The sequence below is a fragment of the Antechinus flavipes genome, chromosome 3, assembly GCF_016432865.1.
Source record: "Antechinus flavipes isolate AdamAnt ecotype Samford, QLD, Australia chromosome 3, AdamAnt_v2, whole genome shotgun sequence".
Classification (NCBI taxonomy): Eukaryota; Metazoa; Chordata; class Mammalia; order Dasyuromorphia; family Dasyuridae; genus Antechinus; species Antechinus flavipes.
Window position 1 is genome coordinate 566,758,447 of NC_067400.1, and position 51,121 is coordinate 566,809,567.

Below are 51,121 nucleotides of genomic sequence, written 5' to 3' on the forward strand. Positions count from 1 at the left end.
CTTCCCATAGTGTGTTCTAAGATTCTAAGTTGCTGAACAATTATCTTTTCACCAGATATCTTCAATACGTGAAATCCCATGCCTGGATATATTCTAAAGATTCATCTTTAGACCACAAGGTGATGCTGCAGCCAAAACAAATGATATTCAACTCATGGAATTACTGTCATAAAGGGGCTTCTAAAGACATCGGTAGAGAGAGATTCCCCCCTTAAACACCTGGTGAAATCATAGATCTTTAAAAGGATATTTTAGAATTGAGAAATATCACTAGTATGATAATCTCTAGGAAACCCTATTCACATACCATGGGGAACATTACCCATCCTGATTTGGAAAACCAGGTGGGGCTGGGGAAAAGAGTATCTTGGCAGAGGAGAAATGGTTTTAACAACAAAAAAAGAAAAACAAAGCTTTTGTTGAGCTGATTGGCAAGGGCTGAGCTCCTTCTCCCCTTCCCCACTCCCAAGATATAATTTCAGCATTTTCACGAAGGGTTCTCACAGAGAAGACCAGCACCAGGATGGTCCCTGAACCCTAGCACAAGTTTATAAACAGTGGCAGGGAGAAGATTAGGACACATTAGCACCTCGAGACTTAATTTTTCAGCAGGACTGGGATGCCTTTTGAAGATACCTTTTATCTGTTATCTTGGTGGGAAAAGGGAAGGAGACAAAAAATAGTTCCCTCAAAGGAGGGCTATAAAGTTGAACCAGTAGAAATTTTTGGTTTTTCTCTTCAAAAACATCTGGGCACTGGTGTTACCAGCTGGTTTCTCTAGGAGGTGGTATCCTGGATGGTGGGTGGGGGCTGCCATACTCCCTCCTCACCTTCATTCTGACTGGAAGGGACCCTTAGAGATGTTCTAGTCTTCACTGGACGGGCCCTTTAACCATCATCTAAGTCAACATCCCCACCCTATTTGACAGACAAACTGACGCCCGGAAAGGGACAGCGGCGGAAGTAAGGTCACCCACACCCCGAGTTAGCGGGAGGACGCAGGGCGGGGTTCTGGGACTCCCCAACGCCTCCTCCACTCTCGGGATCGTGACCGTCCTGCTCAGCACCCCTCCCTCCGTGGACAGCTCCCCAGGGACCAGCTCTCCTTTCCTGGGAGTCTTCTTTCCCCCTCCCCCTGCCTGCTATCAGCGCCCCCTGCCGGGGAGGCTTTCGATCCCAACGCATCCGGAAGCTGAGCTGCTCCGAGGCGCGTCTGAGGGGCGGGGCCTCTTTCACCACCGTGGGGGGGTGAGGGGGGGGGGATGCTGGGGGTTTCCCTGACGTCTGTGGCAGTGTGAAGGGAGGAGGAGGGACGAGGGGGGTCGGGGGAAGGGGACAGGTTTTTCTTTGCTACACAGAAAGATTGAGCCCTTTTAGGAGAACAAGGCCACCGGCATCAAAGTGCTCCCAATCACGAGGCATCGGGGCGACTCAAGAGCGGCTCTCTCCGGAGGGAGCCGCGGCGCTCTCTTTGGCATCGCTCGGAGACTCGGCGTCTCTCCGACAGAGCAACCTTTTCCCAGCAGGGCCCGGGCCTTTCGGTCAGCGTCCAGGCCTCGGAAGCCCCCGCGGTGGGAACTGGAGGAGTCATTACAGAACATCACAGACGTATTTTCGGATGCAGCACGTGATTCTTTGCAGAAATTTTTTTTTTGCTTTTTTCCATTCTCTTTGAAATGGAAACATACAGACATGAAGGGGAAGGGAGGGGCGTCGCAGAGAGCAACAGAGAGGCCGACAAAGATGGATGCCCCATCTCCTTCTCGGACTGAGGAACATCGCTGAGGCACAGAGTAGTGTCTCCTTCCATTGCGCCAAGGAAGATAAGCTCTGAAAGGAGATGGCGACAACGGCGCTGGGGACATTTCCTCCCGGTCCCGGGCTTTGGACAACGCCACAGAACGCTCCCCGGCTCGCTGGGTCACCTTCCCGAAAGCCTGAGGCGGCCGCTGAGCTCGGCCCAGCGCCGCGTCCCCGTGGCTTCCGTCCCCGGCTGCAAGACACAGACAGGATGATGGAGGCAGTAGAACAGCCGGGCCCAAGCCGCGCCGCCATCTTTGCTTAGAAAAAGGTGAGGTATCCTGATACGCAGAGAGCCTCGGTGGGAGGGGGCCAGCGGAGAGGTGGAGAAGACCCCGGCGGGACCACGGGGCTCGCAGCATTGCTTCTGGCCGCTTGTGCTACATCTCGTTTCCAGAGGACTCTGCTCGGAAGCGCGGGCCTCCAGACCCTCCGTCTGCTTCCTCCGCACCGCAAGCAGCTCTCTGCTTACTGGGGTTTCCCGGGAGCAGCAAGTCCAGCCCATCAGCCCCAGTGAGTCCGGGGTGAATGAGCTACAGGGTTTCCGCTCCATGGAGGACCCGGTTTCCAGGCCTTGCCCCTGAGAAATGCCAGCATTCCCCAGGACGTGAGCCAGACGCCAAGAGATGATCAGTATATTCCATTCTCCAAATTGAAATGGGTAGGACGGGGAGGATTAAGCGTCCTGGAAATGGTCTCAACCAGAGTTCCAAGGAGAACCTGCCCCCATCTTTTCCAGCTGTGCTTCTTTTTGTAGATTTCCCTCAAGGGACCCCTGCTTTCCCTCAGAATAGAGTTTGCTGCTTCTTCCAAAGTCATTCCTGAGAGCCATCTGACATTTTTAAAGCTATCCCCTCCAACCCAACAAAAATATTCACGGAAACCTGGGGATTCAGGACAGGGTCTTCAATTTTTATGGCGATGTTGCCTCAAGAAATAACTCCTTAGCTACCCAAGCCAACATTCTGCTGACCTCCTTTGTAAGAGGCTCACCTCTTGTCCTAAGTGTATCCGATTTCACAGCTATCCAATACCCTCTCCTAAAAGACACACCCCTAGGCACTTGCCTATCTCCAGGCTCTGCCATGGGGCTCCTGCCTCCTTCCAATCCTGGGCTGTGGCCGGACAAAGGAATGGAAGTCCAGACCAAGCCGTGTCCATGCACAGACCCCGGGACTAGCTCCTTCCTCTTGCCTGTGATGACATTTGGCCAACCAGCTCATGGGCTCACAACACTGGTTGTTGTGACGAGAGAGCAGAGGCAATGCCTGCTTCCTACCCCTTCTCAAAAGGTCCCACTTCCTTAAGACTACAAGGGGAAGATCCGGAGGGCCGCCCCAGGCTGGAGCCACGCCAGCCACATCTGGCCCCTAGGCAGTGGACATGAGGTCTGGATGTCTCTGCGCCCCTCACAGATGGGACAGCCTGCACGGAGGCCTCCCTGATCGGTACTTGCTATAAAGTTTAGAACCCCCACGTTGATGCTACAAACATCCACAAGCAACATCTGTTTGCCTCTACAGACCATCTACACGCCACACAGGTATACACACAGGTACACGAAGGTGCAGAATGACCCCAAGTTCTCACACACTCTTGAGAAAACAAGTTACACTGTGCAGGTGGTTAATATGAATGGGTTTCCAAGAAAAAAGGGTGGTTGCCCTTTCATCAGAGGATTGGTTGATGGGAACACAGACCCACCTCCCATGGGGCCTTTATTCCAGGCACTAAGAAATGGAAAACTGACCGAGTCTGGTAAGGGCCAGACTTCAGGTGGCTGTGGAGCAAGGACCTGGCATCCTGGCTGACCCCTCCTCAGCACCACCCCTTCCGGGACCTCCGGCCCACCCAAGGCCAGCACTTGTGAATAACGGCTCTGAATGTGAACACATTAGGCTTCAGGAGGGCCCTAGCCCGTGACCACACTGTCCTAGAAGTCTCAGCTCTGGGTGCGATCACACACTTCCTGTGCACTGCCCACTCCCCTACCCCCCAGCTCCCACCTAGCTGGAGGGAACCTCAGAAGTCATCCGGTCCAGAGATTATCTCGTGTCTGGTGACCCAGACTTCATTTGAGATGATCTCTAAGGTCCTTTCCAGGTATAGATCCTATGGCTTCCACTGACCCACTCCCATGGGGAGCCCATGCCATGTGAAGCCACTCTGATTTATCACCTTACAGGCAGCAGAGGCACAGCCATGGTTAAAGGAGCTGACTTTAAAGCCAAGATGATTTGGCCATAATCTCTCTCCTTCTCCCATGGAAACCTGCCTCCCTGGTCCTAGTGCTGCTCTCTTGAGATCTAGCAGGCTACGGACCCAATTCCTCCTTCCCTCCATCCCCCCAATCTTCTTCAAACCAAATTACTCCAGTTCCTTTTGTCAGTCTTCTAATGGATATTATACGTCCCCTCCATCCTGATCACTCTCCTTTTGGATTCCAGGTAGTCAGCATCCTTCCTTAAATGTGGGCCTTTCCCTATCCATCCCCAGGTTGGCACTGATCCCAGGCAGTACCTCCCGAGGGGTACCCGCTCTAATGATGGCCGCGCCAGCTGCACCCAAAGACTACCAAGGTCATCAACTGGCATCACCACCCGATTGGCCCTAGGTGACTGCAGGCTGTGAGTATACCACCCCAAATTGACCAAAGGGTCTTGGGAGAATCCAAAAGGGATGGTGAGAACTTGGAACAGACTGTGCTTGTCTGAGAAAAAGACATCCCTTCACTGCACCACCTATTAGTGACCAGAGTAAGGACATTAACTACTTGTGACAAGACCACCCTCGAACCGTCTTTGACATGGGACAAAAAAGCATCATCCCAGCCCCTTCTCCAGCCCTCGGGAGAGAGGGGAAGAGCTCGTCTTATTTAGCAGGGTACGAATGGTTTTGTCCTTACTGGGGGCTCCCATTCTTCAGTCTGGCTGGCAAAGCTCTAGGATTGTCTGAAAACATTCCTTCTCTTTGCCCTTGCCACCTGCATCTGACAGCATATGTGTGTGCCCAAGTGCGCGCACACACACACACACACACACACACACACACACTCTCTTCCACTATCAGGACATCTGGCCAGAGTTCAAGTGTTATAGACATCAATTGTTCCTTGTGATTCTTGGGCCTATCTAGGTCCCCTGTTGAAGGGTACCACTGGAGCCTCTGATGGCCTTTTGCTCTGCTTTGGGAAAAGTTTGGCCCAAAGCAGTCAGAACCCTTCCCCTAGCTGCTCTCAAACACCATCCTTAACTCCATTTCCCCTTCACCTGTTGAAGAACATAGACCTTCCTTGTCTTCCTAAGCCAAGAAAGGGAAATTCCCTGGAATAAAGCTTCAAAGCTACAGACCACAAGGAAGGTGACCTGTTCCTGCTGCCCTGGGTCTGCCTTATATTCTTTCAATCAGATAAATGCTTAGCCTCCAGCCCAGAGAAAACCTTGCAAGGACTCGTCAAACATTCCCAAGACTGGATCCTGAGGCAGCAGATCACCCAGTAGTGATCTTATGAGACCCAGCACAGTTGGGGTGGGTGGGGTGGGGTGGGGCTTGTTCCTATGTTCCAAGCACTTCACTTATTCCGGACCATCTTCCCCAAGTAAATGAGCAAGGTGCCTGCGGCTAGATGGCATCCAAAAGTGCAAGGGCTTTTCTAAGGTCCTATGATTCAAGCACAGCTTTGTTCTCCATAGAAGTCTGGACGCTTTGCTCAGAGCTAGCCTGCATCCCTCCCAGACACACAAATATCTTCCTGGATAAGCTCTGGCCAGAATCCATTAGGGAGTAGCAGGGGGTCAAAAGAGACAAGGACTTGTGGAGTGATACATATTGCTTGCTAAAGAATTGGTGGTCTTGGTAGTCCTAGGGGTCCAGGGTGAGAACTGAGTTGCTTCACTCCTGGGAGAAGAGTCGAGGACCCCCTTCCCTGAGGAGATCCTCAGAGACAAGAGGCGCAAGTGCTGGAGACAGTCAGGCACAAAATAGGAGGGGCTTAGTGCCAGAGAACTGAATAGATGGGGGCCCCCCTTGGGCTTTGCTCTTATCTTTGGTGGAAACACTTCCAAACCCAGATTCTGATGTCAGCAGTCGCCTGAGTCACCCACAGAACTAAAGGGTTTTCTTCAGGAATGATCCCCCTCCAAGATCATGGGGGGACTGGCCGTGTCCTTCTGAGCCGCAGCTCAAGGTGGGCAGCTGGACATCACTCTTCTGATGGGCTCAAAGCCATTCTTGGAGAAGCTGTTCTCTGGCCATTAGCCAAGGCCCCAGGTGGACAGTCTCCTCCTGAGTCGAGAGGGGGGATCAGAGCGCGTAGTGGGGCTTGTTTGCTGTTTTGGGACAGCCATGAAAGACCCTTGGCATCTCCTGGCAGCCACTCGGGAATGGAGGATGTTTCACATGCAAGGAGGGCAAGTGATGGATCCGGGACCATCCACAGAGGCGTAATACTTGGCTTCTGAAGCGCTCCAGGCCCCTTCTTTCCTCGGGAGCCTTGCCCAATGCACGTGCTACATGCTACAAGATGCATTGAATGAGGTGCCAGTGCTGAGGGAAGATGCTCAAAGAGGGGGCAGAGGCTCCTGGTCGGGGAGGACGCCCCAGCAGGGCTGCAGCAAGGGTGAGGTCTGCCTGCGGCAGGCTACATCGGGTGCTACATTCCCAGAAGGGAGGGCTGGGCCGACAGTGCTGAAGAGAGTTCATTTGGTCAGGTCTTTTCCTAGAAGGAAAAACAGGTGGGAAAACAGCACAGTGGAAGGGAAACTGAGGATGCTCACATCACAAGCAATGGAGTCAGGCGGATGGACAGACGGCGGAACAGTCCCCCTCCTCAGAGACCCTCGGGAAAGACAGCACAAACGGAACTCTGGCTCTTTAGCCAAGAGACATGATGACATGGGGGATGGACCGTTGCATTCGCTGGGTCTGGATATGCAGGACATGGCCTGGTCTCTTTAACTCTGGACATATACCCATATATATGTACTTGGACTGGATACATGTGCATACATAGAAATGTAAAAACAGACACATATACATATAGGTATACTGAAACATGTACACATAGATATATACATGTACATGGATTGTGTCCACACACATAGATACCCAGAAATGTACACATACACACACACACACACACACATACACACAGGAGTCTGCTCCTGCCTGCTGAGATGGCCCAGACAGCAAAATCTGTAGGCCAGTAGAGCATGAGGAAGTTGTTCTAGGAAGAGATGGCGAGATTCTATGTACAGTGAGCCACCTGGGTGAGGGCAAGGAGGCCAACCCACATCCCTCCCCACACACACACCCTGGCCCCCCATCGCCGACCTCCCCTTCCTGTGGTCCAGGTCCCCATCTTCCTAGGAGCACGAGGGGCTGGTGGAGCTCTCGAGGGAAGATTGGGAGAGACGCCGGGTGAGGGCCCCCAAGGTAGAGTCGGCCACAGAAGATGTGGGGAAGAGTTTGTACCAGCCAGTGACCACGTTGCTCAAGTCCAGCTCTTCTAGCACAATCTGGGCCATTCCCATGAAACACTTGTGGTCCATGCGCCCATAGTCTCCCCAGACAATCACCTGCAAGGAGAAAAGGAGGAAGGAGCTGAGAGTCTACCTGCCCCTGTCTTTTTTTCATTGGAAATACTTCTGTTCCTTTCCTGAATGCTTTCGGGATATGCCCAGGTCTCCCCAGTTCTCAAAAAGCCTTCCCAGATAGGCCTGACCATCCCCTCCAGCTGTTGTCCCATCTCTTTCCTCCTCCCTGTCTCAGCCAAACCCTTCACAAGAGTCATCTATACCGGTCACCTATAGTTCCTGTTCTCATCCATGCTTCTGAGCCCTTCACCATCTAGCTGCCACCCTCAGCGTTCACCAGACACTGCTCTCTCCAAAGTTACTGCTGACCTCAATTGTCCATTCTAGGGGCTTGTTCTCAGACCTGGCCTTTCCCACCCTCTCCTGGAGACTCTCCCTTCTGAGTCTGTGCCACTTTCCTGTCTCTGTGAATGCCCCTTCTCAGTCTCTTTCTCAAGATACCCATCCAGCCTTTCCTTACAGCTTTGTCCCGGCTACCCCATTTTCTGCATCTTGGCCCATCACCACTCATCCTGACGTTTATCTTCCTTTGGACTTTGATGGCTCCAAGGGAGAATGAGAGTGATGACTTTGTGCCTCCCTTAAACCCAACACCATGCACATAGTAGGTATTTATGAATTGGTCGATGGGTAGAATATAGGATTCAGGTCTGGGAAGGGCTTTGGAGAACATTTTGTTCTTAACTTGACTTTTAAATTTTTTTTTTTGTAACTATATTTTAATGTAATTGGTTACTTTCGTGCTCTTATGGATTTTATTTTGGTATTTAAAAAAGATGATCCTAAAAAGGGATTCATAGGCTTCATCAAACAACTAAAGGGTCTAATAGTATAAAAAAGTTTAAGAAAACTCCCCCTCCATATTCTCATTTTGCAGATAAGGAAACTAAAAAGTCACATATGGGGAGAATAAGGAGGCGGCTTGGGGTTGTAAGTGGTCCTTTTTCCAGTCTACATGTTTGTGACAAATCCCATGTATGATGGGAAAATTCAGTCTAGTGTGATACAGACCATTCTGGGACACCATTAATAATTTATTATTATGTATATTTTTTATTATTATTGTATTAATATATGTATTATAATTAATTCTATAATAAATAATAATAATAAGATTATCCCTGAATCTATCCCCATTTTCTTTTTCTTGCCCCCTCCTTGGCCTCCCGGCTGGGAGTTAAATTAAGTTTTGGGAACCCTGGCAGTGACAGTCACAGGAACTCAAAGGATCTAGCCCCAGCAGACTTTGGGATTCATTGAACCATGTCAGCTTCCCAGGGCCTCAACTCCTTCTTGAAATGGATTCACAGGGGGACCTTTGTCTTCAGCCCCAAGGCTTGCTTTTTCACTAATTTCTAAATTCCCCTTGATCTCTAACTCTTAGCTGGAGTCAGTGAACTCCAACCTGTGTGGGAAATCTGCCAGTCTTCCTCCTCCTCTTCCACTCAGTTATTTCAATTAACCCTAAATGCCTTTGCCATATTTTTCCCTCTCTTCTCTCCTACTTATCCTTTCCCAGCTCCTCCCTCAATCATCAAGGTACAAACTCTAGGATTATATAAAAGAGAAAACAGAATCTGCAGGTTGGAAATTAAAACAGTGGAAAGGAGAGAGCCATTGATTTGGGGATTTGGAGTCCCAACTCTGATCTGTGTAATCAAAACACTTAAATCCTGTCCCTGGGCAATGTACTTTATTTCTCTGAACCTTAGTTTCCTCATCAGTATAATGGGAACAATCTACATAAAAGATCTTAATAAGGGCCTACCACATGCCCAGCTCAGTACTTTACTATGTAGCTAGTCATACAAAGAAGACAGAGGGCACTTTTATTTTAATGGAGAAGACAAAGTATAAATCATTAGAGAATCACTTTGTAAACTTTAAAGCACTGTGGAAATGGGAGCTATTAATTACTACCATTAAGTCAAGTCAAATCTACTTCAGAGGACACAATTAATTTCCATACAGAAAATCTAGCTAGGCCCATACTGGAAGGTACCTAAACTTTCTGACCTACTCTTTAACTCTCCCCTTTGGTCCAGATGCTTCTCTCTACACTGGAAACCTATATCCCCTAGTCTCCTGTTCCAGGTAGGAAAGGGAGTGCTGGACTGGAATCAGGGAGGCTAATTCAAATCCTGCTTGTGAGCCTCAGTTTCTATAAAATGGTCTGTGCCTGTTGTGGGGCAGCCCAATGGGGCCACTGTGCATGGAGCACCAGGCTTGGAGTCAGCAAGACTCCCTCTTCTAAATTCAAATCTGGCCCTACGGGGCATCTCGATGAAACAGCAAATAGAGCGCTGGCCCTGGAGTCAGGAGGACCTGAATTCAAATCTGGCCTCAGACACTTTCTAACTGTGTGACCGTGGGCAAGGCACTTCACCCTGTTTTCACCCTATTTTCCTCAGTTTCTTTATCTGTAAGATGAGCTGGAGAAGGAAAGGGCCAACCAGTCCAGTATCTCTGTCAAGAGCACCCCACATGGGACCACAGAGAGGTGATCAGACACTAGCATGAGAGTGCTCTGGCTAGATGGCTCCTCCTTCAGCACTGAACTGGGCAGGAAGCCTCCCCTGTCCATTTGCTCATTACGTCCCCTTCCTCGGGCTTCCAAAGAGGTACAAGGACACAATACCCGGGCTGCACAAGCAGGATCCCTCACACTTCAGGCCAAATGACCCCCTGAATTTGGGGACTGGATTCCCGCCCGTCCCGAGCCTGCCTCCTCTCCCTGCCTCTGGGGCTGTTGGCTAAAAAAGGCACATTCTTTTCCATCTGGCCCCAGAGGACCTGCCCTGCAGCCCCACTCACTCACAGACCCATTTCCCTTTGTGGAACTCTCTTCTTCTGCCTTACACTTATTCTATCTATAGTTATAATACTTATTTATCTTTATGTTGTGGTTCAGTCATTTTTCACTGTCTGACTCTCCGAGACCACATTTGAGGTTTTCTTGCCAAAGACCCTAGAGTGGTTTCCTTTTCCAGCTCTTTTGATAGATGATGAAACTGAGGCAAGCAGAGGGAAGTGACTTGCTCAGGGTCACACAGCTAATAAGTGTCTGAGGTCAGACTGAACTCTTTCTGACTCTCCAGGCCATTCTACCACCTACCTGCTCTCAGTTCAATTTAGTTCTGCTGGATTCAATTCAATAGAGTGCAAGTCAATGGGGCTACCTGTACGACCTTGTGTGAAGACCTTCAGTGAGCCACACCTCCTACTTCCTAAGGTAGCCCAAGCCATTCGGGCTCATTCCACTTGTGAGAATCAAGACTCCTCCCCCTGCACCCTAAGTTCCCTGGGCCCATCACCACCAGCTTCTCTTACCCGAGTCCTCCCCAAAGGTCCGTCCCCACCATTCCTGTGGAGGCCTTCCATTACTGAGCAGTGGGCCCGGTGTCCAGCACCTGCCCAAACCCACCCCCCGACAGGAAAGCTTGGTCCTTCCTACTGAAGCCCTGGCTGTACCCAGAACCCTCTGCTCTGAGCAAACTCACCTGCAGCACCTTTCCCTGGGGACCCTCATCAAAGAGCAGGGCCTGATGATACAGGGGATCACATGTCTTCTTGGCCACTCTCGTCTTCTTTTTGGCCAAGCAGACCCCATTCTCGAGCAGGTAAACCTTGATGTAAGTGGCTGGAGGAAAGACAGGGGTATGTCAGGTATGGTGGGCAGCCCGGGCTGTCAGGGACTCCCAGACCCCTCAATACCTGCCTTCGAGGGTGACCATTTCAGTTATCTGCCCCTATCTGGCAAGTGTGATCCAGTTACCCCCCAGTCACAGGGCCCTTCCCCCTCCCCCCCCCCGGCCCTGAGCTAGCCCATCACACTTTGGAACAGGTTCCTGATGGAAGGAAAATTTCCTTCCATCAATTTGAAATCTGTTTCCACGAAACATCCATTCTTTGCCCTCTGGGATGAAATTGGACAAATCTAACTCTTCCACAGAGCTTCCTTCTCTTTCCAAGGCTGAACATCCCACATCATCTGACCAGACACAAAACATCAAAGCCAGAATCTTTTCTCTGGATGCTCCCCATCTTATCCATCTCCTTAAATTATGGCGCTCAGAGCTGAAGATGCTCTTCTAAATGTGGGCTGACATGGTATTATGTAGCAGAACTGTCTGCTCTGATCCTAGGCGCTCGAACTCTCTTAGTGCAGCCCAAGATTGCATTCTTAACTCTTGGCTACCATTCCATACCACCGACTCTTAATGAGCTTGCTGTCCACTGAAACCCTCTGATCTTTTTTCAGGCAAAAAATATATATATAGACAGTTATGGCTAGCAGTATATTTGGGAAGCTGATTGTTATCCATGAGCCTTATTAAATATTTTAGACCTTTTAAGCCAACATTCAATCATTAATGACTACTCTTTTGTAGTCTAGCTTCTTCAATTCTGGGTCGCAACTCATGCAGGATTATGTAACTACATGTATGGGTTGTGAAAAATTTGACAACAGTACAAAGTTTCTGAACAAAACAACCAAAATCAATTCATAATCAAATGCGTAATGAATCTGGAGGAGTTCACGGCAACATTTGCCTGGATTACATTGGGTAACTCCACGACAGCCTTGGTTCTAAACATACATCCCGAGCACTTTGCACTGAACATGCACAAACTTTGCCAGAGACACCTTAGCTCAGCTTCGAGATGGGATCGCATAGAAATTTCTTAGGTGAAAAGAGGTTATAAGTGGAAAAAGTTTTAGAAGCCCTGGTCTGGTCAACCAGCTCACCCTCCTTATCTATATGTACTAGTCTAGCCACACATCCCTGCCCTGGGTCTTGTCCAGATTAATAAAATCAGGTAAATTACACTGAATTCTCATCTACCAGACTAGTAAACATGTTGAAAAACACAAAATGACAACTCAGAAATTACTTTTCTTTGATGAAGCTCTGCTGGCTTTTTTGTGCCCACTTTATCCTTTTCTAGATAATTTAGACAGTTCCTTCAAATGACACTCTCTGGGCCCAGCTCGGCCCATCCTGGGCAGCCTCTCAGATGCCCTCCTGCTCTTGGTCTTTTCCTAAAACACACTCCTCCAACTAGGCAAGGAGAAGCAGGCTATCCTGGTCCAGCCCTCCCCGGGGAAGCTGAATGACGGGCATTTGTGGGAGGAGTGCCCACAATTCCTTGCTCTCTTAGGCTACCAGGCTCCTCACTCTCTCAGAATTCCCCACCAGTCTCAGCCTGATAAAGGGCCTTAGAGATCTCATGCCTTCTCCCCCTCCTCATTTGACAAAGGAGGAAACTGAAGGCCTGGTCATAGAGCTGGCAAGTCCCAGAGCCAGAGGTTGGACCCAAATCCTCCAAGCTGGGTCATACCTCGAGCTCGGGCCATCTCAGTGATCTGAGAGTCAGGGCGGAAGCGGGGTTACAGAGACTTGGAGCTGGTCTGTCCACCACCCAACCCAGCCCCAGGACTTGAGACCTACCTCAGGCTGCATTAGCCTTACCTGGGAGGGACTTGGAGCCCAATTTGGGGGTCAGGCCTCGGGCCTCTATCACTTCCACCTCAAGCTGGCCGCTCCGGTCCATCATCGCAATATGAACATCCCCTGGACACCAACAGAGAGAACAATGAGGCAACTTTCTGCGGCCACAATTTTCTGTAGGTCGATCCCTACGTTCTTCCTTCCCATGACATAACAGATAATCCAAGGGACAAAGGCTGGGAAATTTCTCCAGTCACAGTAAATTACATGATCCAGTTTGTGCATCGTCCACATGTAATACGATTTGGGAGATGCGTGGGAATGGCTCCGGGGAGACAGACCCCTGGCTTGCTGGGCGGCACTTGTTGGCTGGGATCATTCTTTTTCCTCTGGCCGCCGAGCCGGAACCGGCTGACTCCTTAAAACCTCTGACTGGGGCGGTCTCTCTCCCCTTCCCTCATTCCCTGCCATCAGGTGACTCCCCAAACTAAGAAGGGGGAAGGGCCACCTCCCCCTCCTCTCAGACCACGGAGCCCCAAGAAATGGGCTTGGGCCTTTTGTCTGTTTCAGTTGTGCTTTGAGTTTCTAGGTATAGGAAGTGAGTCCCCAGCTGAGGAGCTCAAGGCAAGGGGATGCTGGAGTTCAGGATTACAGGGCAGCCAGCCAGCATTTATTTATTAGATGCCTGCTGTGTGCCAAGCCCTGGGCTAAGGGCTGAGAAACTTGGTGCAAGGATGCTAAAGACTTTGGACATAAGCATGGTGGCTTTGCGCCTAATCTATCTCCTTCCTCAGAGATTCAGGTGGTAGAGGAGGGGATTATGTGCTGAGGTGTCTCCACATTTTTGGCTGTGTCTTTGAAGCAAGTATTTCTTTGTAAAAGCTGATCTGAGTGTGGTCAATCTATGGTAAATACTTCAATGGAATTGGAGTATTTGGATTCCTAAAATTAGGGGAACACAATTTGTGGGGGATTTACCTATTGCAGAGAAGAGAGATCCCCTCATTGTCCATTTAAAGACACCAGACAGAGATCCTTGGGTAGGGAGAAGGGGTGAAATGTGACAGACCTGGCCCTTAAGCACATGGTTTGCGGGAAACCCTGGCTTGTTTTTTTTCTGTTTCCCCCATGGTTCTATTGAATGAAGGCTCCTTTCCTTCCCAACTGCCATCCGACATTCACTTGGGTAATCTAGACTCATTTTCTTAACAGTCCAGGACAAATAAAAAAGGAAGTAAAATGTGATGCAGAGAAATTACATCTCCAAACCAAAACAGAGAAGACTCTGGAATCAGCAAATGTTTGAGGGTTGTCCATAATTTTTACATCATTCAGCTTCAGGCTAAATTTGCCAAGTTGGTAGAGGGCTGTAAGGAGGGGGTTGGGTGGGGGAGAGCAGAAATTGTCTGTCTCTGTGTCTCTGTCTGTCTCTGTCTCTCTCTTCTCTTTACTCCCTTCCTTCCCTCCCTCCTTTCTTTCTTCTCCTCTCTCCCTCCCTCTCTCCGCCTCTCTCCCTCTCTTTTTGTCTCTCTCTGTCTTTCTCTCTTTTTTTATTATCTATCCACCTATCTATGTGCTAATGAGGGAGGGAAGTCAGGGGAAATGGAACATCCCAGCTCCTTTCACACCATCTAGTGATAAAATTAAGTCTCTGCTATTTCCAAGAGACAAGGCAGTGTCCCCTCACCCCCTAAGGAGAGAAGTGATAAAGGATGTGACCCTTGCCCCTTCTGGGTCACCTTAGGAGACTCACCCATCGGGGGCGTCCCCAGTGTCTGTCTCCCCACAATCTGGGCTGGCCCCAGGCCATCCAGGAAGTCACTGAAGTGGCTCTCGCCCCGAGCCTGGCGGTGGGGAAGATGAACCTGTGGGCAACAAGATCAAAAGGAAGCACAGGACAGGTTAGGATACCTGGGCATGTGAGGGCACAGGCACTTGGGGCCATGCTTCTCCTCTCCCGCAGCTTTAGTTTTTCCCCTCTGCAGAGCAGGAAAGGAGGGTGGAAATTCTGAGCCAGAAGAATTGTGTTCAAATGCTGATTCGGCAATTACTGCCTGTCTGAACTTGGATGGGTCAACTCTTCTGAGTCTCAGTTTCCTCCACTGTAAAATGGGGAAAACGGCACTGCTTGGATCCCTGTCTCTCAGGACCGATGCGAGGAAAGGTTCTGTGAGTGTTAGGGCCTGCGTATGCAGAAGGCCCGGCGCTAGGGGAGAAGCACATCTAAATAAACTGGCCTGTGCTCCCACAAGTCTGCAGTCTAATGGGGTTGGCTTGGGGACAGATGGCCACAGCATGGGGAGGAGCCTATTAGGCTACCTTGGTTTACAAAGGTCTCTTCCTCTCTGGACCGTATAGAGGTCAGGGGAGAAAGGGAAGGAGAATCAGAGAGAATCGACTCAGAAAACATCTAGTAGCCTCCTGTCCCCACTTTACAGGTGAAGGGAGAAATATCTAATGGGTCTGAGCCTGAAACGCTTTGACTTTTGCGGTGACATCTGGGACTTTGACAAAGCAGGGGCCCCCGAGCCCGCCCCGCGCCCAGGGACCGTGGGGGACAAGCAGGGAGGACGCACGTGCCATCGGAGCTGTTGCTGTTGGTGCTGCCGTCGGTGGATTCTCGGCTCCCTTGACGTGTGACCCTGCTTCTCATTTCCACGGCAATGCCGGTCTCTGTGCTCCGCCGAATGTTGCTCGGGAGTTTCTTTGTTCCACCTTCTGAAGAACACAGAGAGAACCCAGACATCAGCCCCAGAAGAGTGCGAGGGGAGAAGGCTGCGGTACGGATCACTGGAAGCCCGAGAGCTCCTGCTTGCCCCTCCAGGCTGAGGAGCTTAGGGCTTGATAGACTGAGGGGAGAAGGAAGGAAGCCTTCAAGGCTTCTCTGGCCTTCCCTTTGAGCCCTTCTTGGGAGGGGAGGTCTCGCCCTCCCTTTGGGAGAAGATGGGGATCATTTCTCATATACACCATCCCTAGGACCCTCGCCTGGGCTTGGACGTCCCTCCCTCAGCAAACATCGGGGAACTTCACACGCTCCAGAATTGGCCACCCCCAGATTTTGCTCCTTTGCCCCAAACTGCCTAACAGTCATTTCTAGAAGTTGTTAGCATCCCGGGACAAAGGGGCATGAACAGCTCCATCTCCAGTTAACCTCGCCTCTGAGGCCATCAGGGTCAGACCAGCATCCCCCGCCGTCTCATCTCATCACAAGTCCCAATCCCGCCTTTGAATCTGAGCTCGTTTACAGACTGTCCCACGATCAGCCCCACTGTTTGCCTGCTGTTTTCACATACCCATCACTGCAGACTCTCACATATCATGTCCCTACTGGACACCTCCTCTGTGTGTATGACAATATTACAAACACCTTCTGTCTGACACTGTCCCAGACCCACACACCCAGATCTGCGGCTCCCTTTCAACCTGACAAAAGCTATCACTCTCACCCCCAACAAACATTGCTTTTTCCTGTGTGATACCCTAGCTTGATAACTTGGGGGCAGGTCACTCACTTTCTGGGCACAGTGGCTAGAATACCAGCCCTGGAGTCAAGAAGACTCATTTCTGAGTCCATGGTCACACACTGGCTGGGCGGCCCTGGGCAGGTCACTTCACCTCGTTTGCTTTAGTTTCCTATCTGTCAATGAGCCGGAGAAGGAAATTACTCCAGTTTCTTTGACAAGGAAACCTCAAACAGGGTCATGAATAACCTGAATAACACTCACTTTTCTGGTTTTTGGTTTCCTCATTTATAAAAATTGCAGAGAGCAAAGAAAAGATAGACTACACGATCTCCAAGGTCTCTTTTCAACTTTAAAATGCAATGATCTTTTACCTGATGCAGGAACAGGCCTCCCAATATCTCTTTCTTGCCCTGACACAAACTACAGAAACAAAGAATCTTAAAATTGGAATAATTACAATGGATATTCATTAAAAACTTTATATAAAAATTTTCAAAATTTTCAAATTCCACCCATATGATAACACATAATCTGTGAGATATTAACATTCCCTTTTTACAGATGAGAAACAGAAAAGTGATTGCCCATGGAAACATACCTCTTAGAGTGAGAAGTAGGATTTAAAACTGGTCTTCTTAACTCCATGTCTAGCCTTCTAACCACTAGGTCACATTTAAGATGTTTTAGAAAAGCCCTCAGAGGCCACTGAATCTATCTTCTACCCTTTTCAGAACCCTAAACAATCAGCCAGTGCCCATTTGGACTGATGGAGAACTTGCTAAGTTCTAAGGCTTCACATTCTACTTTTAGACAGCTCAGATTTTTAGGAAGATTTTTCCTCCACTGAATTTAAATCTGCTTTCCTGGTCATGTTTTTCCTATCCCCGTCTCTACTTCTATGCTTCCTCCCATAAAGTCCTCAATAATTCCTGGTTCTGCTCTCTGGGGTCAAGCAGAACAAATCTTTCCCATGACAGTCATTTAAATAGTTGAAAACAGCTACCGTTTCCCGTGCCTCTCCCATCTACTGTTCTCCAGCTTAATTATCCCCAGTTCTTTCATATCATGATCTCAAAAGGCCCTTCACTACGCTGGTTGCCTTCTCTGTACGCTGTCCAGTTTGCCAACGTCTTTACTAAAACATAGTGCCCAAGACTAACTAGCAGCGTAGATGCAGACTGAAGAGAACAGAGTGGGATTACCCAGTCATCCGCTCTGGATGCCGTAGCTCTTAAAGCAGTCTTAGACCACGTTTGCTTTATCTACCACAGCCCACCACTGATTTATATTGAGTTTTCAGTTCACCAAAATCCTCAGATCTATTGTCCAACCAAGCCTGGCCTCTGTCCCATATTGGTGAAGTCTGTTTTTGAAGCAGAATGTAAGATTTGTACGTTTATAGTTATTGAATTGGATTTGGTCCAGTGGCATAGTCTGTCAAGATCTGACTGCTGTCCACTCTATTCTTCCTAGTTTTGTGTCTTCTGCAAATCTTATGAATGTGATCTAAGCCTTTATCCAAGTTATTGATGAAAGTGACAAACAGCACAGGGCTAAACTGAGGTCCTTCGGCTAGTCTGTTGGGAGACATACTCCCCTCTCCAATCTGCCCTCCCCAGGAACTGCCAGGGACTCCTAAAGCACAAGTCTGACCACGTCCCTCCTCTCATCAGGAAAGCCCAGTGGCTCCCTAGCGCTTCAAGAACACACACACGTTTTCCTGGATGGCCCCCGGAGCCCTTCACAGTGAAGCTCTAGCCCACCTTTCCAGGTAGATTTACATATGACTGCCTTTCACACGTCTACATTTCCAGCCAAACTAAGAATATGTTCCTCTGCTGCGATGTTCCATCTTCTGTGGCTGATCCTCAGTGCCTTGAATGCTCTCCCTGCCCCCCCCCCCAATGCCTAATGCCTCACCTCCCACAAGACACTTTTCCTGGTCTTCCCCCTTCCCCACCTGTGAGACTCAATTACTTTATTTCCTTCTATATATAAATTGTTTTCTCCCAGACAAAAGTAAGCACTCAGAGGGCTGACAACATCTCCCTTCCTCTGTTTCCTTTTTTTTTTCTCACTCCCACATCCTCACTGCCCAGCAAAAGGCCAGACACATTATAGGTGCTTAATAAAGGTTTGATTTATTAAAACTGATGGTTGACACGCTGCCATTCAAGCTCTTTGGATCTGCCTAATCAGACTAGGGTCCGCTTCACATCTTTCCGTCCTGTCCTTACATACAGACAGACGGAATCCTCTAAGTAAACTCTTATCCTGTGGTCTCTCTCCCCTCACCTACCAAATTTATACACTCTGCTACCACCGGTCATCCCTGGCCCAATGCCCCTCTCTGCCTGTCACCGCCACACAAAAGCCAGGAAGGTTGTGAGGAGGAGCAGTGGAGGCGGGGTGGGGGGTCTTGCTCAGCCCCCTCCTTCGGGACTAGCAGGACCGAGGGGGAGGGGGTCTCAGGTGATGGGCTGTGGAGAGGAAATGCGCAGGGGGAGGGCTGGCTCCCCTTAAGACAGCAACTCCCTTCCTTCTCCTCTCCGCCTCCTTCGGTTGCCATGGTAACCTCCTCCGCATTGCAGAGACGCCCCCGCTCCTCCACAATCCCCAGGCTGCCACTGCAGGGGGGAGATGTTGGGGAGAGGAAGAGAATGGACTTGGCCGAACCCATTGGCTGTTGCTGGGAGGGGGTGTGGGAAAGAAGGAAAATTAGCCGCAAGCCCACCAATCAGGGGAGGCAGGGAGGTGGGGACCCAAAGGGAGGGCGTTTACCTGGGGGCGTGGCCCACCAGAGGAGGGTCCCAAATACTGACATCATCAGCCTGAGTGGAAGATGGAGGGGTTCGGACACTCAGAGGGGCGGGGGTGGCCCCGGCGAAGGACCTGCGGGGTGGGACACTGCTTCGCCTGAAGTAGCACGCAAGTCTTGGCTACCATGGTAACACCCTTCCTGACCAGAGAACGCTCCCCAGGCCCTCCCCTCCCCCCGAGATGGAGCCGTTATTGTCCGTTTACCTTCAGAATGGGGAGATGGGGGGAGAAGAAAGCCTACTCACAGAAAGTAGCCTGGACCTGGACTGTGGGACCCTCTCCCCCAAAGGAAACACCCAGACAGAGACAGAGACACAGAGACAGAGACAGAAAAACAGAGAAAAGAGGCAGAGACAGACACAGAGAGACAGACAGACAGACATACACACACTCCAAAGTCACCTAAGCTCACCAAGGCTTGCACAACAGCCGCAGTTACACAACAGCTCACACACAGTGTTACAGCCTGTCACAGCAGCAGTACGCAATTTCACATACCACACACAGACACACGGGAGACCCCAAATAGCCTTTTTTACAAACAGTCACACAACATGGCCACACAGGCTCACAATTGTGCTGTAGCAGTACAGATGCCAAAAGTCACACGCAATCACACAGCGAGGGTTACAGGCAACATGATTACGTCATAGATTATGTGGAGCCATTTGTAAATAGAAGACATAAATATCTAGGTTTTAGAACTGGAAGGACTTTAGACAATCATTTAGGCTTATCATCCCATTTCACAGATGGGAAAACCAAAAGGAAGTGACTTGCCCAAGATCACACAGCTAATACATGGCAGAGGCAGAGTTTGGACCCAGGTCCCCTGAGTCCAAATTCAATCATTGAAACGGTTCCAGCCGTAAGGTGACACACAGTCCCAGTAATTACAAAGCCCCTCAGGGCTGGCCATTTCCACACATGAGCTCTGAGGAAGTAGAGTCGTCATTACTGGAGTCAGAAACTGGGAAAATGGATTTTGAGCTGAGAATGACGCCGGGCCAGGGGAACAGCAGACCTGCTACAAGTTAGGAGGACGGCACCTCGGGTGGGAGGATAAGGGGTGACTTGGCCAGGACTGTTCAGTCTCCAGGCCTTATGTTTCTCCATCTCCAATCAACACTAAAGGCATCAGGCAGAAATGGATGAACAGCAGCAAGGAGGCCTCCCTGCACCCACCCACAAAGGAGGATACTAAGCAAAACAGGAGGGTGAGTGCTTCCCTGGCCCAGGAAAGGCTATTTTAGTACCTTTTAGAAGTCGTTTCCCTTCTCTCCTCTCCTCTTCAAAACATTTCTAATGGAGTATGAGAGAGGGGTGTGTGTGTTGTGTTGTGTGTGTGTGTGTGTGTGTGTGTGTGTGTGTGTGTGTGTGTGTGTCAGAGCTGGAGGGGATCACGGAGTCTGGACTGACTTTACTCATTTTATCTTATTTTACAGATGGAGAAACTGAGGCTCAATAAGGATAAGAGGGTGTTACAAAGCGTTTTTGTCATGCAGGACTTGCATTCAGGTCTCCTTTGTGGCAGGAACAGCACTTTTCCCGTTGCTTAATGCAATTTCCCATTTGGGCATAGTTCCATGTCCCCTTAAGCCTCCTTGGGACAGAAGTGACTCCCCAGGCCACATTCTTCCTACCAGGACATGCTCAAGGAGCAGAGGAAGGAGGGTCGCTGTCCCTGGTGCTGAAGTGAGAAATCTCCGGGACACTTGAGGGCCAGTGCTGGAGAGACCTAGAAGATCATCTAGTTCCCCCTCTCGGTGAACAGGAATCCCTTCCATAAGACCCTAAGCATCCTCATCCAATGATATGGAGCCCAATACATTTAAAGGCAATTCATTCCACTTTTGGAGAGCTCTAATTGCTAGGAAAAAATCTCTCTTTCCAATTTCCACACTCTGTCCCTAGTCCTGTCTTCTGGAGCCAGGCATAAAATCTTTTGCAGAGATTACTTTCAAATACTTGGAGATGATTATCATCTCGTTCCTCTCTCTTTTTAAACAAAAGACTTTCCACTTTTGATGTGGTCTCTAGTCCTTTTCCAGATCCCCTCACCTTGTCATTAAACTTCTTAAAATGTGTCTCCAGAACTGAGCATAATATTTAAGATATATCCTTACTGAGACATAGGACAGCTGGACCATCCACTTCCTCTCTTGGGCTCTGCCCTTTTTTCCAGATTAGCCATATTCCTCAGATCTGCAGAAGGGAGAAGAGAATAGTCCCTCCTTCTTCAGTGATAGCCGTGGGCCTCGAGCTTTACCCTCCCCTTCCCATAAGTAGAGCTCCAGGTAGATGGATACTTGACATAGGATTTAGAGCTAAGGAAGGACCACAGTCATCCTGCCTTTTGGAGGGCTTGTGGGCTTGCTCTGCATCATTTTAACCTTCTCTGGCATTGAGAGTAGAAGTAGCATCAAGTAATGATGTGGATGTTGCTCTCTCTGGAACTACTGTGCAGCCCATTCTCCCCTAATGATTCAGCCTAATTCCTGAGGCTCAAACTCCCATCCCCTACAAAGTCTAGTGCCCCCAAACCCTGAACTCTTCAACTCCTCCTTAACCTGCATTGAAGCTTGTAATCCAAAGTGTTCAGACCAAAAAGGGCAAATGTCCCCTCCTTCTCTGGCCTCGCTGCTGCTTCACATGCCTGACGTTCCATTTCTGACTCTGCAGCTTTGAACGTGCTTTCTTGCGTCGCCTCCACCTCCAGAGTACTCAACTTCCTTCAAAGCTCAACTCAAGCAACACCTTCTACAAGAGGATTTCCTACCTCCCAGCTTGTGCTGCCTCCCCTCAGCAAATTATCTTGGACTTACTCTGTGCATGTGTATTAGCATTTCCCCCCTTGGACGCAGGCTGATTTTTCAACCTGTCTGGTATTTAGCATAGTGCCTGGCACATAGTAGGCACTTAATAAACTTTTGTTGACTGCCTGATGCATGTCTATTCTGCGGCCCTGGGGCTGCTTCCCTCAGTGCTGCTCCTTCCACGTGAAGTCCTCATACTCCAACCTACATCCCAGATTTCCTCAACATCCAATTCACAACCTCCCTAACCCTCACCAAACTCCATCCTCCCCACTCTGACCCAGCTCCAACTTCCCCAAACTCCCAATTTACCCAGCCCTCGACATCTCGCGCTTCACCTCCTTGACTCTCATTCTCCTTGGTCCTCCACTTCCAAACCTACATCCTGAAGCCTGACGCTCGAGCCCCTAGACAACATTCCCTAGCCTAAGCTCAGCCCTGCTCCACCATTCCTAGGAACACCATCTCAAGAGAATGAAGAGACAAAGAGACCACTTTTAAGAATCCACCCTAACCAAACTCCGCAAAGTCCCTGCCCTATAAAAGGGAAGATGAAATCCTTGTGAGGCTGGCTCCCCTCCTTCCCTTACAGGATATATTTTGAGGGAGGTGGGAAGGAGTTTTCCAACAGCCACCTGGAGCTTTGGGGAGCATTTCCCCAGAGTCTAGATTCCCTCCCTCTTATCTTTTCCCATCCCCCCAGCTCCTGGCAGCCTATTTTGAGGTTGGCTGGGGGAGTTGTTGCTGTTCTGAGCAAAAATAAGCAAGAAGAGGTTTTAAAACAAAACCAGCTGGCGTCTGGGGTGTCACAAACCTGCAGCAAATGGGGGGGTGGCAGGGATTCTGAGTGTGATGCCTGTGTGTGTAAGAGGAAGGAAGGAAGGAAGAGAGGAATTGTGTGTGGGGTGTCTGTGATGTGTACAGGCATGTGATCTTGGGTGATTGTGTACGGTGATGGGTTTGTGTTGCTACATGTGACTAAGACATATGTGTGACTGATGGAGGAGATAAATCATCCTGAATACAGAACTGGCAAACCCGCTGCCAGCTCCTCCACTCATCATGTAGCCTTGAGGAGCCATTCTCCAATGCTGGATCTCAGTTTGCTTCTCTGTTGAATGAAGGGGTTGAATTCGTGGGCGTCTAAGGACTCTGCTATCTTTAATGATCTAGGATTGATCCGTCTCAGACTGTGTGTACGTCTATGATTTGTGTATCTGCTCGAGGCAGAAGCAGAGCAAATCTAATCTCTCTTCCATGGCAGCTTCTCAGATATTGGAAGAGAGTAACCATAACCACATCCCTTCCTAGACTTAACTTCTCCAGACTAACAATGCCTGCTGCTGCAAATTTTTCCACTTATCATCTAGACTCCGGTTCCCTTCCCATCCGGGTCTTTTACCCTTCACCTTCTATAGCCAATCAATGTCATTTTTAAATGTGGTGGCCAGATCTGAACACAATACTCCAGATGTTGTCGGATCAGAGCAGAAGACAAACCAGAAGACAGACTTCTCCTTTTCCCTGGCCCTGATCCCCCTTTCAGACAGCTGAAGAATCTGTGAAGTGTTTAGGCTTACATGACTCTTTGTCGACTTTCATTGAATTTAAAGACCACTAAGATCTGCAGACTTTTTTTTCATACAAAGTCACCTCTTCCTCATTCCCATACTTGTGTGGATATGGGTTTTTTTTTTAAACCCAAAGTGAATGGCTTGAATCTTTATTAAAATGTATCTTATTAAATAGGACCCATCATTCTACCCTCTTGAGAGCATCTGTAATCTCAATTCTGCCAGTGTGTTACCTTTCACTCCAAGTTTCATGTCATCTGCCAATTTGACAAGTATGTTCCCTATTTCTTGATCTAAGCTAGTGACAAAATTATTGACTACAATAGGGCCAAGAACAGAGCCCTGAGGCATGCTGCTAAGCCACTCTCTAGGATGACAGTTAACCATTAGCCACCAATTTCTGGGTTCTATGCCAAATTGTAGCTCTTAACATGTATCCGCAAGAATATAGATCATAAGAAACTTGTCAAGTGGTTTGCCTAATCAGTCACTCAACCAGAAAGCATTTATTAAGCACCTAAGCACCAGGCATTGTACTGGGCATTTAAGTCCAAGGGTAACTGTTTCCAACTTTCCCCTGATCTCCCATCTAGTTACACTGTCAAAAAAGGAAGTGAACTTAGTTTTCCATGGCTTTTTCTGGATGAATCCAGGATTCTGTGATTATGGTTTCTCCCTTTTATTAACACAGTCTATATTGTTTGAGCGCTACTACCTCTATTGCTAACAACAGCACTATTAAGAGCTATAATTTATATTGCATCTTAAGATTATGAAGCATTTTATATATGATCCCCTGTGATATTCACCTTGAATCCACAAGATAACTAATAAAGGTTCCATCTTCTTTCTTCTTTTGAAAGAACATTTGTACAAATTCATCCTAAGAAACCCTCTCCCATTCTCCCCAGTCTCTCAAGAAATTCCAGTGGTTGGGGCAGCAGTGGATAGAACATCGGCCCTGGAACCAAGAGGACCTGAGTTCAAATCCAGCCTCAGACACTTAACACTTCCTGGCTGTGTGACCCTGGGCAAGTCCCTTAACCCTAATTGCCGCAAAAAAAGGGGCCTTAGTGGTGATTTAGCAAAGGCACCCACCAGTTCTTTCAGTAAGGTTAGACACAGTTCTGGCCTGGTGACTTGGATTCATGGAGAACAGCCGGAGTTGTGTTGTCTGGCTGTTCGCTTATCCTGAATTTTAGCTCTGTTAGGCTTCTTTCTCTCTTTTGCTCAATCTAAAAATCATTTTCCATGGTAGAAAATGTCACACGAGAGTGATTTCAGCTCGTTGGTCTCTCTGCCTCAAGGCTTACCCACTTGCAGGCCATTCTCCACACAGGTGCATGTTTTGTCCAAGCCATCACCACATCCTCCATCAATAATCTGTGGCCCCTCTCCCAGGAGCAAATACAAACTCCTTTGGCTGGTATTTAAAACCTCCTCAAGCTGACCCCAAACCTCCTTCCTGGCCTTGTTTACACAGCCCTCCCCTGCGCCCCGGCCTACTCCGACTGGCCTTCCCAGCGTTCCCCAAACATCGGGCTTTGTTTCCTGTGTCTGAGTCCCAGTTGTTACGAGCCATCTCCCAGCCCCCAAATGCCCGGCCTTCTCCTCTCTTTAAGATCCCTCATTTCCTTCCAGATTCCATTCCAGCTGCATGTTCCATGAGACTTTTCCTAACCCCTTTAACTGCCAGCTTCCTCTCTTCCAAAATCTGCTTGTCCTTGTACCTGCCTATAGATGAAATGTGGGGACACGCTCTCACAACAATGTCACCTCCTGGAGGGCCCGGGCCATCCCCTTCTGTCCTTGGATAGTAACACCGGCCAAGACAGACCCGCGAGACCTCGGCACGGCGCTCTGTCTGTCCGTGTCTGAGAGTGTGTTCTGTGATGTGGCTGGGTCTGATTGTCTTTGGGTGACCTCTTGGGCAGTGATATTTATGTTTTTGTCCCTGTCTATTGTGGGACTGTGAAACTCTCTGTTCCTTTACTCCCAGTGCTGGGCACAGAGTGAGTTTCCCATCAAAAAGCTTTTTGGCAGATCAGAGATGTGCTTGCACTCACACACACAGACACACACACTTTGTCTCTTTTTCTTTCTGTTTCTGTCTTTCTCTGTTTCTGTTTCTGTCTCTATCTCTCTCTGTCTCTGCTTCTCTCTGTTTCTTTCTCTCTTTCTCTTTGTCTCTTTCCTTTTTTCTTTCTCTGTCTCTCTGTTTCTTCTCTCACACACACATTCTGTCTCTCTTTGTTTCTCTCTTTTTCTCTGTCTCTGTTTCTCTCTTTTTCTCTGTCTCTCTCCTCTCTTTCTCCTCTCCTTTCTTTCTCTTTGTTTCTCTTTCTCTTTCTGTTTCTCTCTCTCTCTCACATTTTGTATCTGTCTCTGTTTCTCTTTTTCTCTCTCCTCTCTCTCTCTCTCTCTCTCTCTCTCTCTCTCTCTCTCTCTCTCTCCTTTCTCTCTTTTTCTCTCCTCTTTCTCTTTTTCTGTTTCTCTCTCTCTGTCTCTCTTTCTCTTTGTTTTTCTCTTTCTATTTCTCTCTCTCTCTCTCTCTCTCACACACACACACACACACATACACACTCTTCCAGCTTTGCTTGACCTTTGTACAGTTGTCTGCCAGGACTGACTCTCAGCTGCCCCCAGGGTCTTGCCCATTGCTTACCCATGCCCTTACCTGGCTGGGGCAGTTGGAGGGAGCTCCGGCTTCTCTGGGTCAAGCCCACGATGGCTGCCATCTTGGCCCCCAGGCTGCTGCGGCGCTTCTTGGCAGTGCTGGCTCCAGTTGTGCCCCCGGCCTGCTCCCCGCCACCACCAAACACCTCGCCACTGATGCTGGAACTGCGAACCACATTCCGGGAGGCCGCTGCTGGGCCTGTGCCCGGCTCCCCATCAAACATGGTCCTGAAGGTGTTGAGCCCACAGGCAGCACTGGGAACAAAAAGAAGAGGGCCCCTGGTCACCAAAGCCCCCAGGCCAGATTCTGGCCTTAGCCCGAGCTTTCACTTGCAGTGGAAGTAGAGGAACTAACCCAGGGCAGGGACGACATGTCCCTCACACCCTGGAAGCCGGCAGGGCTCCATCTGTGTGCTAACAGATGTCTATCTGCTCCTCCAGGACAAGACTATATTTCCCTCACTCAGGGGCCCCCGGAGCCCAGGACAGGGGCTCCTCTGAGGTGTTACCATGTCTCCTTGGCCTGGAGTGGGGAGCGGGATCCTAGAAGAAAGGCTGAAGTCTGTTAGGCTGCAGGATTATAAAAGCTGCCTTTGCAAGTCCCCCGGCCCAACCTGTCCCAAGCGAGGCAGACTGGTCAGCGGCTGCCCCCTCCAGGTAAGGGGATGGAATCCCGCTCGGCCAGCCTAGTGGCTCAATTTTCTTCCCCCTTGTGAATAATTGACAGCCCTCCTCTTCTATGGGGCAGATCCTCTGACTTCCAGGAAAGGTAAACTGTCAGCTCGACCTAGTGGGAGCTACTAAGAATCCCTGAACCAGAGACAACATCAAAATGCGTTTGAGGGCAGAGCCCCCTGGCCTGAACCAGAGACAACATCAAAATGCGTTTGAGGGCAGAGCCCCCTGGCCTGCCTGAGGCTCTGAGGACACTATGACCCAGGAAACACACGTAGGCGAGAATGGGGAGGAAGCTTAGAAACCCGAGGTGGAGCTAGAGGAGACCTTAAAGGCTTTCTGACCAAAGCCACCCTTTTTACATATGGGGAAACTAAGGTTTGGAAAAGTTATTTCTTGCTCAAGTTTACAGAAGTAGTAAGTGGAAGAGGGGGGTTTGAATCTGGGTTCTCTATCTCTAAACCCAGTGTTCGTTCCACGATGCCATTTTGCAGATGAGGGAACTGGGGTCCAGCGTGGGCTAGGGCTGGATCAAGATCACAAAGTGAGTTGGGGGCTAGAACCAGACCTCCTGATTATAAGACTGGGTTGTTTACCCTGTATCGGTGTTTATCACAGTGCCTTGGAACATGGCACTTTAGAAATACTTGATGACTTGATTCCTACCATGCTGTCTCCTTTTCTTCCCTTTATTTGTATTCATGCACAACTCTGGGAACTCGGGTTTCAGGGCTTGAGCTCCCAAAGCAGCTTTTCTCCCCCGAGGGACACACCTCTACTCCCTTGTTACTCTTTCCAGGCCTCCAAAACCTGCCTATATCCACCCCATTACACTCATGTCCCTGGATCACAGGAGAAGGAGGGGCTGGAGGTTGGAGCTTTGGGCGGAGGATGGAACACATATCAGAGCTCCAAGGGATCCTACATAATAGGCTATCCTAGCAGGGGAGAATTTTAAAACTTTGATCATAGAATATTAAGGCTGGGAGGAAAGCTTGAATGTAGAATGTTTAAAAATGGAAGATAGAATGCTAAAGCTGGCAGGAACCTTAGAATGAGGAAATGAGAATGTCGGAGTCAGAACACTAGAACAGACAGAGTTGGAACTGAAAAGGGCAGGAACATAGTCTACACTGCAGAAAGTAATCTTTGATCACAGAACAAGGAATGTCAGAGGTGGAAGGAATCTTGGAGCACAGAACATAGAACATCACAGCAGGAATGAATTTAGAACACAGAACACAATGTCGGAGCAGGAAGAGGATGTAATACCGGATGCTAAAACAGAACACAGAACACAAGCCAAAAGCGGCCCAAGAACTCAGAATGTTGGAACATCGATTGTCAGAGCTGGGAGTCCTACTAGTCTATCTTGTCTATTGTCCACATTTTATAGATGAGGAGGCAGAGATCCAGAGACCAAGAACCAAAACAAACCTAATCAGTATCTGTTGGGTGGATTTGATAAGCTTTTTTTTTTCCATCCTTGCTTTCTCAGTCAGATGGGAATTGACCCCTTCCAGGGAAGCAATTTCCCCTACACGCTAGCTCTGCCTCCTTGAGGTAGCTAAAGAGCTTCATATTGTAAGTCCTTATCTCATCTCCGCTTCTGCTGCTCCCTCAGAGAAAGCCCTTAGACTATTAAGAGTAGGAAGGATTGGCTCCTCATATCCTGTCCTCAAGAGCCAAGGACCACAGGATCCTCCCACCTCCTCTCCAGTCCCCGGGGTCCCGTTTTCAGCTCTGACTGTTCAACCACCAGCCCAAGGACTTAATGCTGAGAAACTTGGATGTGTGTTCAAAGACCTGGCACGAGCCCATTTGCCCTCTGTCTACTCATCCCTCGTGACTGCCCAGTAGGATAGCTCCCCTCAGTTCTGGCCTCGGCCCCAGCCAATGGGGGGGAAGGACTCTCTACGGGGTTCACACTTGTCAAGTATATCCATCTGTCCATCTTAACTGGTCAACCAGCCCTTCCAACAAGCCAGCCTGTTCTCAGGGCTGAACTCACACTCTCATACAAGCCTGAAGGGCCTAGGAACTGAACGTCAGAGGTTGAAATATATCTCACAGAGCTTCACATCTCACCCCCAAATAGCCCCCTTACAGATGAAGAAAAAGGACTCCTCTAGGAAGGGACCTACATGAGATCACAGAGTGACTTAGTAGAAGAATCCAGACTGAGCCACAACAACCTGAGGGAAGCTGCATTTATATTTTCAGTCCCATTTCACAGACATATCAACCAAAGTCCAAGAGATCAAGAAATTTTCCTCAAAACATATGGCAAGTAAGAGGCATTTCCTGGTAGAGCAGTGTCTCCTGCCTTGCCATGGGAGGGTCAGGAGCATCAAGTTCACAAGCTTCCCTATCTCCCCCTAACACTCCCTGAAATCTGTGGATTTTATCTTTAAATCCCAAGAGTTGAGAACGAGAGTCTTGCATGCAGTAGGTGCACAATAAGTGTCTATTGTTGCTGTGCCCCATTTCTCCCAGTTGTCCAGGGACGACAGGATGAAAACAGACTCTGGTCCCTCTCTGGGGGAGGGGAGATGAGGAAAGGTTCTACTTAGCTTAGAAAGCCTCTTACTTAATGGTCGGAGTAACCCATCCCCTTTCCATAAAAAAACAAACAAAAAAACTTAAACTCACCAAACTGAAAAATGTGGGTGCGGTTCTTGGCATCCCCAATGGAATCAGTGCTGCCACCGCTGTTGCCGGGGGGCTCCTCTTAAGAGCTTGTTCTCCTGGAGCATTGGAACTGAGCCTCTGATTTACCAGCTAAGTCCACTCACAGTTATCCCCAAGTAATCAGGCTGGGTGCCCTGAGGGAGACGCATGGAGCTCGGTTTAGAATGAGGAGGGGCCCCAGGGCCACCTCCCCCCCTGAGCCCCACCCCATTTGTATCTAATCCAGGGGTCCCCCGGCTTGGCACCCCCTCCCACTGCCTGGAGGAGAGATTTCCTCCCAGCTGGGACTGCAAAAGCCACTTGGGGAGGATGAAATCCTGGGTTTCTCTGCCTGCTCCAGGCCTGGCAGTTTTGCTGGTAGGAACAGACACGGGTCCCGGGCCTGCGAGGCTACCCCAATGGGCTCCCCCCAGAACCCCAGCTCCCCGCCAGCCCCAACCGTTCCTGCCTGGGCTCCTCCCGAGGCTGGGGGCCGAGGCCGGGACCGAGTCACTGTAGCCTCCCAGGTGTGCACAGGAAGCAGGCAATCCATCAGCAAGCGCAAGCAAACAGTGACACAGAGACAGACACACGCGGGGACCCACGGAAAGGCAGGTGAGCACCCACACAGCCAAGCAGATGCACTGCGAGTACACGCCCTGAGAGCCCTAAAGATGGCCAAGGAGCAGAGGAAGGCGCTGGGAGCACGTGTCTGCCCTGGCTTGGGGATCTCTCGCCGGGGTCCAGACCCACAGCCCCGCGGGGCTGAGACCCACGCGAGCCCGCTGCCGGATCCTCAGGGGGAGGCTCGCGGATGGCCAGAGAGCCGTGCATGCAAACGCCGGGGAGACGCGGACAGACGAGAAGAGACGTACAGCGCGCAAGCAGACACTCACATGCCCAGGGCTGCTGGCTCCGGGGGTCTTACCGGCAACCGCAGAGTCTGAGGGTGAGGTCCAGGCAGAGCCCTGAGCCCGAGCGCCTCTGCCTCCCTCTCCCTCCTCCTCCTCTCTCTCTCTCTCCCTCCTTCCTTCTCTCTCTCTCTCTCTCTCTCTCTCTCTCTCTCTCTCTCTCTCTCTCTCTTCTCCTCCCCTCCCCTCCCTCTCTTTTCCTCTCTCCCTCTCTTTCATACACAGACATACACGTACGCTTGCAAGCACGCGCGTGCACACACACACACACACACACAGACACACTCACACACTCACACAGAGCCTAGTCTGGCGGCAGGAGGGGGGATGGATGACAAAGGAGGAGCATAGGAAGGTTTCCAGAGGGAGGGGGCGGGGGCGGGAGCAGATCTCATCTCCATGGCAACCATGCTGACCCAATTCTCCAGCCCGACCCGGGAATGGGTTGGAAGGGGAAAAGGGGTGCGGCCCAAGATGGATTGGGGTTCCTTGAGATCGTGTTCTTTCCTCTTTTCTTGGACCACAGGTTGGGACAGATAGCTGGATCCTTAGAGATCATCCACCACCACGGACCCTCCCATCTTTTCACAAAAGAGCAAACTGAGAGTCCAAAGAGGGGAAGTGACTGGACTTAGATCATAGAATCTTATATTTCTGTAAGGTTTGAAGGGCCCTTATACATTCAACAACAACTCTATATATATAATATATGTAATATAGCACCTACTATGTGCAAGGTACTTTGCTTTGTGAAAATGAAATAAACCCTGCCCAAAGAATTTTTTGTTATTTGTTATTTTGCTATTGGTTCACTCCAACTACCTCCCATTTTACAGAAGAATAAACTAAAGCCCACTGAAATGGAGGAAATCAAAGTCACACAGCCAGGCTAGTAGTGGCTCAATCAGGAATAAATTTAATAAAACCCAAGGACAGAAAGGCAGGACTATACAACTTTCTGGCAGAACTGGAAAGGCAAGGTCGGGCACAGAATCCAGGGAATCCGCAATCAGTCTCCTGAACCAGAAGTCACAGATCTGGCCTTTCCCATCCCCATTGCCAAAGGACTTTTTCTTGAAATTAAAGTCATCTATACTCATATGAAAAAAAAAGTGCTCTAAGATAACAGGAAAAGATAATGATAAGTGTTGGAGGAGATGTGGGAAAATGGGAACACTGATGCATTGTTGATGGAATTGTGAAATGATCCAACTATTCTGGCGAGTAGTTTAGAACTATGCTCAAAAGCTTTAAAATTGTGCAGACCCTTTGATCAGCAGTCTTACTACTGGGTCTGTATCCCAACAAGATCATAAAAAAAGGAAAAAGGACCCATATGTGCAAAAATGTTTGTAGCATCTCTTTTTGTAATAGCAAGGAATCGGAAAATACGTGGGTGTCCATCAGTTGGGGAATGGATGAATTAATTATGTATATGAATGGAATGGAATATTATCATTCTATAAGAAATGATGAACAAACTGATTTCAGAAAAGCTTGGAAAGACTTACATAAACTAATGCTCAGTGAAGTGAGCAGAACCATGAGAATATTGTACACAGTAACAGCAAGATTGTGTGATGATCAACTATGATGGACTTAGCTTTTCATAAGATGGAAAATGCCATTTGTAATCAGAATGGATACCGAATACTTAAGGAGACTGAATGTAGATCAAAACATACTATTTTCATCTTTTTTATTTGCTTTTTCTTTCTTGTAGTTTTTCCATTTGGCTCTGATTTTTTTTCTTTTACAACATGACTTACATGCATAATCTGTATCAGATTGCCTGCTGTCTTGGAGAGGATGGTAAGGATGGAGAAAAGGAGGAAAAATGTGGAACTTAAAATCTTACAAAAATTAATGTTGAAAACGATCTTGACATGTAATTGGAAAAATAAAATACTATCAAAAAGAAAGACTCCTTTAGTTCTCTGTTTCCCTCAAGTTCCCAGCCCTCAGAATCGATTTCTCCTTTGGATATTTACAGGCTGGGATTTAGAAGCACATGGCTGGATGGAGAGGCTAGAGTCAGAGATGTCTATTCTCTTCAATTGGGCAAATAGTTATTAAGTGCTTGCTACAGGTAAACCTCTGGACATACTTCTGGGGAATAAGCCCATTTAAGATAACAAAAGCTCCCTTCCTACCCTTGGGGAGTATATAGGTCTCACAGAGACTATGCCACAAATTATTACCTAAGAGTATTAGAGTGTTACAAAATTAAATAGTACTATATGACATCTGAGGAGAATGGTTATTACCCATGTCAGGATAAGGTTTCTTGGAAGAAGTGGCATTTGAATTAAGCTTTTAAAAAGGAATAAATTCAATGGATGGAAGACATTTCAGACAGAGTAAAAAATAGGATCAAAAATTTGAAAGCAAGGTTGGCATAAAATTGCAAAAGAACTTGACAGGAAAAAGAAGCTTGAACTTCAATCTATTAGCAATAGGGAGCTACAGAAAATTTTTGAAAGGAAAAGTAGCATGATTTCCTTGTAGGGGATATTGTGGAAGGCTTGTAGGGAAAACAGCATGGTACAGTGGACAGAGGACTGTATAGGGAATCACAGGGCTTATGTTTGAATTTGGGCTCTGAACACTATTAGCTACTAATGTAATGTATTAAATATGATCTTCACAATTAATGCTGTGAAGTAGGTGCTATCATCTCATTATACAGATTAGGAAATTGAGGCAGAGAGAGATTAAATGATTTACTCAGGATCACCTGTGACAAAATCACTTAATCTTCTGGAATCCCAACTTCCCCATTATAAAATAATGGGGTTGGATTAAATGGTTTCTACCATCTCTCTTAGGTCTAACTATGTATGCTCGGTAAATTTTTTGTCAAGCTACGGTTGCCCCAGAGGGCTACTGAAATTCTTTCCAACTCTGAAATTTTCTGATTCTAATCACCAGGAAGATAAGGATGTATTAAATAAGGGACAGAAAGGAAATGGAAAAACTGGTTGGGAAACTATTGACTAGTACAGGTGGGTGGTAATGAGGCGTTGAACTAAACGGGTGATAGTGGAACTCGAGAGGACAATGTCAAGCACTCTCAGGTAATTAAAAAATCCTGGTGATTGATTGAACATAAGAACTGAGAGACAGGAAAGAGTAAAAAAATAACTGGGATTAGAAACAAGGGAGGATCATAAGTAAGGGATTTATGATTATCTTCATTTCACAAAGGAGAAAATGGGTTATCATCTTTATACAACAGCTAAGCTTGAATGCATTATAAGTGCTTGCTAAACAAAAACTGTGGGCCAAAGAACTTAAATAATATCATTTGTCTTATTTTCAGATGAGGACAATAGAGGCACAGAGAATGGTCAAAGAGATTTGTACAAACAGACATTTAGCTCCACTAGGACTCAATTGGAGAAACTGAGATTTGGTGTGCTTAATTAATTCACAGATGAAGAGATGAGCCATTTAGGCTTTTCAAAAACATGCTTTCCTGAAAGCTACATGAAGCAGGGAATTTTAAGTCATCTGAGGATGAGGAAAGCTTAGGCACAGAGAACAACTTAAGAGAAGATATGCCCAAGTAGTCAATATGGTACAATTAGAAGACCCAAACCTAAGAAATTGAGATTAAGAATGCTTAACTAACTTTCCCAAGCCCACAGTTAATAACATAGATAGAACTGAATCAGGGTTTCTTTCCTAACACCTTTGTAGTCTGAGGACAATAGGACTTTAAGGATCGTTAATGATTAAAATAATTTTGAAAGAGAGAAGTGATGGAGTCTATTTGAAATAATTAAAGGGAGAAAAAAAAGAAGCTTCTTACCCGGTGGATGCACCTTTACTCTTCTTCTCATCATTTTCTCATGACCAAAAGATTTCCTTGAGAAAACAATATTAATAAAGACATGCAGAAAACAAACAAAAAAAAGAAAAAGAAAGAAACAGGGGAGGTCGGGTAACCAGAAAATAGTGATGCCAGAAGGAGAAGCAGGTTTAGAGGAAAAAAATAAGCTTAATCTGGAAAGGATGAGATTGAAATGTGGGACAGGACATTCAGGTGAACGTGTCCTGAAAGCAGGTAGAGTTGTGAAACTGAAGCCTAGGGAAGAGGTCAGAGCTGAAGATGGATATTTAACTGGTTGTATAAAAAGTTCTTTATTTTTATATAACCAAGATTTGGGGGCTTATTTACATGAAGTCATGGAAGAGAAGGAGACTGCCAAGGGAGAGAATATTTATAGTTAGAGCAAAGAGCTTTGTGGACTACTTGAATTTAAGGTGTGGGTGTAAAAAGGGGTTAGCAGAAACAGGGAAAGATGGTCAGAGATATACAGGAAGACAAGAGGAGACTTTCTCTCCTCTTTAAGCCGAGGGAAAAGAAAATACACTTTTCTTTGTCCCATAACTGGGCTTGGGTGGAGTCAAAGGAACTGACACTGGGAACAGGAGAAGTCTTGGCCAAACTGAGCTTTTTGAGAGTCTCCCCCGGGTGAGGTGGGGGGAGGGGAAGTAGATTGACAGCAGTCCGGGTGACAAGGGGCTTAGGCTGGTGGGGCTCCTTCCCCTCCCACCTGACTCGAGCCAGGGCAAAGAGCAGTATAATGTTTTAGAATCCTAAGCTGCTTAGATTCTAGTCCTGGCTCTGTTGACTTTCGATTTGACCTTGGGTAAGTAGATCTTTTTTTCCTGTGTATCAGTATCCTTAGCCACACGATGGGGGAAGGGTTAGGTTGGATGATTTCTAAGATTTCTCCCAGTCCTGGCATTCTACATTTTGTGCTCTAACACGCTGGGGTATCCTTTAGGGGAACCGGTGAGGGTAGAAGGGCTCTCTTTGGGAGCCAGGATCAAGCAGGAGCTCAATGTGAGGGGGCTCCCTTTAAGGGACCCCTGGGTGGGATCAGGAACTGCTGTGAGACTCGAGGGAAAGACGAGCTCGGCGAGTGGCTCTGGGGACCGGGGTCCGGGCAGCACCACGGACAGCGGTTGCCAGGCAGGCTGGCGGGTAGTAGGAAGAGGAGCCGGCAGGGGTCCCTGGGGCTTCCCAGCAGGCCCCCGGCCCCGCCCCCCTCCCCTCGCCCACAAGGCAAGTGATCACAGCTTGCAGCCTCATCAATATTTCAAAAAGTAACTTTCTTCAGGGGCAGAGCCTGCCACAGCCCCCCTCCCCCATGCCCGGGCAGCTTGCGTGCTGGAAGCAGGGAGGGAGCTCTCCCGGCTTCAGCCCAGATCCCACGGAGAGATGGCTCCAGCAGCTTTGGCTGGCTCCAAGTCACCCCCCTCCCCCAGTGTGGGACCCTGATGTCCCGGCTCCCGCGTCCAGGGCTCCTCCCACCAGTCGGGCTGTCACTCCCCTAAGGCACTAGCGGGGAGTTGGGAGTTGAGGGGAAGAAGGCCGGTTTGGGGCTCGCTCTAACCCCTGAGGGTATGGTGGGGGAGGCACTTTGAAGTCTCTAAATCCTCAGAGAGCACACTTTACCTGGAAAAGGCTGCCGAGGCTGGCGGGACCGAGTTGCTTGCCCAAAGTTATACAGTGAGGCTGTAGATGGCAAATTTTGGACTAGACTCCAGCTCCTGGTTCCTTGTTAAGGATTCTATTCTGTTCATGGAGCTGGGAGAGGAAACCTGGGATAAGAGACTGGGAAGGGAGAAGGAGCAGAATTTCTTCTTCTCCAACTTTGTTCCTGTCATTTCTTTGCCTTTTCTCTCCTTTCCAAATCTTTTTGTTTTGTTTTGTTTTTGCTGAGACAATTGGGATTAAGCGACTTGACCTGGGTCACACAGCCAGGAAGTGTTAAGTGTTTGACATCAGATTTGAACTCAGGGCTTCCTGACTTTAGGGCTGGTGCCCTATCACTGTGCCACAGAGCTGCCCCCCAAATCTACAGGAGCTCACCTCCTCCAGGAAGCCTTCCTTAACTACTATAACAGCTCATAGTGAACTCTCCTTTCAGCTACCACCACCATGATAATTACAACAATGTACATTTAAGTGAGCTGCCCTGACGTGTAGGCTTCTTCCGCTATTGGAATACATGCTCCCCAAAAGCAAGTTCTAGGTCATTGTCTTATCCATGGCCCAGAGGAGACCTCAGAGCCCAGAGTGATTGACGACTAAGTGAGCTGGGAGGTATAGGGGGCTCATTATTCTTAAGCAGCAGCATGATGTTAGAGAGCCAGGTCTGGAGTCAGAAAGAACTGAGGGTAAATCTAGTCTCAGACACTTTCTAGCTGTGGGACATTGGGCAAGCCACCTGATCTCTGTTTCTGTTTCTCAACTTTAATTATTATTATCATTATTAGGCAACAAGAGCAATGAGAAAATCTTAACCCCTAGAAATTACTTAAACCATCTGGTCTTGAGAAGCCCTCCACGCTGCTTTCTTCAGGGCTGAATTCTATGGGTTGGAAGTGGGAGAATCTGAAGGGGGAAACAGTGGTTAAAGCTGGGTGAAAAAAAGCCCCTTAAGTGTGAACATAAGGAGATAACTGGCGTAGTCTGTAAGTCTCATGATGGGAAACTATGGAGAACATTTCTCCAAGGCCACCTGACATTCCTCCGTGGATTCAGGCCAGCCTAACCTCTCCTTCTCCAGGACCCCCAGCTTCATCAACAAGGCTATAACTCTAGTCCTGGGAGGGAAGCTGGAGAGGAAGGAAGCCTCGGGGAATAGGTCCCCTGTGAGTGGACCGTGTGTAAACAAGGCTGTTCCCAGGGGTTCCAATTGTTCTCCATCTTTGTCTATGGAGAGTTGTGGAGGGAGAGGAGACCAGAGGAAGGAGGCTGGGAATAACAAAGGCCACAGGTCTATAGGGAAGAGCAGAGGCCTTGTTTCTGGACCTTAATCACCATTGTAAATCCCGGCACAGCATGTGACCGGCTCCTTACAGGCAGACTCATAGAATCACAAACAATCAGAGCTAGGAAGCATCTTAGGATTCAATTCCATTTAAGAAACATTCAGCACCTCCTATGTGCAGCGTGTTGACACTGGGTGCATGGAGGCAAAAATAAAATCATCCCCCCCTCTATAAGCTTACATTCTACTGGAACAGAGAACATAAAATGTCAGAGCAGGGAGGACCCACAGACCATCTGTAGAGTTAGAAGGATCTGGAAATCAATAAGTACGAGCCAATCATTTTATAGATGAGGAAACTGAGGTTCATAACGGGGAAGAGGCTGGCCCAGTCAGTTGCAGAATAGATATTCCAACCCAGATCTTCTGATTGTTAATTAAGGGTTTTTATTACTACTTTGAAAGCTGAATATACCGTTCTCATTTAGTCTTCCATTCCCCCTCACAACGTTGAAGGAGAGGGAGGGAGAAAGGGAAAGAGAGAGAGAGAAAATTAGCTTGTTAGCCTCCTTTGATTGATGGGGAAACTGAGGCTAGAATAGGGAGATGAGAGAACCTGAAGTCCCAGAGAAGGGGAAGGCAGAGAACAGGGAGGGGCAGAAAGGGGACAATCAGGCCAGGCTGAGGTGAGAGCACTCACATGGCGCTAATGAAATAAAACCACCAGTACACCCCCCCCTTCCCCACCCCAGCCCTCCCAGGGGACCCTCTTGGCTCCAGCTGATGCAATGCTCAGGCTGGCTAATTGTTTTTGTCTCCCTCCTTAAAGGGCCCACAGTCTTCAACAATGATATCCCTATTATTCATCTCCCCACTGCACCACCCCCTATATAATCCTGCCTTCCCCGACCAAATAGGAGGGGGCAACAGCAAGCGTCCAGATCTGAGATCTTTGTCCTAGCTCTAAAATTCTGTGTTGTATATTTTATTATAGTCCTTTCAAGTTCTGACCTTTTTGTAAACCTTAAAATCTTATGTAAATGTAAATTATTATTATTACTATTATTTTACAAGGGGAGGCCCCATAGCCCTATTTCCTCCTTCCCTTGCGCTTTGGGGTTCACAAAGACTCTGAGGGCAGGACTCAGGCCTGAGTCCTCCAAGGCTGGGGATTCCTTCTCTAGCTCAGGGGTGCATAATTTTGAGTCCACTGAGAGGTTTCAAGGGGCCTATAAAGCTGGGGGGGAGGGGAAATCACCTTTATTTTCACTTTCCCCATTTATTTTCAGTAAATTTAGCATTTCCTTCAATTATTTAAGAATATTATTCTGAGAAGGGGTCTTCACCAGGTTGCCCAAGGAGTCCAGGACACAAAAACCTGAAGAGCTGCTCTAGCAGGATGCTGGAGGGGCTCGACCAGTCTCTGCTGCTGAGTAGGACCTAGATGTCTTCATACAGCCCCACTCAACCTCAGTGGCCTAGGAGCAGCCAGCCTATGTCCTGGTGGGCTGGACCAACGAGAGGGCCTGACTCCCCAGCCCCTTGATCTGAACAACTAAGAGTTTACAGGCCACTTGGGGATGGGATTATTCTTGGTTCTACGGGAGCAATGGGTAGAAGATGCAAGGAGGAAGATCTTGGCTCATTGTAATGAAAAGCTTCCAATAATCAGAGCTAATGAGAAGTGGAATGTGCTGGCTAGGGGGACAGTAAAATGCCAGCTCCTGGAAGTCTTCAAGCAGAAAGTTTGGCTGATTACTCTCTAGGTTGAGCTCTGGGTTCTAAGGACTTTCCTATCCTTCTCCTGTTCCCTTTTGTGTGTTGCCTTCCTTCTTTATTTTATTTTGCTGAGGCCAATTAGGGTTAAGTGACTTGCCCAGGATCACACAGCCAGGAAGTGTTAGGTGTCTGAGGCTGGATTTGAACTCAGGTCCTCCTGACTTCAGGGCTGGTGCTCTATCCACTAAGCCACCTGGCTGCCCTGCCTTCCTTCTTCAGAATGTAAGCTTAGGGGGCATGGACCATGTTTTCTTTTGGCTTGTGTTTATATCCCCAACATTTGGTACAGTACCTGGTACACAGTAAGCATTTAGTCAATGCTTGCTGCTTGCCTGTCCAATGGCTATTTGTTATATCTGCCTCCAAGGTTCTGAAAAAAGCCCTTTACAAGTCTTAAAGCTCTACATAAATGGAAATTATTACTATTATTAATATTAGTTATTGTTATAGAGGAACTTCCTGTTCAGGTATGGGTTGTTGAGAAGTTCTTTCCAAACCCCAGCCTCTGTGATGCTATAAGAGTGGCTGCCATTTCCCTCATGAGAGGACACTAGAGGATCCAGGGAAAGTTGTCTCCATACCTCAGACCCCCTTCCTCCCCCCCACCCCCAAGTCTTTGGTCTGCTTTGATATCCTGGTTCTGATCAGAAGCACCTGTGACTTACTCCTTATGAACCTGCCTTCCAGAGTCCATGGACCAGACTGGGGAGTACAAACAACAGAGGAATCAAGAAAGATATCTTATTGGAGAGAGCATTTGAAAGTAGCTAGAGGGTTCCAAAAGGCAGAGGTGAGGAGGAAGAGGTTATCAGGAATGGAAAAACGAATTGTAAAAAGCCATGGAGGGAAGACCTGGAATGCCATTTGGGGGGAATAGAAAATAGGTCCATTGGGCTGGAAAGTAGCACGTACTGGAGAACGCTATGATCAATTACTCTGCAGAGACAGGTCGGAGCCCAATTGTAAAGTAGCTATGCTGTGGTATTTGTATTTTATCCATGAAATTCCTAGGGAGACAATGAAGCTTTTGGAGCAGGAAAGTGCCGCTCTCCAATGCCCATTGGGTGGAGGCTCCTTTCTCAATTCCCTGCTTTCTTACATCTTTGATCTAGAGAATTTTTCTACTTAAGAATGTCAGCTGGGAAGAACCTTAGAATTCAGCTCATTCAGGATGCCAGATCTGGAAGGGCCTCTAGGTACCCAGATAACAAAATGGAGGAGGGACCATATCACAAGGAATTTTAGATCTGGGAGGGATCTTTAAAAAGACTGAGCTGAAAGGGACTTTAGAACACAGAATGTCAAAATGGAAAGGGTCCTTAAAATAACCGATTTTATAGCTTATTACCATCTGCTCATATTGCCGGTAAGGAAATTTAGGCCACGAGAAGTGACTGGCCCCAAGTCACCCAGTGAGTTAGTAGAAGAACTAAGCTTGGATCTTGGGTCTCCATCCCACTTTCAACCCATATCCCAGACATAATTCTTTCTTCTCTTTCATAGCTAAATGATAATCAGGCACGGAAGAAAGCATGTCGGCCCCAGACGGCGTCTCCTGGAGAAGACATGGATATGTATAAGGAGAATGAAATGTGTGTATTTGGGGAAGGGGGAGTAATTCACATTTTAGACAGAAGCTCAGCTGGAGATAGGAAAGCAGATAGAGGTGTGGGCAAGGACAGTTTAATCACAGACCAGGCTGGCTGCTGGGGTTAGCCTATAGGGCTGAAAAAGGGGAGAAACAGGAGATGAGTGAGGGCATTCTGCAAGGATTGGGCCTGCTCAGAGCCAGGGAAATCTAGCCTCAAATCCTGACTGATAATCCAAGGCCTTTGGACCCAGAGTCCCCAGGCTAGGGACCCTCCTCTCCCACTGGTCCAACATCTCTCCTCTCTGGAGTCATCTCGCACTACACATGTCCATCCCCCCAGGAAGCTCAGGCTTTATTATCACAACCTAATTGGCTGCTGGCAGAGGTATCAGCCGGGTTGGGAGGAGGGAGTTTAACCTGCTTGTGACTGGGCCTTGGGGAACAGAAAAGGGGCCCTGAGGCTTCAGGGATGATGAGATAGTGATAGTGGCCTTCATCGGAAAGAGAGGGCCTATACTTTAGGGGAGACTCTAGGACCTGCTTGCTTTCCTGGGAATTATCAAGCTGATGGAGATTCCATCTGGGCCAACACCCTACATCTGAGAAGGATTTCTGGGGACCTGAATGTTACAGAGAAGGATTATTTACTATGGGTAGTATCAAGCAGGAAAAGCCCTCAGAGCTGGTGGAAGGGGGGGGTCTCTTACAGACCCCACAACCCAGGTAGCCAGAGAAGATCTCAACTGTGACAGTCTCCCCACCCCCCTCAAACTAAATGTACAGAGAGCAGGTGCTCAGTTTGAGGGGGCAGCTAGATGGAGCACCAGCCCTGAAGTCAGGAGTTCAAATCTGGTCTCAGACACTTAACACTTTCTAGCTGTGTGACCCTGGGCAAGTCACCTAATACCAACTGCCTTACGCCTCCCCTTCCCCCCCAAAAAGAAAGCTCCATTTGAAAGAGAGTGCTCTATTAGCTGTGATCTAATGACTTAGTTTCCCCAAATGCAAAATGGGATTAATGATACTTGGACTGATGACTTCCTGGAGTCGTTAGGAGGGTCAGATGAGTATCTGGCAGGTGTTCGTCCAAGCTGAATGCCATCAGAGATGGGGAGCTCACTATCTGCTAATGAAGCGCTATTGATGGAAATGGGGGCTCATGTTAGCAATGGGTTGAACTAAAACTTGATTAGCCCACGCCCAGGATTTTGGGATTATCAATTCATTTTGTCCTTGTCCTAGGGAAGGTGCAAAATACATAGAAGACAGAAGAGAACTGGCAGAATCTGAAGGTGGAGAAGACTTGGAAGGTCATTTAGCCCCAAACCCTCATTTTACAAATGAGGATAATGAGACCCAGAGGGGAGTTACCGATGGCCCCACAGAAAGCAGCGAGCTCCCTGACTGAAGTCCAGGACTTTTTGTTCCCATTATTGCATAATGCTTCTCAGGACCAGCCTCACTAACCCAAACTGGAGCTCGACGATGTGGGGGTAGCAAGGAAGAAGCAGATTTGGTAACTTTTATCCTGTCACGGTGCCACATCCTGCTCCCACTTCTCATCCTCCACTGGACTCGTTCCAAGCTAGTTCCCTTTGAGTCCGTTTTCTCCCTAACACAACCGCAGCCAAAATCATCCTCTGGCTTCCCGAGAAGGGACTTGGAGCCCTTGAGCGCGACCATCTAGATGCCTCTGCTCCCAGTGAATGAAGCCAAACCTCCTTCTTCCCCCAGTGTCTCGAGAACCAGAGGACCAACGGCCGCCGCATCCCTCCCCTGCGGGCCTAAGAGTGGGCACGCTGGGGGAGTTGCCCAAGTTAGGCAAGGAAAGCTGGCCGCACCTCTCCGCTTTCCCCGGAGCTGAGCCGGGGCAGCCCCTGGGAACCGAGGACCCTCAGCTCTGTCCGTAGGTCGGCCGCTCCCTCCTCCCCCTCCCCCATCTTCCTCCTCCGCTTTGGTGGGCCCAGCTGGGGGAAGGAGAGGAGGAGAAGGGAAGAGGGAGGACGGCGCTTTCGGCACCAGAGAAAGTAGCTGATCCGCGGTCCCCGCGTTTTCCCCGGGAAGCTTTCTAAGAGCTTTATAAACAAGACAGCTGTTGCCAGCTTCCACAAGGGCTCGCACCCGACCTCTTGGGAGGCTGAGGATGGTGAGGAGCGAGACCCTCGGAGACCCCCAAGGGGGCGCCACGTCCCCTCCCCCCCACCCCACCCCCCACAATCCCCAGCTCACTCACCAGCGCCGGCGCCGCTCGGAGGACGCACGCCCCCAGCCCCACCTGTGACCCGCCCCGTCGCGGCCAAAGTCGCTTCGCAGACTGGGCGGGGCAAGACGGGCGAGGCGGCGGTCGTTGGCCAATGCTCCGAGGGGCTGAAGCCAGAGCCAGACTGCCTCGGTCCCCGCGCCCTCCCCGTCTGCCGGCCATGTAGGGTTTGGGGAGGAGACCGCAGGGCGCAGCGGCGGGGAGGGACTTGGTACAGTCTTTCCTCTGAGCGTCCCGAACGGAACAAAGCGGGACGGGAACAGGACCGCGGAGGGGACGACCCGCACAACTCCGGCTGGGAGTCCCAGCCACCACGGCTGTTCCAACCACTTGACTTAGTCTTTTCGACTTCTCCCCTCGGCGAGGGAATTTTCCATCTTAAGTCACTCGGGATCCTTCCTTGGCCTTTCAACACCCAACCATGGGGCCCACCTCCTGTTTATGGTTTCTCTGCCCCTCCATCCTCCACTCCCCCATTCTCATCCACGGGCAAAAAGCTCTAGGAAAGGCGGCGAGGGTCCTGCCCCGGGGAGAAACTCTTCAGAGAAGAGTCGGCTCACAGTCCCAGCCCTCAGCTCCTGATTTTGCCGAGACAGAAGCGGATGCCCTGGAAGCAGACGTGGGTCCGAGCCCAGACTTTGCCCCCCGTTTGTTTGTGTGCTTCCCCTCCTAGGTCTCGGGCCCCCGGAGGATGCTTTAATCCCCGCGCCGGCTGGGATTTCCCCAGTCTGGGCGCATTAAAGAGCTCAGCCTGGAATCACCGGTCGCGCTCTCCCCGTGGCCCCCGCAAGCAAAGCCTGGCAGCGGACCTAACCCCCAGCGGCTCCGGGCCCTCCCGGTTCCGGAGCCGGGCTGACACCGCGTGGGTCCGGGAACTGGCAGGTGGTGTTCTGGCCTTGCCTTTTGCTGCCCCCCCGCGGACATCACCGGGATTGCAGACCTCGGACTCCCGTTAAGGTTGCTGCTTCTCCCATGGGGCACTAGATCTGGCACTGAACCTGGCCTAGAGGTGCGCCCCATTTCCCAAGGTTCCCTGGAAGAGTCCGTCCCTAGGATTTCCCTTTCATACTGCGACTCCCCAAAGATCGCTACCACTTAAAGAACTTGATAAGATTAATAGCTCAACAACAAGCATTTATTAACATCTCAGTGTGTCAAATGCTAGGATACAAAGGCAACACCCCCCCAAAAAAATATCACTGCCCTCGGGGGCTCACATTCTAGTAGGGGAGATCTCATGCGGACAACGCTGTACAAATAATATATAGACAGAAAAACTGGGTATTGGCCCAGAGGAAAGGCAGAATATTATGGATGACATGGTTTTTTGCAAAAGTTGGGATGTTAGATGAGACTTGAAGAAATCAGGAAGAGACTCTGATGGGCTTCCTCTTCGTTAAGGCTTTTCTAATAAAAAAGATCTTATGATTATTCTGAGTATGGCTTTCTAACCATTAAAGACTTTTCTCATAAAAAGATTGTGTGATTATTCTTATTATAAGATGAAGAAACTGAACCTCAAGGAAGGCATGTGGGTTGCTCAGGCTCATAAGCTAATTTTTCTCAGCACTGACTTGTCTCCTTTCTCATTTCTATACTAGATGACTTAATTTCCGTTCTCTGCCCCCAATCCCTTGGCCTGGCTCTTGGGTTCCTGGGCCCCGAAGACCTGATCCAGAAACACATTTCCATCTGCAGGAGTCTATGGTTCATTCTAGTATGTACAGAGATGCTCCTAAATGGATCTTCTTAAAACCTGGCTCTTGAAGCTACTCTTCAGTAGGTCCCCATTACTATCTGAATTAAATCCAAATTCTTTTGTTTCCTATGCATAGCTCTCCACAATCTGGCACTGTCTTTCCTTTCCAGTTTTCCTTGTTACAATGCCATGCTTCAAACTCTGGGTTCCAGCCCAACTGGCCTACTCATCATCCACTTTCCAAGACCTGCACTCTCCTTAATGCTGAATCTTTGATCACTTTGTTCTTGCTCTCAGAAATGCCCTTCCTTTATCACCTGTTGCATTCCTACCCATTCTTAGGAGCCCAATTCTTAAAGGCCACTTCCTTTGAAAAGTACAAAGTTAAGAGAAATCTGGGAAAATCTAGGTCAGAAAACTTTCAGTTCTCCAAATTTCCTTTATGGAAAAAAAGACAAAACATTGCCTCAGAGGAGCAGAGATAAGCAGGAAACATGGGGTACAGCAGTTGTCCTCCTAAGATAATTTGAGAAGACTCCAAGAATGTCCTGACTTCCAGGGGCTGGCCTTACAGGAATATCATAGCCAAGTTTCAAAGCTCCCAGATTAAGGAGAAAATATTGGAAGCAACAAGAAAAAAAATTTATATCATGGATATAAGAATTACAGCTACTACACTGAAGCACTACAGGTCTTGGAATATTATATTTTGTAGATGTAGACCCAGCAAAGTTAAAAAAAAAAAAAAGAGTGCTTAATGAATTAAAAAACTTTCAGATATTTATGACAAAAACTACAGAAAAAAAATAACAACAAAGTTCAATTGGAAGAAAGAGTGGTTGATTATTATTATTTTTTTTTTTACTTTTTTGTTGAGGCAATTGGGCTTAAGTGACTTGCCCAGGGTCACACTGCTAGGAAGTGTTAAGTGGATGAGGCCAGATTTGGACTCAGGTCCTCTTGACTTCAGTGCTGGTGCTCTGTCTATTGCATCACCTAGCTGCCCCTATGGTTGAAAATTTTAAAGAAATCAGGGATAAAAGATGTAAAGAAAATAGATTCAGCAGTATCAGACCTTATACTAGGTTATAAAGTGAGAGCATTTTTAAAGTGTAAAAAGACTAATTTTGATTATTTTAAATTAAAATTATATTGTGTAAATAAAACTTATGTAGCCAAGAACAGAAGGAATGCAGGAAACTGGGAGAAAAAAAAAAAAACTTTCATAGGCAATCTCTAGATTAGGGCGTGATTGTGTTGGAATATTTGCTGTGGGGTAGGAAATGAAAAGTTGGTTGGTGCAGAAAAATATGGAAAGACTTGGAGTTATGAAGATGCTATCCACCTTCGAGGAAATAAGCATAGTATGGTCTTACAGTATGAGTGTTTATGTACATATGTGTTTATATTTAGAGATATCTATGTGTATATATGACACATATATATTTATAATGTATATCTATGCTTAAATATAGCTTTCTTGGGGGGAAGAGAAAGGAGAGGAAAAAATAAAGTAAAAATGTATAACAGAGCAAAAGAAAACCAACAAGGTAACAAAGAAAAGCTAAGTAGCTTTGAAAACAATTTGTATTTATTGAAATGGAAATTTATGGTTTTACATTGAATCCTCTTCTCTCTTATGGTCTTCTGTGTACATGGCAATGCTTTTTTTTTTCTTTTCTCATTTTGTATTTACATTTTTTTAATTTACCAAAAAAAAAAGGCACAAAATTGGACAAGCCTACTTTGCTTATTATTTTAAGGAGACTGAGAACAGGATTTTATTCTTTCCTCAAAATAGTCTTTTGAGGTAAGGTATTCTCCCCCATTTTAATGATGAGGAAACTGAGGCCCAAACATGGAAAGGTATTTAATGGCAGTCAGGATTAAAGGAAAGACTCCTTCCTGATTTTCAACCCAAGTATCTTTCCATTGGCCCCTGTTGTTTCTTCATGGACATGTGTGCTGCAAGCAGTCAAGTGGCTTGACATGAGGGCTAAATTTCTTTATCCTGGGGGGCAGTATATATCTTTCTGGGTAGGAGAGGAAGGCAGAATCCTTTCTCCGAGATAGCAGAGGCTGCCAGTCCGTGATTGAGCTTCTCCCCAGCCAGCCTCCCTAGTCCTCATTCCAAACTGCTGTTAGAGCTTGGGTTTTTGAGCTTGAAGCTACTACTAAGACTCCCCCTGAATCCCTTCTACCCTTGTTGAGGGAGGGACAGGGCACCTTGGGCCCGAGCTGGCCTGCCTTACTGCTGGATCTGTGCCTGAAGTATTGATTTAAGACTTTCTGGGAGCCATTCTGCAGGCTCAGGTTTCAGGATCTGATCCATCCCACCCTGAGCTGTTTGAACAGAGCCTATTCCCTTCCTGGCTATTAAGACTTCCTGCCTCCCAGCATTCTGAACCCCTGCCAGCACCCTGCTCTCAGCTTCCTCCAGCTAATAAGCCTGATTTTGCACTTTCATATTTATTGTCTCATTTGATTTTCATAATGACTCTGGGATGAAAGGAAGGGCAGGGCAAGAGTTATTTTCCTCCAGTCCTGGGTTGGGATTTTTTTTTTCCTTTTAGATTTGGAGAAATTAATGCCAGAAATTGAAACCATGGCTTGTGCAAGGTCACACGTTGAGCCAATGACTGAACAAGGCTCTGGAACCCAAATTTCCAAGATCATTTCTGATATTTCTGACATGTTTGTTAGCTTGGCAATCTCCTTCTGTGATATTGATCAGAAGAGTTCTGCAAAAGCCCTTTAGGTTCCAGACCCCAATGTTTGTGATCTGCTGTCTCTGTCACTAACTCCCTGGAAAGCCTTGGATAAATCACTTAAATCTCAAAACTCAGCTTCTTTATACATTAAAAAAAGAGGTATGCCAGAGATATGTAATATGTACATGAATGTGATATATATATTACGTATGTTCATTGTGTATATGTATTTTATGTGCCTGGTGATTTCACTTCCACACTAATGCAGATCCATAAATCATCTGTAACTTATTATAAGGAGAGAGGCCTGGTGTTCTGAGGAGTTAAGTGACTTGCTCCTAGTATATATCAGAAGCAGGACTTCCTGTCTCCAAGCCTATCTTCTATTTACTAGACATGTTGTCTTGCAGTATTATTATTGCAACAATAATAATGGTTGACATTGATAGAGTATCTCAAGGTTTGCAAAGCACTTGCTATCTTGTTTGATCCTTAAAACAATACCTGGAGATAGGTGCTGTGGTCATCCCCATTTTACAGATGAGGAAACTGAGGGACAGTGCATTTAAGTGACTTGCCTGGGGTTATATATGTAGTTAAACAATACTGGGAGATAGGTGCTATTGTTATTTCTATTTTGCAGATGAGGAAACTAAGGCACAGAGCATTAAGTCCCTAGGATTACATAAATGTAGTTGAATGTCTAAGGTAGGATTTGAACCTGGATCTTAATTGAGTCCAAGCCCAGCCCTTTATCTGTTGAATCACCTAGCTACACCACTTCATTTGGCCTTCACAAGCCCATTATAAGAGAGGTGCTAGACTAGGAAACCGACTGCCCTGGCATTCATCTGGAGGGCTGTGTCCTGTTGTGAGCACCACCTTTTTGGTCAGGTATCCGCAGGAAGGCGAATCAGGATGGTCAGAGGTCTGGCCATTAACATAGGTGGACCCTAGGACTAGTTAGCCTGGAGAACATTCCGGGGTGATGTGATAGCTGGATTCCAATACTTGAAGGCCTCTCGGTTGTTGAAAGGCTTTTCTGTTTGGCCCCAGAAGGAGACCCAGGAGTAGTGGATAGAATTTGCACAAGGACACATTAGGCCTGATGTCGGGAAAAGCTTCCAACCTCCAAGTGAAAGGCTTCAGATGTCCTGGGAGCGGGGCTCAGGGAGGACTGCTTGGTGCAGTACTGCTGAGGGGATCCTTGCTCGAGGGCTGGGGGTTGGTCTCTATGATGGCCTTTGAAGATTGGGTCACTTGGGATTTCTAGGAGCAGCAGGAATGATAATCATTTCCTTCACTGACATCCTCCTCAAATTCCTTAAGGATTTCTGAGAATGCTGCTTGTAGAACAGGAGCTCTGGTAGGTTTGACCAAGCTGGAAAGACTTCCAAGATGGGCTTGCCCATGCATCTCCCATCTTGGATCCAACCCTTTCAGATGCCACTGATATAACTTAAAAGTTCTGCAAAAGGGGAAGTCCCTAGAACTGCCTTCTGGGCCCTCAGTCGGGTCCCAGTGGGTGAAGAGGATTAGCAGTGGCAGAAGCATCTGTGGGCAAGGGGAAGGGGAAGACAATGCAGGATCAAAGGCATTGAAATGGAAGGTGATGGACACTTAGGGAAACACCATTATTCAGTTTGGCTGGGAAACAGGATGTTTGGGAATGGTGGGACATATAGCTAGAAAGCCACTGCGGCACCAGATTTTTTAGAGTCTCCTGAATATCCGAGTCTAGCTTTATCAAACCATTTTAAAAATACTTTTTTATTGATATCTTTTTTTTTTTAATTTTACCTATATTTCTAAAAGTAGATTTTGAGCAGGGGTAAAACACAACCAGAGCTCTGTTTTAGGATGATGAATCTGAGAGTGAATATAAAATCCTTTTCCACCTCCAAGAAGGCTAGGTGTTTTTTAATATAAATGTTTTGTATAACTTCACATGTGGTTTCTTAATGGGGACTGGGAGTGGGGAGAAGGGAAAGAATCAGGAATTCGAAAGTTTGAAAAAAACAAATGTTAAAAAAAAGAGATTAAAAAAGTTATATATCACAATAAAGTATGCAGAAAGGGATAAAGAGAAAAAAGGTCCACAAAACTAACCAAGATATAAAAAAGATTCTGGAGTCAGAATGATGCGAGTTCAGTTTCTGCTCTGGTCATACTATCTAGGTGACCTAGTTAAGTCACTTAAACTCTGTCCACCTTGATTTCTTCATATGTAAAATGGGGACAATAATAGAACCTATCTCCCATGGTTGCTGTGAAGAGAAGAGAACAGGAATAAGTATTTATTAAACTCCTCCTGTATGCTATTTGATTAGTTTAAAATGCTGTGCAAAAGCTATTATTGCTGTTGATCCACCACACTCAGCTTCCAAATGTCTCCTCTTATGACTCCACTGTTTAGAAACTCTCAGACCTATTTCCAGCCTCTATGATCAGGCTTTAAACTCCTTCCTTCCACTGCCCCTTTCTATGGATTCTATGCTCCTGACCAACCACGTGACTCAGTTCTTTGAGCATCTCCCTTCTCCCTCCCCAGGGACGACTGCCCCTCTCTGCCTTTGTTTACACAAAGGAATTCCTCCACCCATCCCTCTCCCAGCACATCAAAATCTCTTGCTTTGAGGTCTAGTATGGGAGACGCCTCCTCTAGAAATTTTCCTTCCAGTTTCTCTAAGTTTGAAGGGAGCTTCCCATTTTTAGGAAGTGAGAACATTTCATTTGTTCCTCACCTAGCATTTATCCTCTATAAAAGGAGATTCTTTGCCTCAATCTCAATTGCTATCTAGTCTTAATCACTGAATGGGTGTGCCCTTAATCAACTTGAGATGTGAAAGATGTGTCTTCTTTGAAGGCAGAGACCACGTCTTATTCATCTTGGTCTCTTCCCAAGTCCAGCCAGAGATCTTGGACATATGGGACCCGTGATGAGTGCTGACTGAAATTAAGGGATTTGGACAGGTAGATAGATAGAGCCTCAGCCCTAGAGTCAAAAGGACCTGAATGACCTAAAACACTTACTAGCTCTGTGACCCTGGGCAAATCACTCAATCCTCATTGCCTCCAAAAAAAATTTAGTGACTTGTTCAAGATCACCTTGCTAGTCAGCAGTAGGGCCTAAACTAGACTTACAGAAAATCATAGGTAGAAGCCTGAGAGAGAGTAGCCCTGAACAGGACCACTATGACACCTCTGACACAAATAGTCATACAGTTACTTAGAGACCCACAGATTTAGAGATCCCATTCCATTTTTACATAGTTCTGATTTTTTAGGAAGTTATTCTTTCTACTGAGCTGAAATAAACCTATAACATGTGGCAGATTTTTAGTGTTAGGAGAGACCTCGATGGCTTATTTATTCCAACCTTTGCCCAGAAAAAGAATCTCTATTTCAACACACTCAACAAAAAGTCACCCAGCCCATGCATGGAGCCTTTAACCCAGAGTTAGCCCGGGACATCCCAAGGCAGTCCATTTAACTTTTGGGTACTCTTGATTGTTAGAAAATTTATCTGACTTCAGTCCTAAGTTTTCTCCTTGGGTAACTTCTGCCCACACTGCTCTGGGTTCACACCTTTGGTGGCCAAACATAACATATCTGATCCTTCTTCCCCGTGGCAGCTTTTCAAAAAATTTAAAGACAGTTATTGTGTTTCCTGGGTCTTCTCTTCTTCTGGGTAAACAAATCCTCTTTTGGCAGGACAGGGCCCTTCACTGTTCTGGTTGCCCTCTGGATATTCTCTCCAGCTTATCAGCTTCCTACAGAAACGGTGGCAGAAAAAACTCAACTCATTTTCCCTGATCTGTTTTGCCCAATGCAGAA

General features: G+C 47.8%; 1 protein-coding gene across 1 annotated transcript; it reads right to left on the reverse strand.

Annotated features, from left to right (window-relative positions):
* Positions 1–1,611: 1,611 nt before the first annotated feature.
* On the reverse strand, positions 1,612–30,576 carry RIMS3 (regulating synaptic membrane exocytosis 3). The gene is given in 9 exon segments (XM_051987793.1): positions 1,612–7,376; positions 10,895–11,034; positions 12,869–12,970; positions 14,601–14,684; positions 14,687–14,712; positions 15,424–15,565; positions 26,199–26,452; positions 29,525–29,697; positions 30,471–30,576. Coding segments are annotated over 7 exon segments (930 nt in total). The 5' UTR covers positions 26,422–26,452; positions 29,525–29,697; positions 30,471–30,576; the 3' UTR covers positions 1,612–7,163.
* Positions 30,577–51,121: the final 20,545 nt, after the last annotated feature.